The sequence below is a fragment of the Pistacia vera genome, unplaced genomic scaffold (assembly GCF_008641045.1).
Source record: "Pistacia vera cultivar Batoury unplaced genomic scaffold, PisVer_v2 Contig265, whole genome shotgun sequence".
Classification (NCBI taxonomy): domain Eukaryota; kingdom Viridiplantae; phylum Streptophyta; class Magnoliopsida; order Sapindales; family Anacardiaceae; genus Pistacia; species Pistacia vera.
Genome location: NW_022196074.1, coordinates 1,181,418 through 1,247,274, shown reverse-complemented (window position 1 = coordinate 1,247,274; position 65,857 = coordinate 1,181,418). Strand labels below are relative to the sequence as shown.

At 35.9% G+C, this 65,857-nt stretch overlaps 5 protein-coding genes across 5 annotated transcripts; 3 read left to right on the top strand and 2 right to left on the bottom strand.

Moving 5' to 3' along the window:
• The first annotated feature begins 5,721 nt into the window (after positions 1 to 5,721).
• Positions 5,722 to 10,161, top strand: LOC116133071. Its single transcript, XM_031418733.1, has 5 exons — positions 5,722 to 6,247; positions 6,515 to 6,613; positions 7,709 to 7,753; positions 8,432 to 8,569; positions 9,465 to 10,161. Exons 1-5 carry the CDS (start codon positions 5,873 to 5,875, stop codon positions 9,825 to 9,827), a joined length of 1,020 nt encoding a protein of 339 aa, XP_031274593.1. The 5' UTR covers positions 5,722 to 5,872; the 3' UTR covers positions 9,828 to 10,161.
• A 148-nt stretch (positions 10,162 to 10,309) lies between these two features.
• Positions 10,310 to 15,296, top strand: LOC116133072 (DNA repair endonuclease UVH1-like). The gene is made up of 8 exons (XM_031418734.1): positions 10,310 to 11,286; positions 11,599 to 11,822; positions 11,993 to 12,081; positions 12,399 to 12,563; positions 12,987 to 13,808; positions 14,492 to 14,602; positions 14,678 to 14,938; positions 15,069 to 15,296. The coding sequence occupies exons 1-8, from the start codon at positions 10,355 to 10,357 to the stop codon at positions 15,294 to 15,296; spliced, it is 2,832 nt and encodes a 943-aa protein (XP_031274594.1). The 5' UTR covers positions 10,310 to 10,354.
• A 75-nt stretch (positions 15,297 to 15,371) lies between these two features.
• Positions 15,372 to 21,427, top strand: LOC116133017 (DNA repair endonuclease UVH1-like). The gene is made up of 10 exons (XM_031418692.1): positions 15,372 to 15,376; positions 15,431 to 16,249; positions 16,562 to 16,785; positions 16,956 to 17,044; positions 17,362 to 17,526; positions 17,950 to 18,771; positions 19,455 to 19,565; positions 19,641 to 19,901; positions 20,032 to 20,255; positions 20,970 to 21,427. The coding sequence occupies exons 1-10, from the start codon at positions 15,372 to 15,374 to the stop codon at positions 21,178 to 21,180; spliced, it is 2,931 nt and encodes a 976-aa protein (XP_031274552.1). The 3' UTR covers positions 21,181 to 21,427.
• A 381-nt stretch (positions 21,428 to 21,808) lies between these two features.
• On the bottom strand, positions 21,809 to 22,616 carry LOC116133016 (putative germin-like protein 9-2). The gene has a single exon (XM_031418691.1). It carries the CDS (start codon positions 22,614 to 22,616, stop codon positions 21,954 to 21,956), a length of 663 nt encoding a protein of 220 aa, XP_031274551.1. The 3' UTR covers positions 21,809 to 21,953.
• Positions 22,617 to 24,726: 2,110 nt separating this feature from the next.
• On the bottom strand, positions 24,727 to 25,164 carry LOC116133015 (putative germin-like protein 9-2). Its single transcript, XM_031418690.1, has one exon. The coding sequence runs from the start codon at positions 25,162 to 25,164 to the stop codon at positions 24,727 to 24,729; it is 438 nt and encodes a 145-aa protein (XP_031274550.1).
• Positions 25,165 to 65,857: the final 40,693 nt, after the last annotated feature.

Sequence of the window (65,857 nt, the reverse complement as noted above, 5' to 3'; positions counted from 1 at the left end):
TGTCGATTATTTCCGACACCATTTCTCTTGCTAATCACAGACCAATAAGTAGAGCTTCATATTCGGCCTTATTATTTATAGCTTTAAATCTGAGCCTGAGAGAATTCGAGTCCCTTCGGGACTAAAGAGAAGAAGACCAGCTCCGACTCTTCTTCTATTCAAAGACCCATCAATATAAAGGCTCCAAGTCGATAAGTTTCGAATAGTTTCCTGGACAACTTTGCTGGCTATCTATTCGGGGTTCTCGATCCGGCTGATAAGAGAACCCTGAAATAAAATCAACAACATCCTGCCCTTTGACTGCTATCTTCGGTCTGTAATGTAGATCGAATTGGCTTCATTCCAGAGCACATTTAAGCCACTTACCCGAAGCCTCCGACTTCTGAAGAACTTGCCTGAGTGAGTAGTTGGTTAGAACATGGACGATATAGGCATGGAAATAAGGTCGTAGCTTCCTAGAAGCGATCAGCAGGGCATAGGCTAATCGTTCCATCTCTGGATACCATGTCTCGACATCCAGAAGGCACTTGCTCGTATAATACACTAGCCACTGAACTCTGCCCTCTTCCTAAATGAGAGCTATGCTAACCGCATACTAGGAGACAGACAAGTAGATAAATAAAATCTCCTTGGGAAGAGGCTTGGATAGAAGATACAGCTTTTCGAGATGTTCTTTTATGCTTTGGAAGGCTCGCTCACATTCCAGAGTCCATTCAAACTTCTTGTTAGCCCTATGTATATTAAAGAACAGCAAGCAATGATTTGTTGCTCTCGATATGAAGCTACTGAGAGCCGGTATCTTCCCATTCAAGCTCTGAACTTGCTTTCGATTTACGGGACTTGTCATATCTAGGAGAGCTTGGAACTTTTCGGGGTTGATTTCAATCCTCCGGTGGTTAACCATATACCCCAAGAATCTAAGGATACTTCGAACGAACACTTTAGAGGATTAAGCTTCCTTCTGTACCTTCGGAGTACATCGAACATGTCAGCGAGATGTGGTATGTAATCTAAAGTGACATGCGACTTAACCAGCATGTCATCGACATAGACTTCCATTGATTTCCCAATCTGCTCGGAAAACATACGGTTAGCCAAATGCTGGTAGGTTGCCCCATCGTTCTTCAGACCGAAGGACATGACTTTATAACAGTACAACCCCTGATATGTGATGAACGAGGTATGTTCCTCGTTAGGCTCATGCATCAGGATCTGATTATACCTTGAGTGGGCATCCCTGAAGCTCAACAGCTCGTGGCCAGAGGTGGCGTCGACGAGCTGATCGATCCTGGGCAAAGGGAAACTATCCTTTGGCTAAGATTAGTTAAGGTAAGAGAAATCAACGCAAGTTTGCCACTTATCGTTGGGTTTCTTCACCAAAACCGGATTGGTGACCTAACTCGGGCAATGAGCTTCCCGAATAAACCCGTTTAAGATAAGCTTATCCACCTCAACTTTAAGGGTAGCATAACACTTCGAGTCCATGGCTCTTCTCTTCTAGCAAACCGACTTGACTATGCTGTCGATGTTAAGTGCATGATATATTATGTTCGGGCTGATCCCAACCATATCAGCATGAGTCCATGCAAAAACATTAGTATTCTGTCTGAGGAAGCTCGTTAAATTTGTAACGAGCTGCGGGCTGAGATTACTCCAAATTCTCAATACTCGCGTCAACTCATTCTGGTCAACAGGTACCTCCGATAGAGACTCAACCGGCCGACTATAGGAATACTCCTCCTGAACACGAGGATCTATACAATCTTCTGGTAGACCTGGCTATGGCTTGATCCTATTGATCGCCATTGCCTGCTCGGGAATGCCCAACGATATCCTTTTCCCTTTGCACATCATCTACACTGCCCTTACATAGTAGTCACAAGATTCGCTTTGAGACCCTTTTATTTCCCCACACCCCGTCGGAGTGGGAAACTTCATTTTCATATGATAAATGGAGGTGACGGCCTTGAAGCTTCGTAGTAAATGTCATCCTAGAATGCCATTAAAAGCGGACGGACAGTCTACTACCAAGAACTCTATCATCTTGGTCACTTCGTTGGTCTCACCCAAAGTGACAGGAAGTGAAATTGTTCCCTTCGGAATCAGATGATCTCCAGTAAAACCGTAGAGAGGGATATAGGCAGGTCTTACATCTATCTCGTCCAATTGTATTTTCTCAAAAGCTCCTTGAAATAGGATGTTCACAACACTGTCATTGTCCACTAACATTCTGTGGACTTTGCCCCAACCTATTTCAGGCGCGATGACGAGTGCATCCTCATAGAGATGATGCAATTGCACCACATCTTTCTCTGAGAAGGTAATCTCTTCTTTCCTGCGAATCTTAGCGGGTCGCGATGCCGTACCCATCACACTCACGGGGTCATGATGAGCTTCCCGAGCGTACCTTTCTTGGGCACCTCGAGAATTCTCTACGAGGTGTGGTCCTTTAAAGATGATCCCCATGCAGTAAAGGACCTTATGACTACAACGCTTCTTCCCCTGTTCCTCTTAATCCTTCTCCTAAACGGGTGTCGGACCATCAACATACTCCTTGAAGTGCCCCTGTTTGATAAGGTCTTCAATTGCTTGCTTGAGAGCCCGACACTCATCGGTGTGGTGCCCATTATCTCGATGGTAACGGTAATATTTCTTGATGTTTCTTGCTGAAAGGGGATTGTTCATGGGCACTGACTCTCCAAGTAGGCTGACCTCTTCTAACTTATCTAGAATAGCCAACACTGACGTGTTTAGAGGAGTGTCTTGTCACGATTGTGATGAGGAACCTAGGCATAGGATTTCTTGGGCTCAAACTACTGTTTATTTCCCTTTCGCTGATCGTCATTAGCCCACCTGCGATCAAGTCTTCTACTACCCTCCCCCTAGTTAGGAGCACTGGTCGAAGGACATGGGTTGTGGCGACTGAGAGCAGCCACAAAATTCTTTATTCGGAGATACTTCTCCATAAGGTCATGGAAGCAGGTGAGGGAAATGTCGTCCTTGGACTGTAGCTTTTTCCACAGGTCGGTTTACAGGCGAACTCCAGCAATAATGAGAGTTCGAATAGATTCTTCAGGTATATTAGCCACCCTATGCAGCTCCCTGTGGAACTTGTCAATGTAGGACTGGAGGGATTCATTTTTTTCTCGCCATATGTTGCTTAGATAGCTCAACGGCATTGAGAACTTCCTTTCGCCTGAAAGTGTCTCAAGAATAATGAGCTCATCTGTTGCCACGAGTTAATAGATCCTGGCAGAAGCGATCTAAACCAGCGCTTGGCGTGGGCAGTTAGGGTCATTGCTAAACAACGACATTTGGCCAAGTTGGAAACTTGGTAAAGCTCTATGAGGTTGTTAAACTCATAGAGGAGATCCTGGTGATCAAAATTCTCATCGAATGCTCGCATATTAGGCATTCTAAAGCTCGATGGGAGAGGGGCAACTAATACTACCGGAGAAAAGGGAGACGCCTCAGCGACCTATCTACGCTCATTTTGCCAAGCTTTAAGTTGATCCAGAGCTCACTGTAACTCCTAAATTTGAGGCAACGCAGCCACCTGGGGATCACTTTTTGCAATGTGGGTTCGACTCTCACGATTACAGTTGAGGAAAGACTACAGATCAGACTCTTTCTCGCCTCAGTCAGAGGCTCTGGCATATCTTGACACACGTTGATTGGAGTCGTGTGAGGGCAATGAAAGGTTCAGGGAATTAGCCTGACCTCTGTGGTGGTTAGAACCTACCTGCGGTTGTTGGGGGTTTCCCTGCCTTACACTCTTGTGGGGGTGCCCATGAGATGTGGCGTGGGATGGTTCATGATGCAACATGTCGCCAAGTCGCAAAGCCACAAGTATTCTACCTGTTTTGTGACTGTTATTCGCTGGTCCCTTGGAGCCCTTCGGCCTACTATCTATCACCTGCTTTCCCTTGCCTTTTCACGCTGTAGTGCGCGTGGCATGGGCCTTCGCCCGTTTCCATGCTTTAGCGCGACCTACAGGCCTTTTTGCGGTAGCACCACCTTGTCAGACTCGAGTGGTACGACCTGGTCCAAACGGTTTAACCTTCGATTAACCGTTTGGAGAGTATTGTTGAACCTCTCCAGGTAATCCATTACAACAGGGTTGAGCTATGAGCTCGAAGGAATGTCCGCCGCTGTACTATGCTGAATCGAGGGCACTTCTCTCGAAGTGTCATCCTGTTTCCAGGGGACTTCCTCGTTGCTGGGGCTAGCTCACTCGGTTTCGAAATTACAGGCCATTTGCTAGCGAATAGATTCGATTGATCAGAGATTCCTGATGAAGAGTGGATACTAAATCAAGCCCTCCTTCTAGCGCCAAACTGTTGATGCTGGATTTTGACACAAACTATTTGCATGTGTAAAGTGCTAAGCGGACTTAGAAATTACACGTGAACTGAAAAATGGATCAAATAAAAGGGAGACAATTTTTAAAGTAGTTCAGATGGTCAAAGCGAATTCTACATCCACTGTTTGTTTATTTATGAAAGAGTACAATCAGGTCGTATGCAGCGATCTAAGAGAGCATAAATACAGAGAGGGAGAGAGAGTGTTTTATTATTATTATTATTATTATTATTTTTTTGTTATCAGGACTAGAATCCCGAAAAATAGCGGGGAGCTCTCTATTTATAGTAAGAGGTTTTTGGTAATGATTATAGGTTTGCCAGGGGGCAGGTGCCGTGCAGTTCTTACCCTGCTTCTCATTGGTCGGTTGCATGGAAGATATCTTTAAATCACGCGGGGCTTTGGCAAGTGGGTGACTCCCAGCCACTCACTCGTCATGCCTTTACCTGCCAAGCGGATGACAACCTTACTCCTTCTGTCCTTGGACGACGTGGTAGCACCTGGACGACACAATACCTTCCTAAACTCTAATTGGTCTTTGCTAGAGCTGGGTATTTGGGATCGAGCCCAAAAGCCCAGCTCGAAAACCCGGTCCTAGGATCGGTCCTCGAGAGGACCGGACCTAGGTGGAGGGCCCGGGCCCTCCACTAGGCCCTCCGGTCCCAGGCCCGGGCCCAAAAAAAATTGTATTTTTTCAATATAGTCCCCTGCCAAATTACATAAAACCCCTGTTAATTTGAAAATAAATATAAATTAAGAGGGCTAAAATGACATTTTATAAAATCTAAAAAATTTATAAATTTTACACCTAAAAAATGCTAAAAACCCCCCATAAAATCTCATTTTGCACTCAAAATATTAAAAAAATTGAGGGAGAAAAAATTAATTATCCAAACTCCATGGGATTGGTCCTAGGACCGGTCCTGAGCCCATAAGACCAGTCCCTACTAGGCCTAAGGCCTGGTCCAGGTCCTAATTTTTCTCATGGGCCTGGGACCGTTCCCAGGCCCATGAGTGATTGGTCCCATTTGGGATCAGTCCCAAATAGGCCCAGGCTTATGCCTGCTTGGGACCGGTCCTTGCCCACCTCTAACCTTTGCTGACATGAGCCTATGTCAACCCTAAACTTTTAGGCATAACATAAATTTTAATTTTTTTAATTTATTTTTATATTTGTGTTCGGTAGCGAGAAAATAACAAAGACATAATTCAATTCCAATTACCAAGAAATGAATTTGGCTGCATGCTATTAACAAAAATACGACGTCGTCCTCGTTTAGTTTCCTCTCCTCCTGTCAACTTCAGAGAAATAACGAAAAAGAAGCATCTTGCCATAGCCATTGACTCACGACACTCACCAACCGTCAACTATCTGTATAATATTTCATTAATAGTCTTCAATGATTACTCTTCCTCACATTCTTTCCATCCAGTATATTACCAGTCAACATCCCATCAAAAGATCCAAATTCCCATCTGGGTTTTTCTCTTTACACCAATTCCACCTTAAATGGGTCGCAAACCAAACGAACCTGAAGCCCCCCGTTTCACCTCTCCCATTCTCCTTTCCTTGGGCTTGATCTCCTGCGCTGTAGTCTACACATTCCTCTCTTTTATCACCAAATCAAATGACGCCTCTTTGAATGCGGACCTCGAGTCTTTAACGTCTGTGAAAGGTAGTGAATTTGGTGAGTGTTGTCAAGGGATTGAGAATTTGGAGCTTTGGGGCAGTGCTGTGAAGTGGGGGTCTGAGTTTAAGTTTAATAGTTCTAAAGAATGTTGTGAGGCTTGTAAGGCCATGTGCACCGGCAATGATGGCCCTTGCTTGTGTGATACTTGGGTGTTTTGTGGGAACAGGGATGTTTGTGGATCAAGATTCGGTGAGGTGAGTGGGAATTTTAGCGCTTTCTTTTTCAGATAGAATTTTTTCATTGATTAAAATCTCTATCTTATTTCAGAGGGATGACAATTGAGATGCTTATCCGATAAATTATTAAATTTAAATTAATATAAATAAGATTTAACTTCGGTTCCGAATGTATGGAATGCGGTACATTAAGTAATTGAATCATGTGCCGGATTTTATATTACTGTAATTATAACGATTTAATATTTTTTTTTTTTTTTTTTTTTTGGTATCTTTTTTCTCCAGTGCTGGTTGAAGAAACAAAAAGATGTCCTGGCCCCTGATCGGCAAGAAGCAGGGAAAACAGTTATGTGGGCTTCTGGGCTCATCTATGGAAAAGGAGAGGTATAAAAGCGTTGTGAACTTTTGAAGCTTATAATTCCATTTCCGTTTGAATGTCACTTAGATGTTCTAACATTTTCTTAAACTACAGTGACGTCCCGTTTATGCACCTATCTTGTATAGCAATCAGAAACAAGATATATCAAAGAAAGAAAAAAAAATAGGAAACAAGTATATTAAAGAAAGAAATAACAATCAGATACAAGATATATCAAAGAAAGAAATAACATTTGGTAACGTTTTAATTATCCTTATTAATGTTGATTGAAATTCATGTTTCCATGAGTATTGTTTTAATACAAGTATGAAGCTGGATGTTGAAAATTTTGAGTTAAAACTCATTTCATGACATTACAGTGATGGTAGAGTCATAATTTCCTGCTGATACTCTACTGGATTATTGATATTCATAGGGTGCTTCATGCTACTGATAAAAAAGATCAATTGGTAGTTGTAGGCATCATGGTTTGACTTTTAAGGGTAGGTCTAGTCTCTACAATTTTCAGGTTTTCCTGATCTACACAACATGTAGCTTTTGGAGGCACATTAAACTGAAGTTTTGACAACCGGTCATTCTTGGTGTCAGAGGACTCTATTTTAGCTGTAGTTGGGGTTTCTTGTAATTCACTGCTTTTGTAGCCTTAGGAAACCTGAGAGGAAAAATTTAAATTAAGCTTTACAATACTTAATATGGTGCAGCTTTCGTTGCATGTGGAATGTGCATTTCTAAAGTTAAGTGGTATGTGGGAATAAGTCATGAGCTGTTTGTGGTTTGAACCTTCGGTTGCTGATCACCATTATCCTCCATAATTGTTATGGTGATTGGTGTTGGAATAGCTTCTTTTTCCTTCTAGCCAGGGCACCCATGATAATGTAGGGTGATTTGAATTGTTGCAAGTAAAATACCAGTGTACAACATCAAAGAGTAATGTTTTCATGGAGTAGCATTAGTTCCATGTACAAACTTAGAAGAAGAATGTCCTATTAATGCTGTGTTTCACCCTTTTTTCCTTTGTGTTGTTGAAGTTAAACTTATTTATCAATTTTTTGGTGGTCAACCTATCTGCCCATTTATGTTCTTTTATATTCTTGTTTTAGGGAATTATTGGCTTGGAAACAGATTATGGAACTCTGCATATAAAAGTAAGTGCTATGTTTCTAAAGGTTTCTGTCTTGAGCATTCTAATTCTTTGTTTTTAAAAGAAAAATCCATCTTGGAATTTTCCTTTTATAAAGAATTGATTGGTACACATTGATCTTTTTTATTAAATAGGTAGAAAGTTCTTGGATCCAGCATCTATCAGTTGATAAATACTTTAGAATTATACAATGAAATGCACTTTGCATATTGAAGCCAAAATCATGTATGCTCTGGTTGGGATTTATGAATTGGTCCTGGTAGACTTAAGTTATTTCCATATTAAGGCCGTTAGCTGTGAAAACACTCAGATATAAAAATTAGGAAGCAAACCTTCTCCTTATCTAGTTGGTGGTAGAATTTGGTTTTGTATTTGTTGTGACTGGGGTTTATCTGAGTTATTTTGCAATGTGAGTGAAGGAAAATTTATCAGGTACTTGAAAAACTCATTATATGTATCTCTGGTTGTCATGGTGGACACTGAAATACTTTGTTATTTTTTGTGGAAGATTCATTGCTGTGATAGGGAAAATAGATCACTAAATTCTTACTGTGGTAACTGGATTCAAGTAGTGAGAACAAAACAAGTAATTCTGTTCATTTACATCGTTTAGTCTATTTCACTGGTTTCATGCATACGGGACAGTTTCTTGTGTTTTTTACAATAACTTGGTCTGGTGCAGCTTCTCCCTGAGTGTGCCCCACATTCTGTAGCCTACATTCTTGAGTTGTTGACATTACGCCATTGTGCGGGTTGCCAGTTTCATCGTGGAGAGAGTCGCAGTGAATCTTGGGATGTAGAAGGAAACCACATAAACAATGTAAGGTTTTATTAATTTTCATTTGAGTTAATCATTCTGGTGTATTATGGGAAACTATGGAACATATATATATATATATATATATGTTGTGAATCTTCTTTTATTTGTTTTCTTAATTCTTAGTTCAACATTTCTGCTTCTGCTGTTTCATAGGGCATGCTCACTTTCATTTTTCTTAATTTTTTGGTCTTGAAAAATGTTTGATATTTTTTAACTTTACCATTTCTGTTTTCTGTTTTAGAAAACAAAAAGTATAGAATCGCATGAATAACTAAAAATATTGAAAATACAGAAAACGTAAAAGAAATTTTTGTCTGCGTTTTATTTCTGTACTTTATTTCCATGTTTCATAATTATTTTAGGAAGATGATAATAAACATGTTCCAAGTGTTTTGTTTTTAGATACTGTTTTAAGGAATGATACAAACTGCATAATTGAAATTTGATGATAAAAAATTTAAACTTAATATGTTCATTTTCAGTTTCATTTTTATCAAATAGAAACATAAAAAGTAAAAAACATCATCTTAGTAGTTTCATCGATGTATGTGAAGTCAAACCACATTTTCTTTTACCCGAATTTTGTATGTTCTATTTCACATTGTGATCCTAAAACTTATTCATTGTTTCCTCTTTGTAAAGATAGACAGTTACACATATATATTTTTTAAAATTAGCATCTCACTGTAAGATTCTTCAATGTGCATATATATATCCATCACTGAGGTTTTTGTAGCAGTTAAGTATACTTCAAAATCAATAATAGGTTTGTGCATGCGCTTGTTGCCTTGGTATGTGCAAATGGCTGTTAAGCATCTTGACATAATATATGAAATTATATCTTCACTGTACTTGGATTTGTAAATTTGAGATATTCTTTTTGTAAATTTCACAGGCTCCTTTTGGCCCTCCGTTTGCATTGATTCAAGGAACACTGGAAGCTCAAGGAATCACTTTTAAGGAGATTCCAACGGAAGTGTGTCCTTTGATCAGTAGAGGTTCAGTTGCATGGGTCGGTTCAGGTCCGGAATTTTTTATAAGCCTAGCAAACCACCAAGAGTGGAAAAATTCGTACAGTGTGTTTGGTTCTGTTCTTCCAGAAGACATGGGAATTGCAGAGAAAATTGCGCTTCTGCCCACCAAATCAGATGTTTGGAATGGTATAAATGTGACTGTATTGAAAAAACCTGTTGCCTTGAAGTTGAGAAGAATGAAGCCAAGTCTTGGAGATCTAAATTCAAATAGGAAATCAGAGTAAACGTTTTGTTTTCCTAAGGAAGACAAATGAAACCAGAGAGAGAGATTGTAGTTTTTCCTTCTAATGAGTTCAAGTGATGGATGGAGTTGTTTATACAAATGTGAAATAAGAGTGAAGTTAAATTCTTTCATCTTTTGGTTACATGTTTATATCACACTGCTCCGAATTTCCAGAATTTTTGCTTATTTCTCCTATTTTCTGTTTCATCTGAATAACATTACCTTCAGAGAACAGAAAAGGATATAGTAACTCTGCATAAATTTTCTAAATACTTCTTATGATAGAGTTTCAAGTGTTGTAATATATTGATGTACGGGCGTTGTGGTTGATATTTTGATGAGTTTGAAGGCTTTCAATTATTTGTTCACGGAGATTATTGATCAATTTTTATCATTTATTTTATTATATCCATAATTTTAAGCAAAGAGGAGGAAAAAGTGATACTGTAACTGTATATACCACAACGTCGTCGTTTTAACTCTTGGACTAAATCAATCCTCCCTTAAAGTTGAAACTACCCTTCCATTATGTTACAAAAGCTTCCCCCGCCACCGCCAACGCCAACGCCAACGCCAACGCTAACCTTTGCTCAAAAAATGGTGCTTGGATTTCATGAACACATAATCACAGAGCTCCTAGCGGAGGGTAGTGGAGGTCTAGTGATTCTCTCCTCCGGCCTTTCCCTCCCGAAACTCATCTCTTCTCTTCTCCTCCTCCACTCTCCTTCCCAAGGTACTCTCCTCCTTCTTTCTTCCTCTTCTTCTCTCAAGTCCCAAATTTTCCACTTCCTCTCTCCTCACTCACCAAATCAACTCCCCTCCGAAATCACCGCCGATCTCTCCGCCTCCCATCGCCACTCCCTCTACTCCTCCGGCCAAATCTTTTTCATCACTGCCAGAATTCTCATCGTCGACCTTTTGACCCAAAAGTTACCAACTTCTCATATCGCCGGTATTGTCATTCTCAACACCCATGCCCTTTCTGATTCCTCCACTGAAACTTTTATTTGTAGAATTGTCAAATCCTTCAACAAGAAAGCCTATATCCGCGCCTTTTCTGATAAACCCACTGCTATGGTTTCTGGTTTTTCCAAGACTGAGAGGATAATGAAGAGTTTGTTCATCAGGAAGCTTCATTTGTGGCCCAGATTTCAAGTGAATGTGTCCGAGGAGCTGGAGAGGAACCCACCGGTGGTGGTGGATATAAGGGTGCCCATGACTAAATATATGGTGGGGATACAGAAAGCTGTTCTGGAAGTCATGGATGCTTGTTTGAAGGAGATGAGGAAGACTAATAAGGTTGATGTGGAGGATCTGACGGTGGAGAATGGCTTGTTCAAATCGTTTGATGAAATTATTAGGAGGCAACTGGATCCCATTTGGCATATCTTGGGGAAGAAGACCAGGCAGTTGGTTTCTGATTTGAAGACTTTAAGGAAGTTGTTGGACTATCTTGTTAGGTACTTCGCACAACTTATGTTAAGCATTTTACATAACTTTATGTAATATTAAGAATAATACATTTGATAGATGAGTAGAAGCAAAATCAATTCCGATGTTGATATATTATTTGAATTTACTCGTAGGATGAAGTTTCAGAATTTGGGGAGAATTTTGTGGTGTGATGATGAAGTGAAAGTACTTGTTTCTTACTTTTCGGTATAGTTGTTGAATTTGTGCAGGAGGATTTAGCAGAAACGGTTGTTGTCTTTTTGAATTTTTTTTTAGTTACTTAGTGGGGTTTGATCAAGATTTCGATGTTATTTTGGTAGGTACGATGCTGTCAGTTTTTTGAAGTATTTGGATACACTGAGGGTATCAGAGAGTTTCCGGTCTGTTTGGATATTTTCAGAGTCCAGCTATAAGATATTTGACTATGCAAAGAAGCGTGTTTATCGCTTTATGAGGTCAGATGGTGTAAAATCGGAAGGGCAAAGTAAGAGCATGACGGGGAAAAAGAGAAAATTGAAGGGAGCTGAAAATAATGAAAACGAAGGCCAGTTCTTGCACTGTTGTTTTCTTTACTCTATCTTATACCTTGAATATCTCTTCTGTGGTGTGAAAATGACAGATTTTATATACTTAATGATAATCAAAAGAACAGGTTCACTGGCAATCTCTTAGATACCTTTTTCTGAATTTTTTTTCTCTTTTATGTATACCTAGCAGATTCTGGTACTTCATCTTTGAGTACAAATAATGGGGTAGTTCTGGAGGAAGTTCTGGAGGAGGCACCAAAGTGGAAGGTGTTACGTGTGAGTGAGTGAGTCCCATTGTCTACGCCAAGAATTTTTTCAGTTGTGCATATTATTGTTTAGTCTTTTGATTTGCTTTTATATGATACCTAGTGACAGTATCTTTCTTGGAAATTTATGTTTCACTCCAAAAAAACCATTGTTTGTGGTACAACCCTATAATTTCTCTTTTATGATATTCACCATTTTTATGCCACTTAAGTATTATTGTTTCAAATTGGATGTCTATGCTCTCTAGTGAGGGAAGACAAAGAAAGAAATTGGTAAGCCATATTAAACTGTATGTTCTAAGATTGAATGTGATAATTTTATTATAGGAGGTCCTTGAAGAGATAGAAGAGGAAAGACAAAAGCAAGCTTCATCAAAGGAAGAAGTTTTGCATGAGGATGAAGAAAGTGACCATAGCATTGTCCTGGTGGTGTGCAAAGATGAACGCTCATGCATGCAGCTTGAAGATTGCATCATGAATGGCTCACAAAAGGTTTTTGACCTTTGCTTTATGTGTTATATTTCGTTTTTGATGCCCATGCCCTATTTTATATTGTTTAATATGCTATTAAGCTAGCCATTAATTGGCACTCAATTCAACCATTTTGCTCAGATAAAAGACTTGGCTTCTTGTAGTGCTGTACTGCACTCTGTGATTTCATTTTTGAACTGAAATCTTGATTTGGTACTTTTGATCTGTAGGGAATTTTATTGCTTTCAACTTGGTTAAATTATACATTTGTGGATGACGATAACCCATAAATATTGCACTTGTAAAGATCTCAACTTAACCTTTAGTCCGTCTCTTTCATATGGAGATCAAAGATAATAAAGAAGTGTTTTATATCGTATGTTGATGATAAATGAATGCATAAAGTATATGATATAACCATTTATATTTTGTTTTCTTGTGAAGGTCATGCGGGAAGAATGGGAAAAATATTTGTTGAGCAAAGTAGAGCTGCGTACTGTGCAAATATCTAATAAGAAAAAGAAACCAAAAGAGCCCAAAGGTTATGGAATTCTTGATGGAGGTGTTCCTGTTACACCTGCGCAGAATGCAGAAGCTAGCAGTGTATGCAAACAGGAACATGATGCACTGTTGGCAGCAGCATCTGAAATAAGGAATCAAGGTATAAGTGATGATGTTTCTGGTGATGATCCTGATACTCAGGTTGGCAGCAGAGGACACGGAAAAGGACGTGGAAAAGGAAAAAACAAAAAAGGCCCAGCAAATGTTTGGCAGTCCAAAAATGGAGTGAATAAAAGTAACAACAAAACAGCAACAGAAGAAAAACCTGAAATATCTGGTTCAGGAAATGAAGGCCAAGCAGATGAAAGTCGGTCAGGGGCCACAAATGGTTACTCTGAAGATACAGTCAAGAGTGCATTTGTTGGCAAAGGTGTTCTGCGGAAGCATACTCAAAAGGTTGATACTACAAGATCCAAAGATTCTAAGCAACTTCCACTGGTGCACTTTTATGCACTAGAAAGCAGCCAGCCTGTACTTGATGTTCTGAAACCCGCTGTAGTTGTTGTTTACCATCCAGACATGAGTTTTGTCAGAGAAATTGAAGTCTACAAAGCTGAGAATCCTTCAATTAACTTGAAAGTTTATTTTCTCTTCTATGAAGAGTCCACTGAGGTCCAAAAATTTGAAGCAAGCATACGGAGGGAGAACAGTGCTTTTGAATCATTGATCAGACAGAAATCATTGATGATGATCCCAGTTGATCAGGTTTGAACATTTTTGGCCAAGAGTTCTCTAATAGAAATGTTTACTATCACATATATCTCCTTTATTCTTCTGCTTGCCTATTGAACTGCTTTTGCAGTTTTCTAGACATCACATATGCTAATTATTGAGTTAAAGTCAATGAAGTGATAAATGCTATATCAACAATAACCAAAATTTCTAGTTTGAGGATGATAACCAAAATTTCTAGTTTAAGGAAATTGGTAGAGCCTTTTTTTTTAACCTTCTCCAATTTGTTGAGCTTTGACCTCGGAAAGAAATGCCTATTAAGCGTACTGTTTGAAAAAGGAACCATACACATCTTCTATTAGGTTTTAGAGAAAGATCTGTTTGGATGTCCTTCATAGCTTCCATTTGATTTGGATTGCTTTCTTTCACCTACACATTTTATTTTAATTCTATGAAGGTGTGCCTTTTAAGTTTAACCAGGAAAACTTGATTGTCTCTCTTAGGCTCTCTCCCTTCCCCATTTTCAAGTACTTGGAAGTTTTTTGGTTTTGATTTAATAAGGAAGCTATTGTTTCAACATGTCTTATCCTTTATGTCTATGATATATAATTTGGTTGTTTTCATCACTGAAGCATGTTTCAGAATACTTTTCTTTGTACACTTAAAACTTATGAATTGTTTTTCTCTTCCGTGGACTTCTTTTTGATATGATTCAGGATGGACACTGCCTGGGATTGAGTTCTTCATTAGAGGCACAAGCTACATCTTCCCAAAATGCAATGACTAGAAAGGCAGGTGGAAGAAAGGAGGTTGAGAAAGAAATGCAGGTGCATAGTTCTTCACTCTCTGAACTTTTCAACTTTCCCCAAATTTTGTTTCACTAAATATCTCCATCTTGTCAGGTTATTGTGGACATGAGAGAGTTCATGAGTAGCCTTCCTAATGTTCTTCACCAGAAGGGCATGCGCGTTATACCTGTGACTTTGGAAGTTGGGGATTATATTCTGTCACCACTAATATGTGTAGAGAGGAAGAGTATCCAAGATCTATTTACAAGCTTTACATCTGGCCGCCTTTACCACCAAGTGGAAACAATGGTGCGCTATTACAGAATACCTGTTCTTCTGATTGAGTTTTCACAAGACAAAAGCTTTTCTTTTCAGGTATTATAAATTATATCTTAGGAAAAGAATGCTGTTGTCTGTTTGTTGGTTTATTTGTACTGCTGGAATGCTCTTAGGATATAAGCTATTGCATTTTCTGGTTTGATTTATTGGACTCTCTTTTCTGCAGTCTGCAAGTGATATTGGTGATGATGTGACACCACATAATATCATATCCAAGTTGTCACTGCTTGTTCTACATTTTCCTCGCTTACGAATCATTTGGTCTCGCGGTTTGCATGCAACTGCTGAAATATTTGCTTCACTAAAAGCAAATCAGGATGAACCTGATGAGGCAAAAGCAATTAGAGTTGGTGTGCCGTCAGAAGAGGGTGTTGTGGAAAATGATGTGAGGTAAGCTTTTTATTTTTCTATTTCGGGTTCTTTTTTTTTGGTGTTCTTTTTAAGTTTTGTGCTTGCATTTTACTTCTCCATGGAGTGTAGAGATTACATTTACTAACAATTAGCTGGATAATGTTCTGTTACAACAAGAAGCCTTGTTGTGCTTGCTAAATTACGGCTAAGGCCTAGTGGTGCTTGCAACATTAGTTTAGTTCTTCTCCTCCTCCACTCTCCTTCCCAAGGTACTCTCCTCCTTCTTTCTTCCTCTTCTTCTCTCAAGTCCCAAATTTTCCACTTCCTCTCTCCTCACTCACCAAATCAACTCCCCTCCGAAATCACCGCCGATCTCTCCGCCTCCCATCGCCACTCCCTTTACTCCTCCGGCCAAATCTTTTTCTTCACTGCCAGAATTCTCATCGTCGACCTTTTGACCCAAAAGTTACCAACTTCTCATATCGCCGGTATTGTCATTCTCAACACCCATGCCCTTTCTGATTCCTCCACTGAAACTTTTATTTGTAGAATTGTCAAATCCTTCAACAAGAAAGCCTATATCCGCGCCTTTTCTGATAAACCCACTGCTATGGTTTCTGGTTTTTCCAAGACTGAGAGGATAATGAAGAGTTTGTTCATCAGGAAGCTTCATTTGTGGCCCAGATTTCAAGTGAATGTGTCCGAGGAGCTGGAGAGGAACCCACCGGTGGTGGTGGATATAAGGGTGCCCATGACTAAATATATGGTGGGGATACAGAAAGCTGTTCTGGAAGTCATGGATGCTTGTTTGAAGGAGATGAGGAAGACTAATAAGGTTGATGTGGAGGATCTGACGGTGGAGAATGGCTTGTTCAAATCGTTTGATGAAATTATTAGGAGGCAACTGGATCCCATTTGGCATATCTTGGGGAAGAAGACCAGGCAGTTGGTTTCTGATTTGAAGACTTTAAGGAAGTTGTTGGACTATCTTGTTAGGTACTTCGCACAACTTATGTTAAGCATTTTACATAACTTTATGTAATATTAAGAATAATACATTTGATAGATGAGTAGAAGCAAAATCAATTCCGATGTTGATATATTAATTGAATTTACTCGTAGGATGAAGTTTCAGAATTTGGGGAGAATTTTGTGGTGTGATGATGAAGTGAAAGTACTTGTTTCTTACTTTTCGGTATAGTTGTTGAATTTGTGCAGGAGGATTTAGCAGAAACGGTTGTTGTCTTTTTGAATTTTTTTTTAGTTACTTAGTGGGGTTTGATCAAGATTTCGATGTTATTTTGGTAGGTACGATGCTGTCAGTTTTTTGAAGTATTTGGATACACTGAGGGTATCAGAGAGTTTCCGGTCTGTTTGGATATTTTCAGAGTCCAGCTATAAGATATTTGACTATGCAAAGAAGCGTGTTTATCGCTTTATGAGGTCAGATGGTGTAAAATCGGAAGGGCAAAGTAAGAGCATGACGGGGAAAAAGAGAAAATTGAAGGGAGCTGAAAATAATGAAAACGAAGGCCAGTTCTTGCACTGTTGTTTTCTTTACTCTATCTTATACCTTGAATATCTCTTCTGTGGTGTGAAAATGACAGATTTTATATACTTAATGATAATCAAAAGAACAGGTTCACTGGCAATCTCTTAGATACCTTTTTCTGAATTTTTTTTCTCTTTTATGTATACCTAGCAGATTCTGGTACTTCATCTTTGAGTACAAATAATGGGGTAGTTCTGGAGGAAGTTCTGGAGGAGGCACCAAAGTGGAAGGTGTTACGTGTGAGTGAGTGAGTCCCATTGTCTATGCCAACAATTTTTTCAGTTGTGCATATTATTGTTTGGTCTTTTGATTTGCTTTTATATGATACCTAGTGACAGTATCTTTCTTGGAAATTTATTTTTCACCTCAAAAAAACCATTGTTTGTGGTACAACCCTATAATTTCTCTTTTATGATATTCACCATTTTTATGCCACTTAAGTATTATTGTTTCAAATTGGATGTCTATGCTCTCTAGTGAGGGAAGACAAAGAAAGAAATTGGTAAGCCATATTAAACTGCATGTTCTAAGATTGAATGTGATAATTTTATTATAGGAGGTCCTTGAAGAGATAGAAGAGGAAAGACAAAAGCGAGCTTCATCAAAGGAAGAAGTTTTGCATGAGGATGAAGAAAGTGACCATAGCATTGTCCTGGTGGTGTGCAAAGATGAACGCTCATGCATGCAGCTTGAAGATTGCATCATGAATGGCTCACAAAAGGTTTTTGACCTTTGCTTTATGTGTTATATTTCGTTTTTGATGCCCATGCCCTATTTTATATTGTTTAATATGCTATTAAGCTACCCATTAATTGGCACTCAATTCAACCATTTTGCTCAGATAAAAGACTTGGCTTCTTGTAGTGCTGTACTGCACTCTGTGATTTCATTTTTGAACTGAAATCTTGATGTGGTACTTTTGATCTGTAGGGAATTTTATTGCTTTCAGCTTGGTTAAATTATACATTTGTGGATGACGATAACCCATAAATATTGCACTTGTAAAGATCTCAACTTAACCTTTAGTCCGTCTCTTTCATATGGAGATCAAAGATAATAAAGAAGTGTTTTATATCGTATGTTGATGATAAATGAATGCATAAAGTATATGATATAACCATTTATATTTTGTTTTCTTGTGAAGGTCATGCGGGAAGAATGGGAAAAATATTTGTTGAGCAAAGTAGAGCTGCGTACTGTGCAAATATCTAATAAGAAAAAGAAACCAAAAGAGCCCAAAGGTTATGGAATTCTTGATGGAGGTGTTCCTGTTACACCTGCGCAGAATGCAGAAGCTAGCAGTGTATGCAAACAGGAACATGATGCACTGTTGGCAGCAGCATCTGAAATAAGGAATCAAGGTATAAGTGATGATGTTTCTGGTGATGATCCTGATACTCAGGTTGGCAGCAGAGGACACGGAAAAGGACGTGGAAAAGGAAAAAACAAAAAAGGCCCAGCAAATGTTTGGCAGTCCAAAAATGGAGTGAATAAAAGTAACAACAAAACAGCAACAGAAGAAAAACCTGAAATATCTGGTTCAGGAAATGAAGGCCAAGCAGATGAAAGTCGGTCAGGGGCCACAAATGGTTACTCTGAAGATACAGTCAAGAGTGCATTTGTTGGCAAAGGTGTTCTGCGGAAGCATACTCAAAAGGTTGATACTACAAGATCCAAAGATTCTAAGCAACTTCCACTGGTGCACTTTTATGCACTAGAAAGCAGCCAGCCTGTACTTGATGTTCTGAAACCCGCTGTAGTTGTTGTTTACCATCCAGACATGAGTTTTGTCAGAGAAATTGAAGTCTACAAAGCTGAGAATCCTTCAATTAACTTGAAAGTTTATTTTCTCTTCTATGAAGAGTCCACTGAGGTCCAAAAATTTGAAGCAAGCATACGGAGGGAGAACAGTGCTTTTGAATCATTGATCAGACAGAAATCATTGATGATGATCCCAGTTGATCAGGTTTGAACATTTTTGGCCAAGAGTTCTCTAATAGAAATGTTTACTATCACATATATCTCCTTTATTCTTCTGCTTGCCTATTGAACTGCTTTTGCAGTTTTCTAGACATCACATATGCTAATTATTGAGTTAAAGTCAATGAAGTGATAAATGCTATATCAACAATAACCAAAATTTCTAGTTTGAGGATGATAACCAAAATTTCTAGTTTAAGGAAATTGGTAGAGCCTTTTTTTTTAACCTTCTCCAATTTGTTGAGCTTTGACCTCGGAAAGAAATGCCTATTAAGCGTACTGTTTGAAAAAGGAACCATACACATCTTCTATTAGGTTTTAGAGAAAGATCTGTTTGGATGTCCTTCATAGCTTCCATTTGATTTGGATTGCTTTCTTTCACCTACACATTTTATTTTAATTCTATGAAGGTGTGCCTTTTAAGTTTAACCAGGAAAACTTGATTGTCTCTCTTAGGCTCTCTCCCTTCCCCATTTTCAAGTACTTGGAAGTTTTTTGGTTTTGATTTAATAAGGAAGCTATTGTTTCAACATGTCTTATCCTTTATGTCTATGATATATAATTTGGTTGTTTTCATCACTGAAGCATGTTTCAGAATACTTTTCTTTGTACACTTAAAACTTATGAATTGTTTTTCTCTTCCGTGGACTTCTTTTTGATATGATTCAGGATGGACACTGCCTGGGATTGAGTTCTTCATTAGAGGCACAAGCTACATCTTCCCAAAATGCAATGACTAGAAAGGCAGGTGGAAGAAAGGAGGTTGAGAAAGAAATGCAGGTGCATAGTTCTTCACTCTCTGAACTTTTCAACTTTCCCCAAATTTTGTTTCACTAAATATCTCCATCTTGTCAGGTTATTGTGGACATGAGAGAGTTCATGAGTAGCCTTCCTAATGTTCTTCACCAGAAGGGCATGCGCGTTATACCTGTGACTTTGGAAGTTGGGGATTATATTCTGTCACCACTAATATGTGTAGAGAGGAAGAGTATCCAAGATCTATTTACAAGCTTTACATCTGGCCGCCTTTACCACCAAGTGGAAACAATGGTGCGCTATTACAGAATACCTGTTCTTCTGATTGAGTTTTCACAAGACAAAAGCTTTTCTTTTCAGGTATTATAAATTATATCTTAGGAAAAGAATGCTGTTGTCTGTTTGTTGGTTTATTTGTACTGCTGGAATGCTCTTAGGATATAAGCTATTGCATTTTCTGGTTTGATTTATTGGACTCTCTTTTCTGCAGTCTGCAAGTGATATTGGTGATGATGTGACACCACATAATATCATATCCAAGTTGTCACTGCTTGTTCTACATTTTCCTCGCTTACGAATCATTTGGTCTCGCGGTTTGCATGCAACTGCTGAAATATTTGCTTCACTAAAAGCAAATCAGGATGAACCTGATGAGGCAAAAGCAATTAGAGTTGGTGTGCCGTCAGAAGAGGGTGTTGTGGAAAATGATGTGAGGTAAGCTTTTTATTTTTCTATTTCGGGTTCTTTTTTTTTGGTGTTCTTTTTAAGTTTTGTGCTTGCATTTTACTTCTCCATGGAGTGTAGAGATTACATTTACTAACAATTAGCTGGATAATGTTCTGTTACAACAAGAAGCCTTGTTGTGCTTGCTAAATTACGGCTAAGGCCTAGTGGTGCTTGCAACATTAGGGGTTGGAACTTCTTGGCTTAAAGCTAATTTGGGGTTACTCTTTTTATTATTATTTATTTTATTTTTATTAAGTTAGCAACCCAAAAATGATTGATAAATCGTCTTTCAAGTTATACCTTATAAAGGATTTTTAAAAGTAGGTTGGGGTAGGTTTTCAAAAGTTGTTTTATGTATATGTAAATTCCACAATATCCTAAAAATTAATACAAAATTAATAAAGATTTGTATATATAAGTAATTATTCAAGTTCTTAAAAAATTATAAACGGGCCAGTTTTTATTTTTTAATTTCAAATTTTTTACTCATTTAATATATTGCTAACACAATCTAACCTTTTTTCTTTTTAAGTTGATTATTTCTATAATAGATTATAAGTGATTCTCAGTTTCTCATAGAAGCTATATCTAATCTCAAACTAGTCTTTATATTAGAAGTCCAAAAAACATGGCAATGCCTTTGTAGCAAGTGAGTTGATCTTCATTTAGAGAAATTAATGGTTTTAATATTGTTGAATACAGAGCTGAAAACTACAATACATCTGCTGTGGAGTTCCTAAGGCGACTCCCAGGTGTCACAGATGCTAACTACAGGTCTATAATGGATGGGTGTAAGAGCTTGGCGGAGCTCGCCCTTCTTCCGGCGGAGAGTCTTGGTGAACTAATGGGTGGTCAGAAAGCTGCTCAGACTCTCAGAGACTTTCTGGATGCCAAGTATCCAACCCTGCTATAGTGTGCTTAGTAGTCTCAATTGATCCTAGTTAGCAGAACCTAATTTATTCATTTTATTGTTGCACTAATTTATTATGAGAAATTCATGTTTCATTGTTGTTGGTGTAGAATGGGCCATTAAACCTATCTTTGATTTTCCATTTGTATTTTTTCGTCTGCAATTGTAATATTTTATTTGAGGGATTAGTATGCCATTTAATTGGGGTATTTTTGTATAATAAAAGGTAAAATTAGAAATTGAAGGCACAATGGTGTTATTCTTTTCTTCTAGCTCACTCATTTTTTTTTTTTGGTGGTTTTGAAACAAACGGAATTATGCAGTTTAAAATTTAAATAATCGTAATGCATGTTTCCTTATTTATGTATTTTTCTTTCTTTGTAAACCATTATTCGCTTTCATATATGAAAATTATGTGAGATGAAGATTATGTTAACTACAAATTATGGTTGATATATATGTTACTAGAATCTCATAAAATTGTTTTCCCCCATTCTATATTTCTTACCATGTTTCATAATTTAGTTTTATACTGAATTTTTTTATTTTTTATTTTGTTTCATTTGAAGATTGATCTTTTATAGGCTCTGATTTTCTTATCTGTTCTTTAATGATGTGTAAGTATCAAAAGTGAACTGTAAAGGTGAGATTAACTAGAACCTTATTATGTACAATCTTAGTTTGCAGATTTAGATTTCACATGCAGTCAATTGCTTATTTTATTACTTGCCAAACTGCAAATTTTAGATAACCCATAATCACAAGTGATGTTACTCCTACTTTGAATTTGCCTTCATTATCTTGCCAACAGTTTCCTCATCGATTTTGAAGGCCTTAGCCAGTACTTCTGTTTTTATACCGCTTTGAAAGAGGCTAGTAGGAAGTGAAACTATTCCAGGATTTGAGCTCCCAAACACCGCTAGAGCGGCACCACCGCCGCCGCCACCACCACAATCATCTTGAGGGGTTGCTCCTTGTGAGTATACCTCAAAATGAACGAGCCCTTTTGGGACGACAAAAAGATCGCCTTGTTGAAGGGTTTGCACAAAGAGCTTATTCGTTGAATCAACAAACCCAACTTCCATAGGCCCGTCTAGTACTACAATAAGCTCAGCTGCTCGAGGATGGTAATGGGGAGGGTTGACACTTAAAGGCGGATATAATCTCTTAAAAACAGAAACTCCAAGTCCTTCCAATGCAGGAAATACTTTCTTTGTTACTCTGGCAATCTTCACTGTTGTTTCTCCTGTTAAATTTACATTTCCTTTTCCTTTTTTAAATTGTCTGAGGCCGGTGTATGTAAAGTATTGTCTAGTTATGGTGTTGGGATCAACACCTGGAGGCACCAAGAAATCATCTAGGATGTCGGGGTCTGCTGCATTGGCTAATGAAAAGACGAATGTGAAGGCGAAGGCGATTAAGCTGCAAAGCTTTGCCATGTTGAGTTTATTAAAATCTCAGTTGAGCTCTGAAAATTTATAGGCAGGGGGAGAATTAAGCTGAAGCTCATAGCAATGTCTTAATTTTCTTGACGGCAACATTTTATTTGTTTAAGGATAGATAACAAGTTATGTGCAAAACTACACCTGGCCGGCGATGATTTTGATGGGAGATTTTAACAATGTACAGGACAAACTAGAGAAAATAATTTCATATACGAATCTACTTTTAGTAAATCTATGTCAAATCATTCTGTGTCTTCGTATTCTTAATTTTATATGAATGACATTATGAGGATTGATATTGACTTTGGATGGTTATTAAGTTATTGGATTTAGAATCTCTGATAATCGATATTTTCAATTGGCTCGACAGAAGCAGACAGGGATTTTCGGTTTCTATAAATATTAAGGGAATTTATTATTACATTATGGGGTGATGATAAAGACTTAATATATAGAATACGGGATTTATTTATTATTACATTTTGAGTTGATGATAAAGATTGAATAGATATGATGTCTTAGCGTTACTTTCCGGTGATCGGCAAAAATAGTAAAATTATGATCACATAAGCAATGTTTTCAAACTTGACTTGGGCCTTGACCCAGTCAAGGGCTTAGTCCCTAGGTTGAGAGGTCCGATTGGTTGGACTGATCAATCGGATCGGTGACGTTAGTCGTCAGCATATCTAGCCAATTTGAAACTTAATAGACATGGCTTTGAAGAATTACGTATCAGTCTTTATATGTTTGAAATCTAACAAATACACTATTGTAATCTAGCTAGGAAACCCTAGCCGCAATTGCAATCCACCTTAGAATCTTAGATCAGCCCAATGCCAGAAAAACCATCACCAGGCCAGGCCACCATGAAAACCCTAATCCACCACAAAACATCACTATCTGCCAAAACAAAATTTTATTAATCCATGTCTCAAATGCCAACAAAATCAAACTCACTAATCACTAATCACTCAGAGGTTGAGTGAAGTGCGGCCAGTGGTAGACGGGCAGATGGCGGAGCTGTAGAGCGAAGCGGCTTGAGTAGGTCGATCGAAGGATTCACGGAGCAACGAATGAAGATTGAAGAATTAGAATTGGAATAAGGATTTTGTTTTTAGGGATTTTAGTGATCCGGTTTATCCATCGATCTGATTGAACTGACGGTTCGATACTATTCTGTCGGTTCAAATCCGAGTCAATAGTTAAAACCAAGTTTAAGGTGTTCTCGAACCAGAGAAGGGGCCGGTTCCCGATTAGATCAATAAGTCTGGTCTGAGTTTTAAAACCTTGCACATAATTACAATCATCTTCTTAATGACAGAGGGAAATTAAAATATTAAATAAACAGACGAGTACAAATTACAATCATCTTCTTAATGACAGAGGGAAATTAAAATGTTAAATAGACAGACGAAAGAGATATTAGATCAACTTCTTTCCAACCCATTTCCCTACCATCATTTCACTATAAGTTAAGGTGGCCTGTTTTTTTCTATACAAACAGAATTAGCTACAAATACCATCAACTTAAATAAACTCAATAATGAATATATTCGTTAGAATCAAACCAATCCATACTATCCTCTCGTCTAGGTTTGTATATATTAAACAACCACGTACGAAGTCATAAACGTACCCCATATAATAATATAAGAGTAGGTTAATATAAGAGTAGGTTTAGGTTTATCAAGTGTTACATGTACAGTTTACAGACTTGCAGTCTAAGAAACTGATTTGTCATCCCATTTAATCTAACATATATATATATATATATGTATATAGTGTCTAGTCGAAAGTATTTTTAATTTCAAGATGTAATTTGTTTCAAGTAAAATTATTAATGCTTAATACTGCTAATTTATAATTAAAACAACGACAACCATGATAAAGAAGTACAATTCATATTACTCTTGATTTGCATTTGCTTTTATTATCTTGGACATGATCTCCTCGTCGACTTTGAAGGCTTTAGCAATACTTCTGTCTTTATCCCGCTTTCAAATAAACTAGTTGGAATTGAAATATTTCCAGGATTTGAGCTCCCAAACACCGCTAGAACGCCGCCGCCACAGTCATCCTTTGAGGGTTTTCCCTCGAGTATACCTCAAAATGAGCGAGCCCCTTTTGGGATGACAAAAAGATCACCTTGTTGAAGTGTTTGCAGAAAGAGCTTATTGGTCGAATCAACAAACCCAACTTCCATAGGCCCGTCTAGTACATATATAAGTTCAGATGCTCGAGGATGGTAATGAGGAGGATTGATGCTTAAAGGAGAATATATTCTTTTGAAAACTGAAACTCCAAGCCCTTCCAATGCAGGAAATACTTTTTTTGTGACTTTGGTGACCCTCTCCGTTGTTTGTCCGGTTAAATTCCCAGTAACTTTGAAGTGTCTAAGGCCAGTGTATGTGAAGTATTGTCTCGTTATGGTGTTGGGGTCAATGCCTGGAGGCACCAAGAAATCTTCGAGGATATCGGGGTCTCCTGCATTGGCTAATGCAAATACAAAAGCAACGGCAATTATGATGCAAAGCTTTGCCATAATAATCTCAGTTGGGTTTGAACGTGGAAGCTGTATATTGCATACGTATATATAAGCAGAGAAAATCTAAGTTGATGGTAACATTTTTATAGATAATCCACAAGTTGTATAGCGATCGATGCTTTAGAGGGAAATACTCATGTTGAATTATAGCGTATAAGACTCAATCTAGAGAACATATTTCTTGATGAATGTGCTTAATTAATTCTTATGTATGGTAACAAATCTATGTTGTTTTAATTAACCGGTTGTTATAGCTCAAACTTATTTGACTAATTAATATTAGCATTCCATGCTCAATCTCTTCATCTTATTATTATATTCATTTACTTTATATAATTAAGGAAATCTGAGAAGAACCAAAAAAAAAAAAAAAACATTGTAGTCACCGCTAATCTGTCGTTAGGTTCCATGACCAGAAATTGGCTCCCACTATGTAATATCCGCCACATTATGGGCTGTGATGTGTTACGTTGAAGAATGCATGATTTGACATTTATTTTCAACTTAGAGATAAATGTATTTAAATATTTTGTTGACTTTAGGATGAATAAAGATAATTTGCTAATGTTGTTGATGTTATTGGATGGGTTGTCGGGTGTTTTCCTGTTGCTTGGAGGAGTATCCCAAGAGTCTGCCTTGTAAACTGGCATGTACAGTTTCAGGATATTTTTTTGTTCTGGTGCCTGGTTTTTGTACCCCCCTTGGTTGAGAGGTTCGTGGTTGGGTCTGCTGGTTGTTTGGTTTTTTTCCTTCCCAGCTCCTTCTCTTGCGCTTTGCTGCTGGTGTGCGGTTTGTGCGCTGTCTGCCCAACTGCTCCCAAGATTTCATCTGCCTGGGGATTTTCTTCAGATTGCTAAGTGCTGTAGCCTATGTTCTCCTTTCTCTTTTGCAGGATATTGCAGCTGTGGTTCTGGGTTTCCTTCTGTTTGGAGTTGCAATCCTTGCTGGTTTTTTGCTTTTGGGGTGCTGGGACTTGCGGGCTTTCTTGGTGGCTGTTTTATTTGTGTACAGCATGTGCAAATTTTTTGGTTATCCTGAAGTCCTGCAATGTTTTTTGTGCTGCAAGTCTTTTTTGTATAGACCTCTTTGAGGCTACTTAGGTGGCTGCTTTGTATTGTTAAGCCGTGCCTTCCTCTTGTTTTTGTTTAGCTTGGTTGCTTGGGCTTGTCCAAGGACCTTGACTTTGTAAGGGTCCTCTGCTTGGATTCATTCTTTTATTCTTTATATATTTACGTTTAAAAAAAAAAAAAAAAAATCACTGGAAGGGTTTAAAATAATGATAAAAACTTAAACATCACATTATGTCCAACTGGGGGCAACATCCCCACTAGCCACAATGTGGGTCCATTCATGTCGATATGATATAGAAATTGTAGACGTAAAAATCTATTGATACGGAAGGAAGGATTGATCCTGTGAGGTTGATGCCACTAGTAATCTGTTGTACCTACACAAGTAAAGAAACACGCGTGAAGCGACGGAAAACACCGGGGTGGTGTTTGCCGTAAGCACTCCGACGTTTAAGTCAGCAAGGCTGAAAGAGACTAATATAGTGAGGGCTAAGGAGTAGAGAGGTTACCGGAAGTCTAGTCGGAGACTGTGACTATGGCCGTGATGTGAAGCTCTCAAGTAGGAGCTTCGGGTGTGAAGGTGTATTCTAATCTCCCTTGTGAGAGGGCTGACCTCTGTTTATATAGTAACTATCTGGTCTCCCAATCCTGGTGGGAGTAGGGAGTCCTAGTGTGACTCTGATGCAAACCCTAGAAGAATTAGGGCCGTGATAAGCTATCTTACCAGTGTCCGGATAGGAAGGTGATTCTGATTAGGAGAGCAACTTCGAGTAGGAAAGTATTCTGAGGGCCGTGGGCCCTGGATTCGCCCATGGGCCTAGGAAATGGGCCGGGATTGGGAGACTCGTACCCAGGTGGTTTGGGCCGGCTGTATCTTGTCCCAAATGGACCTAATCCGGATCGGGATTGGGCTTGGCTTCTTCATTGTCAGACCCATTTTCCTATTTGGGCCAAGGACGATTTTTGGCCCTAACAGAAATATAAAAAAATTAAAATAACAATTTATTCTGTCAAATAAAAATTGATAAATACAGTACCCTAATTCTAATAAAATTAGGAATCCTGATACCAAACTTATTAGAAACTATGAAAAGTCATTATTTCACAAGATTAAATAAACTAAACTCTTAATAAAACTAAATAGGCTTAGCTTAATCTCCAACAACCCCTCCCATGAATTAAGCCTATAGAAATCATTAGTACCTAATCCATGTACAATTTTCTTGCCTACCATAACAACTGTGACCGCTGAAGTCTTGTCAAATGCTAAAATTATTTCTTATAGTTACTTGCATGATCTTCTCTTTAGGACCATGTAGAACTTTTATTCCAACTTGTTCCACTTCAACGTTAACAAAAAAATAATAATTGTGTTCCTAGAGACGTTCTTTAAGATCTGTAACTCCTCTATTGGATATGGCTCATCCAATTTAGGAAACCTAACCTCCAATTGAGGTCCATCATCTTCTGGTGATTTGACGATTTCTTCATCTTCAATAAAGATATCTTCATTTTCTTCATTTTGTTGGACCTCCACAAAATTTTGATCTTCTACAACTTCTAGAACTTCATATAAATCTTCAATGCATCTTTTGTGCACAACTTTTAGCGTTCAATTCAATCCTGAACACTGTTAAAATTGTGGAGCCAAATTTAATCCAAATTAGAGTTGGATTAGGACATAGGTTTTCCTAATATGTGTTTATGTGAAATTGTTTTCCTTTAAGAATATGATTATAATTGTATTAGGAATTAAAATAAAATTCCTATTAGGATATGAGATTTGAATCCTATTAGGAATAGTGTCCCATGTATTACCTATAAAAAGTGGTTAAGTCCTAGAGTTAGATATCACAAATTGAATAGAAGACAAAGCCACAATTAGAGCGAGAGCCAATAAGGTTTAGTGAGTGAGCCAATTTGTCAGACTTGAGAGATTCTTGTAATTTTTCTTCTTCTTCATAGTGAAATTTCGTAACGGCAAAGTGGACGTACCTCTTATACTGAGAGTGAACCACTATAAATCTTGTATTTATGTGTGTGGTTATTTTGTGTTATTTGTTCGCACTATTTTTCGCTTTTAGGGATTTAGGATTTGCTAATATCTAATTAAACCCCTCTAACAACTGGTATCAAAGTAAGGTTTGAGAAAGAAAGTGATGATTGGAGAAGAGGGAGGATTTGCAGCTGGGATCAACAAGTTTGATGGAACAGATTATGCATTTTGGAAGATGCAGATTGAAGATCATCTATATGGCAGAAAATTACATCTACCTCTCTTAGGATAAAAACCTGAAAAGATGTCAGATGAAGATTGGGCACTCCTTGATAGACAAGTATTAGGAGTCATTCGGTTGACATTGACAAAGAACGTGGCAAGTAACGTGGCGAAGGAGACAACCACAACAGGGTTGATGAAGATCTTGACTGATATGTATGAGAAGTCTTCTTGCAAATAACAAGGTACATCTTATGAAAAAATTATTTAATCTTAAGATGAAAGAAGGTGCTTCTGCGACAGAGCATATGAATGATTTTAATACAATTATTAATGAACTGTCGTCTGTAAAAATTGATTTTGATGAAGAAGTTCATGCCCTAATTCTTATGGCCTCCCTACCAAATAGTTGGGACCCTATGAGAGCAAATTAGTAATTCAATAGGTAGTGCGAAATTAAAACTCACTGATGTCAAGGATAAAATTCTTGCTGAGGAGGTTCGCAGGAAAGATTCGGGTGAGATAATATTGAATGCTTTGAATGTTGAAACAAGAGGCAAGGGTTATGATAGAAATTCAAATCGAGGCAGAGGAAGATTAAAATAAAGGTACGGAAGAAGCAAGTCCAGGTTTGGGAAAGAAAAAAAATTGAGTGTTGGAATTGTGGCAATAAAGGCCACATACAGAGGAATTGCAAAGCACCAAAGAATGAGGAGAACAACAATACCGACGTCGCCAATGCCGTAGCTGAGGAGGTACATGATACTTTACTTTTATTTGTTAATAGTTCTATTGACTCTTGCGTTTTAGATTCATGAGCTTCATTCCATACCACTGCACACTGAGAAATTCTAGAAAATTATATGGCTAGAAATCATGGAAAGGTATACCTAGCAGATTGAGAACCTTTGGATATTGTAGGTATGGGTGATGTTAGGTTGAAGATGGCAAACGGATTTGTGTGGAAAATCCAGAAAGTAAGGCATGTACCAAAAGTGATGTGCAATCTAATGTCAGTTGGGTAACTTGATGATGAAGGACATAGTGTGTCTTTTTTGGGCGGTGCATGGAAAGTTACTAAAGGAGCCATGGTGCAAAGCACCATACAGAGGAATTGCAAAGCACCAAAGAATGAGGAGAACAACAATACCGACGTCGCCAATGCCGTAGCTGAGGAGGTACACGATACTTTACTTTTATCTGTTAATAGTTCTATTGACTCTTGTGTTTTAGATTCATGAGCTTCATTCCATACCACTGCACACTGAGAAATTCTAGAAAATTATGTGGCTAGAAATCATAGAAATGTATACCTTGCAGATTGAGAAACTTTGGATATTGTAGGTATGGGTGATGTTAGGTTGAAGATGGCAAACAAATTTGTGTGGAAAATCCAGAAAGTAAGGCATGTACCAAAATTGATGCGCAATCTAATGTCAGTTGGGTAACTTGATGATGAAGGGCATAGTGTGTCTTTTTTGGGCGATGCATGGAAAGTTACTAAAGGAGCCATGGTGGTTGCTCGTGGAAATAAAACTGGAACTCTTTACATGACTTCTAGTTGCAGAGATTCAGTTGCAGTTACAAATGCTAGTGTTACCTCGAGTTTGTGGCATTGTAGACTCAGGCATATGAGTGTGAAATAAATGAAGGAGCTTCAATCAAAAGGAAAATTACCAGAGTTGAAGTCGATTGATCACAATTTTTGTGAAGGTTGCATCTTTGGCAAACAAAGAAGAGTAAGTTTTTCCAAAGTAGCAAGGGAACCAAAGGCAAAGAAGTTGGAGTTGGTTCATATAGACATGTGGGGACCTGCTCTTGTGTTATCCCTTGGAGGCTCAAAGTACTATGTGACGTTCATTGATGACGCGAGCAGAAAGGTATGGGTTTATTTTTTGAAAAATAAATCCGATGCTTTTGATACTTTTAAAAAGTGGAGAGCCATGGTTGAAAATGAGACAAACCTAAGGGTGAAGTGCTTGCATTCCGATAATTGGGGAGAGTACATTGATCAAGGGTTCAAAGAATATTGTGCCAATAATGGGATCAAGATGGAGAAGACCATTCTTGCAACTCCTCAACATAATAGTGTCGTCGAAAGGATGAACAGAACCCTAAATGAGTGTGCAAGAAACATGAGATTGCATGTTGGACTACCACATACATTTTGGGCTGACGCAATTAATATTGCAGCCTACTTGCTCAACAGATGACCCTCTATACCGCTAAATTACAAGATCCCAAAAGAAGTTTGGAGCGACAAAGAGGTAAATTATTCTTTCTTAAGAGTGTTTGATTGTTTAGCATATGTTCACATTGACTCTACTCTTAGAAGTAAGCTTGATGCCAAATCTAACAAATGTTTTTTCATTGGTTATGGTGACACCGAGTTTGGTTATCGTTTTTGGGATGACCAAAATCGTAAGATTATAAGGACCAAAGTCGTCATATTCAATGAAGAAGTGATGTACAGGGATAGACTCATGTTAGCATATGTTCACATTGACTCTACTCTTAGAAGTAAGCTTGATGCCAAATCTAACAAATGTTTTTTCATTGGTTATGGTGACACCGGGTTTGGTCATCGTTTTTGGGATGACCAAAATCGTAAGATTATAAGGACCAAAGTCGTCATATTCAATGAAGAAGTGATGTACAAGGATAGACTCAACATGAAGTTAGAAAATCCAAACACTGAAGTAAAGATGCAAGAGGTATTCATTTGAAAAACTTCCCAAGGAATGACATGCAAGACAATGACCAAGAAGATCAAGATAATATAGCTCTAGAAGTTGAACCACAAATGCCCGTGTTTGAACCTAGAAGATCTTCCAAGACTATAAGACCACCATAGAGATACTCTCTTTCGTTGAATTATATTTTACTAACTGATGGTGGTGAACAAGAGTGTTATGAGGAAGCAATGCAAGTTGATGACTCAATCAAGTAAGAGTTAGCTATGAATGATGAGATGAACTCATTATTAACAAATCAAACCTGATAGCTGACAGAGCTACCACAAGGGAATAAGGCATTGCAAAACAAGTGGGTTTATCCGGTGAAAGATGAACATGATAGTAGCAAACGATATAAAGCAAGAATGGTTGTGAAATGATTTCAGCAGAAAGAAGGCATTGACTACACCGAAAGTTTATCTCTATTTGTCAAGTTGACTACAATAAGAATAGTACTTGGGTTAGTAGCAAAAGAAGACCTTCATCTTGAGTAGTTAGATGTAAAGACGATGTTTCTTAATGGAGAATTGGATGAAGAAATTTATATGCAGCAGCCACAGGGTTTTAAAATACAAGGAAATGACAAAATGGTGTGCAAACTTCAAAAGAGTCTATATGGGCTAAAACAGGCACCTAGACAGTGGTATAAAAAGTTTAATGGATTTATGTGTAGTAAAGGTTTCCTCAGCTGTCAAGCAGACCATTGCTATTATTTTAAGAAACTTGGTAACTCCTATATGATCCTATTACTATATGTAGATGACATGTTGATTATAGGGGCTTGTAAATAGGAAATAGACAAGCTGAAAAGGAAATTGTTAAAGGAGTTTGCTATGAAGGATTTGGGAGCTGCAAAACAAATCCTTGGTATAAGGATTACTAGAGATAGAGCCAAAGGTTTCTTGAAGCTGTCACAAGAAGAGTATGTGAAGAAAGTACTCAATAGGTTTAACATAGATGGAGCAAAGCCAATAAGTACTCTTTTGGCTAGTCATTTTAAACTATCCAAAGATCAGTCACCTACACAGAGCATGAGCGAGACTACATGGCCGAGGTACCCTATGCATCAGCGATTGGTAGTCTTATGTATGCCATGGTGTGTACAAGGCCAGACATAACACATGCAGTGGGAGTTATGAGTAGGTACATGAGCAATCTAGGAAAGAAACATTGGGAAGCAGTAAAGTGGATTCTCAAATATTTGAAAGGTATTACAGATTCAACATTATGCTTTAGGAAGTCAGACTTAGAGCTACAAGGTTATGTGGACGTTGATATGGCTGGTGACATTGAAAATCGCAAGAGTACCACATGTTATGTCTTTACAGTAGGTGGTGCAACGGTCAGTTGGGTTTCAAAGTTATAGAATATTGTTGCTCTTTCTACTACAAGGGTATAGTATGTTGCTATGACAGAAACTAGTAAGGAGCTAATATGGTTACAATGGTTCCTAGAAGAATTGGGTCAGAATTATGACAGAAGGGCTTTGTATTGTGATAGCCAAAGTGCAATTCACCTGGCAAAGAACCCAGTTTACCATGTTAGGACAAAATACATAAAAGTTCATTACAGTTTTGGAAGAAGGAGTTATAGCTCTCGAAAAGATTCAAGGGAGTAAAAATCCAACTGATATGTTTACGAAGGTGGTAACCATTGAGAAATTGAAGTTGAGTACAACTTCAGTTGGACTTCTCGCTTGAAGAAAGAGAAGTTGATGCCGCTGCTGATGGAAGTGAAGAATTGAAGACATGTGTTGAATTAGTCTCCAAGTAGGAAATTGTTGAGATTGTGGAGCCAAATTCAATCCAAATTAGAGTTGGATTAGGACATGGGTTTTCCTAATATTTGTTTATGTAGAATTGTTTTTCTTTAGGAATACAATTAGGAATAGGATTATAATTGTATTAGGAATTAAAATAAAATTTCTATTAGGATATGGGATTTGAGTCCTATTCAGAATAGTGTCCCACGTATTACCTATAAAAAGGGGTTAAGTCCTAGAGTTAGATATCACAAATTGAATAAAAGGCAAAGCCACAATTAGAGAGTAAGAGCCACCAAATAGGGTTTAGTGAGTGAGCCAATTTGTGAGGCTTGAGAGATTCTTGTAATTTTTCTTCTTCTTCATAGTGAAATTCCGCAGCGGCAAAGTGAACATAGCTCTCATACAGAGAGTGAACCACTATAAATCTTGTGTTTGTGTGTGTGGTTATTTTGTGTCCTTTGTTCGCACTATTTTTCGCTTTCAAGGATTTATGATTTGCTAGTATCTAATTAAACCCCCCTAACAAACATCTCATTTGTAAGTTTTCTCAGAATGTGCCATGCGTTTTTAGATGCTTTCATGTTGGCAATACTCTCAAAACTAGACACGTCTATATTGGTATTCAAATCTTTTTCTTGGCATCTATCAAACTCTTTTTTGCCCGTGTTAATTCTGCTGGATGCGTTGGTACCGCGAATCTTTGATTATTAACTTCCTAGAGATCTTCATATTTCAAAAATAGGTGCATCTAAGCTCTCTAAAACCCAAAATTATTTATTTCATTTAATTGTGGGATTTCTATAGGGATTAAAGAATCTTGAAAAATCCACATGTGTTGAACTGACTCTAATACCAAATGTAAGAATAAAAAAAATCATAATAATAATAACATCATACCAACTCAACCTAATACAAGGGAGACTTATTATTTTATTCTACTAAAGAAAAAAGAGCCAAACTATAATTCTAATTAAACTAGGAATCTAATACTAAATTTATCAGAAACTATGGCAACTCCTACTTTTACAAAACTAAATAAACTAGACTTCTAAGAAAACTAGATAAGCTTAGTTTAATCTCCAACAATATACAGTAAAGCCTTTCTATAGTGATACTCTATATAGGAATAAACTCTACATAGTCATAAAAAATTCAATTCCTAATTTGGGATAGTTATAAATAAGAATAAACTCTACATTGTAATGAGTAATTTTTCTAATTCCCGTCTTAAGAAAAGTTGCCTCCACATAGTAATAATTATCTGTATATTGTAAAAAAATATATGTTATGTTACATTAAAGGTTTAAGATGAAATAAAATATTTATCTAAAGTTGTTTGAGATAATGATTTATGCTTTAGAGTTATTACTGCATCTTTTAACTTGCAGGTAGATTACTCGCTAGCATGAACATCTTCTTGTTAAAGCCAAATATTTCTAGTTTCTCAAGTATGTTTAGAGCTTCTTGGCACAAAACTTTTTGTATGTCCGTACTATCATCCTCATGATTATTTTCTTATCTTTTTGTCTAATTGTAGTAATGATTTCTTTTTTAGTTAAAGCATACATGACTTATTGCTCATTTGGATGATTGAAAAAGACATTAATATCCATTCGATTAGTATAATGAAGTTGTCGAGTCTGATCACTAAATTCTACAATGACTCTTTGATTCTCCTCATCCACTTCATTTGTAACTTGCAATTCATCTATATCGGGGATCCTAATTTGGCAATGATTAAAATAATTGGCAATAGTATGTGGCTTCACATCAATTTGCTGCATAATTTTGTAATGATTAAAACAATTGGCAATAGTTTGTGGCTTCATATCAATTTGACCATGCAACAACTGCATTTACAATTTCATCAAGGACATTTATCTTTGATGGTTTCAAGACATGATCTTCTATTCGTTTCAAAAGTAGGTAGTTGAAACGCTGAATTGGAATCTTATTAGTATTAAAACATCAATTGAAATCATAATATTGTACCACTAAAACATGAATTATAAAAAAAATTTTATTACCACACCTCTATTAAGTTATAACTCCTCATAGTAATAAAATTAATTAATGTCACCATTATGATTATAAAGAGATTTTACTGTATAATGTATAGTACAAAATGTAAAATCTTATTTTAGTTGGACTAATAAGACATGAACTTGGGTTAAACATATGAACTATGGGTCAAAGAGGAAAAAAAAAAATCTAAGAGCCAAAAATGTTTACTTATCTATAAATTGAAAAAAAAGTGGCGAGATCTCATCTTATAATCCTAAACAATATATATGTATAAAAGCTATAGAATTACAAGTGATTAAGGAACTCAAGAGAAAAATCTACTAAAGGCACACCAGAAGCAGATGGCACGAGAGGCAAAGATCAAACCACTAAAGTTTCGTAATACAAGCACAGTTGTGGAAGTTGTTTCATTGTTTGCGTGTAGATTGGTATTTGTTTGTCTGGGTAGAGAAAAGTTGGTATATTTTAGATGGGTTTGTGGTTACACGCATGGGTTGATTGGTTCTTTTTTTAATTTGTTTTTTTTTTTTTTTTGGCTTTCTTTTTATCTTTTGTCTGGCTTTTCGAGTTGTGCTTTTTTGCTTAGAAATTTGTTTAATTATAATATTTTTTAAAAAAATCTAAATTTGATTTAAACTTATGTTAGGATATATATGTGATCATATGAAATTTTATTATAAGCAAATCATTGTAAATTATATGACTTTCTATTCAACTCAAAGAATATAATACATCATATATACATGCTAATATTGTTTTAATTTGGAATAAATATTTAATATTAAATTGAATTCTAGTAACATAGTATTGAAATGCTATATTTCTTAGTATATTTTATTTGTAGCTTATAATATTATATTTTGTTACAAGATTAATTTGATACAGATTTTATGTAAAGTAATATTATTTTATTTTTTATGTAGAGCAACAATATCAAGTTCTCTGAGCCAATAGAAATCAATCAAGAAATTGAAAAAGGTTATAGTTGAAAAATTGGTTGGAGATCTTTAAAAAAAAAAAAAGTTAACAGAGTAGGACGTGAGCGCAAAAGTGGTCGAGGACAAGTCACCAAAAGAAAAAGTGAGTCATTGGACAACAAACCACCTAAGACTCAACTTGGCAAACGGGTGGGCTGGGTGGGTACGGCCAGGTAATTACGGGTAAAACGGGCACATGTAAAAAAATTTCATGGGTAGGAAAATGCATAACCCGTATCCCCCGCGGGTGACTCGCAAAAAATGAACCCTACTTTTTGTTATTCAAATTTCAAATTTCAAAATATATATTGTATTAATTTTGGGAAAACATTAAAACATCAGAAGATTCGAACACCAAAACAAAACCTGATTCAGCACCGCCACCAATCCATACCATTACTCGACAAAACCAATGGCTCTTATGAATAATCAATGGGCATGACATCCCTTGTTTTTTTTCCCATTTATTATAAATGACACATAATGTGTTCAAAAACTAATCAATTCATACATTGATCAATAACTCTCAGATAACTTAAATCTTTGCTTTTGTTTTTTATGGCTACTCTTGTTCTTCTGGTGACTCAACTTCTTCATCTCAAAAACCAAAACTCTGATTCTGTGGAAAAGATACTCAGTCGGTTCCCCTCCTCAACATATTTCGTTGACCAGAACCAATTGAAACTGGAGACTAACAGCTATATACAAGCAACTGTGGAAGATGAAGATCTGGCGGAGTCGAGGGTCTACCTGGACACGCTCTGGCCTTAAAGACTCAATTTCTTTATTGCAATTTTTAATCTTGTAATCGTTTATCTCTAAGTCTTTGTTTTCATTTTTGTTTTCCATTTTCCTCTTGTACATGCACAAGGTATGCATACATTTTATATAAAAAAATATTTCATCAACAAAATTTAATAGAGAAAATTCAAACTGGCTCTCTTCTCTACTCTGCCAAACCCAACACCCAACAACAAAGATTGAGCTAAGCCCCTGTGGCGACGACATGAGATGATGAGAGTGAGAGAGATTGTCAAATTCAGAGCTGTTGCTGTGCTACGTGAGATGGCATGACTATGAGAGTGACTGTGTGAGACGTTGTCCGTCAGAGTGAGAGAGATTGAGAGCTTTTGTTCGTCGGTATGAGTTTGAGAGCAGTTGTGTTGCATTGTTGGCGTGGGTTTGAGAGAGTTTCAATCAATTTTTTTTTTTTTTTTCACTTTAGGCTTAGGGTTTTGTTTTGTTTTTGCAAATTTCAGATTAAGGTTTTTTTTTTTTTATATTTAAATATGGGTACCCGCGGGCACCCTCGAGCATTACCCGTGGGCACCCGCGAGCATTACCCGTGTTAGAATAGGTGCCCTAGAGCCAATCAATTATTGTAGAATTGACTCTTTGTAATAATGTTCATTAATCAATAAAAGGCATTTTATACTATGGTGGATTGATAGAGGATTCATCACTCCTAGGTACGGGAGAAGTTATCTCACGGCGCAATTCAGTATATGGTAATGACGTTAAAACTGTGGCCACAGTGGGATTGAGTTGTTACTCTATCCAATTTATAATACGGGTCATTGGTCCAGAAACTGAATACCTAATATCGAGAGTAACCGAAGGTTGACACTATTTCTATGCCTTCGTCTCGTCGAGCTAACGTATGATGAAAGGATCGAATTGCACGGTAACCATATCATTGACAGGTAGCTACTTTGCTGAATCCGAATCTATCGGGTGGCCATGATGCCTTGCTAGGGGCCAATCTTGGTCTGAATTCAGACCACTGCACACTGAGAAATTCTAGAAAATTATGTGGCTAGAAATCATAGAAATGTATACCTTGCAGATTGAAACTTTGGATATTGTAGGTATGGGTGTGTTAGGTTGAAGATGGCAAACAATTTGTGTGGAAAATCCAGAAAGTAAGGCATGTACCAAATTGATGCGCAATCTAATGTCAGTTGGGTAACTTGATGATGAAGGGCATAGTGTGTCTTTTTGGGCGATGCATGGAAAGTTACTAAAGGAGCCATGGTGGGTGCTCGTGGAAATAAAACGGAACTCTTTACATGACTTAGTTGCAGAGATTCAGTGCAGTTACAAATGCTAGTGTTACCTCGAGTTTGTGGCATTGTAGACTCAGGCATATGAGTGTGAAATAAATGAAGGAGCTTCAATCAAAAGGAAAATTCAGAGTTGAAGTCGATTGATCACAATTTTTGTGAAGGTTGCATCTTTGGCAAACAAAAGAGAGTAAGTTTTTCCAAAGTAGCAAGGGAACCAAAGGCAAAGAAGTTGGAGTGGGTCATATAGACATGTGGGGACCTGCTCTTGTGTATCCCTTGGAGGCTCAAAGTACTATGTGACTTCATTGACGCGAGCAGAAAGGTAGGGTTTATTTTTTGAAAAAAAATCCGATGCTTTGATACTTTTAAAAAGTGGAGAGCCCTGGTTGAAAATGAGACAAAATAAAGGGTGAAGTGCTTGCATCCGATAATTGGGGAGAGACATTGATCAAGGGTTCAAAGAATATTGTGCCAATAATGGGATCAAGATGGAGAAGACCATTCTTGCAACTCCTCAACAATAGTGGTCGTCGAAAGGATGAACAGAACCCTAAATGAGTGTGCAAGAAACATGAGATTGCATGTTGGACTACCACATACATTTTGGGTGACGCAATTAATATTGCAGCCTACTTGCTCAACAGATGACCCTCTATACCGCTAATTACAAGATCCCAAAGAATTTGGAGCGACAAAGAGGTAAATTCTTCTTAAGAGTGTTTGTTGTTAGCATATGTACATTGACTCTACTCTTGAAGTAAGCTTGATGCCAAATCTAACAAATGTTTTCATTGGTTATGGTGACACCGAGTTTGGTTATCGTTTTTGGGATGACCAAAATCGTAAGATTTAGGACCAAAGTGTCATATTCAATAGAAGTGAGTACAGGGATAGTCATGTTAGCATATGTCACATTGACTCTCTTAGAAGTAAGCTGATGCCAAATCTAACAAAAGTTTTTTCATTGGTTATGTGACACCGGGTTTGGTCATCGTTTTGGGATGACCAAAATCGTAAGATTATAAGGACCAAAGTCGTCATATTCAATGAAGAAGTGATGTACAAGGATAGACTCAACATGAAGTTAGAAAATCCAAACACTGAAGTAAAGATGCAAGAGGTATTCATTTGAAAAACTTCCCAAGGAATGACATGCAAGACAATGACCAAGAAGATCAAGATAATATAGCTCTAGAAGTTGAACCACAAATGCCCGTGTTTGAACCTAGAAGATCTTCCAAGACTATAAGACCACCATAGAGATACTCTCTTTCGTTGAATTATATTTAATAACTGATGGTGGTGAACAAGAGTGTTATGAGGAAGCAATGCAAGTTGATGACTCAATCAAGTAGAGTTAGCTATGATGATGAGATGAACTCATTATTAACAAATCAAACCTGATAGCTGACAGGTACCACAAGGGAATAAGGCATTGCAAAACAATGGGTTTATCGGTGAAAGATGAACATGATAGTAGCAAACGATATAAAGCAAGAATGGTTGTGAAATGATTTCAGCAGAAAGAAGGCATTGACTACACCGAAAGTTTATCTCTATTTGTCAAGTTGACTACAATAAGAATAGTACTTGGGTTAGTAGCAAAAGAAGACCTTCATCTTGAGTAGTTAGATGTAAGACGATGTTTCTTAATGGAGAATTGGATGAAGAAATTATATGCAGCAGACAGGGTTTTAAAATACAAGGAAATGACAAAATGGTGTGCAAACTTCAAAAGAGTCTATGGGCTAAACGGCACTAGACGTGGTATAAAAAGTTTAATGGATTTATGTGTAGTAAAGGTTCCTAGTGTCAAGCAGACCATTGCTATTATTTTAAGAAACTTGGTAACTCCTATATGATCCTATTACTATATGTAGATGACATGTTGATTATAGGGGCTTGTAATAGGAAATAGACAAGCTGAAAAGGAAATTGTTAAAGGAGTTGCTATGAAGGATTTGGGAGCTGCAAAACAAATCCTTGGTATAAGGATTACAGAGATAGAGCCAAAGGTTTCTTGAAGCTGTCACAAGAAGAGTATGTGAAGAAAGTACTCAATAGGTTTAACATAGATGGAGCAAAGCCAATAAGTACTCTTTTGGCTAGTCATTTTAAACATCCAAAGATCAGTCACCTACACAGAGCATGAGCGAGACTACATGGCCGAGGTACCCTATGCATCAGCGATTGGTAGTCTTATGTATGCCATGGTGTGTACAAGGCCAGACATAACACATGCAGTGGGAGTGATGAGTAGGTACATGAGCAATCTAGGAAAGAAACATTGGGAAGCAGTAAAGTGGATTCTCCAATATTTGAAAGGTATTACAGATTCAACATTATGCTTTAGGAAGTCAGACTTAGAGCTACAAGGTTATGTGGACGTTGATATGGCTGGTGACATTGAAAATCGCAAGAGTACCACATGTTATGTCTTTACAGTAGGTGGTGCAACGGTCATGGTTTCAAAGTTATAGAATATTGTGCTCTTTCTACTACAAGGGTATAGTATGTGCATGACAGAAACTAGTAAGGAGTAATATGTTACAATGGTTCCTAGAAGAATTGGGTCAGAATTATGACAGAAGGGCTTTGTATTGTGATAGCCAAAGTGCAATTCACCTGGCAAAGAACCCAGTTTACATGTTAGGACAAAAACATAAAAGTTCATACAGTTTTGGAAGAAGGAGTTATACTCTCGAAAAGATTCAAGGGAGTAAAAATCCAACTGATATGTTTACGAAGGTGGTAACCATTGAGAAATTGAAGTTGAGTACAACTTCAGTTGGACTCTCGCTTGAAGAAAGAGAAGTTGATGCCGCTGCTGATGGAAGTGAAGAATTGAAGACATGTGTTGAATTAGTCTCCAAGTAGGAAATTGTTGAGATTGTGGAGCCAAATTCAATCCAAATTAGAGTTGGATTAGGACATGGGTTTTCCTAATATTTGTTTATGTAGAATTGTTTTTCTTTAGGAATAAATTAGGAATAGGATTATATGTATTAGGAATTAAAAAAAATTTCTATTAGGATGGGATTTGAGTCCTATTCAGAATAGTGTCCCACGTATTACCTATAAAAGGGGTTAAGTCTAGAGTTAGATATCACAAATTGAATAAAAGGCAAAGCCACAATTAGAGAGTAAGAGCCACCAAATGGGTTTAGTGAGTGAGCCAATTGTGAGGCTTGAGAGATTCTTGTAATTTTTCTTTTCTTCATAGTGAAATCCGCAGCGGCAAAGTGAACATAGCTCTATACAGAGAGTGAACCACTTATATAATCTTGTGTTTGTGTGTGTGGTTATTTTGTGTCTTTGTTCGCACTATTTCGCTTTCAAGGATTTATGATTTGCTAGTATCTAATTAAACCCCCTAACAAACATCATTGTAAGTTTTCTCAGAATGTGCCATGCGTTTTTAGATGCTTTCATGTGTGCATACTCTCAAAACTAGACACGTCTATATTGTATTCAAATCTTTTTCTTGGCATCTATCAAATCTTTTTTGCCCGTGTTAATTTGCTGGATGCGTTGGTACCGCGAATCTTGATTATAACTTCCTAGAGATCTTCATATTTCAAAAATAGGTGCATCTAAGCTCTCTAAAACCCAAAATTATTTATTTCATTTAAGTGGGATTTATAGGGATTAAAGAATCTTGAAAAATCCACATGTGTTGAACTGACTCTAATACCAAATGTAAGAATAAAAAATCATAATAATAATAACATCATACCAACTCAACTAATACAAGGGAGACTTATTATTTTATTCTACTAAAGAAAAAGAGCCAAACTATAATTCTAATTAAACTAGGAATCTAATACTAATTTATCAGAAACTATGGCAACTCCTACTTTTACAAAACTAAATAAACTAGACTTCTAAGAAAACTAGATAAGCTTAGTTTAATCTCCAACAATATACAGTAAAGCCTTTCTATAGTGATACTTATATAGGAATAAACTCTACTAGTCATAAAAATTCAATTTAATTTGGAGAGTATAATAAGATAAACTCTACATTGTAATGAGTAATTTTTTTAACCCGTCTTAAGAAAAGTTGCCTCCACATAGTAATAATTATCTGTATATGTAAAAATATATGTTATGTTACATTAAAGGTTTAAGATGAAATAAAATATTTATCTAAAGTTGTTTGAGTAATGATTTTTGCTTTAGAGTTACTGCATCTTTAACTTGCAGTAGATTACTCCTAGCATGAACATCTTCTGTTAAAGCCAAATATTTCTAGTTTCTCAAGTATGTTTAGAGCTTCTTGGCACAAAACTTTTGTATGTCCGTACTATCATCCTATGATTATTTTTATCTTTTTGTCTAATTGTAGTAATGATTTCTTTTTTAGTTAAAGCATACATGACTTATTGCTCATTGGATGATTGAAAAGACATTAATATCCATTCGATTAGTATAATGAAGTTGTCGAGTCTGATCACTAAATTCACAATGACTCTTTGATTCTCTCATCACTTCTTTGTAACTTGCAATTCATCTATATCGGGGATCCTATTTGGCAATGATTAAAATAATTGGCAATAGTAGTGGCTTCACATCATTTGCTGCATAATTTTGTAATGATTAAAAAAAATTGGCAATAGTTTGTGGCTTCATATCAATTTGACATGCAACAACTGCATTTACAATTTCATCAAGGACATTTATCTTTGATGGTTTCAAGACCTGTCTTCTATTCGTTTCAAAAGTAGGTAGTTGAAACGCTGAATTGGAATCTTTATAGTATTAAAACATCAATTGAAATCATAATATTGTACCACTAAAACATGAATTATAAAAAAAATTTTATTACCACACCTCTATTAAGTTATAACCCATAGTAATAAAATAATTAATGTCACCATTATGATTATAAAGAGATTTTACTGTATAATGTATAGTACAAAATGTAAAATCTTATTTTAGTTGGACTAATAAGACATGAACTGGGTTAAACATATGAACTATGGGTCAAAGAGGAAAAAAAAAAATCTAAGAGCCAAAAATGTTTACTTATCTATAAATTGAAAAAAAAGTGGCGAGATCTCATCTTATATCCTAAACAAGAAATATAAAAAAATTAAAATAACAATTTATTCTCTCAAATAAAAATTGATAAATACAGTACCCTAATTCTAATAAAATTAGGAATCCTGATACCAAACTTATTAGAAACTATGACAAGTCATTATTTCACAAGATTAAATAAACTAAACTCTTAATAAAACTAAATAGGCTTAGCTTAATCTCCAACAACCTCCCATAAATTAAGCCTATAGAAATCATTAGTACCTAATCCATGTACAATTTTCTTGCCTACCATAACAACTGTGACCGCTGAAGTCTTGTCAAATGCTAAAATTATTTCTTATAGTTACTTGCATGATCTTCTCTTTAGGACCATGTAGAACTTTTATTCCAACTCGTTCCACTTCAACGTTACCAAAAATAATAATTGTGTTCCTAGAGACGTTCTTTAAGATCTGTAACTCCTCTATTGGATATGGCTCATCCAATTTAGGAAACCTAACCTCCAATTGAGGTCCATCATCTTCTGGTGATTTGACGATTTCTTCATCTTATAAAGATAACTTCATTTTCTTCATTTTGTTGGACCTCCACAAAATTTTGATCTTCTACAACTTCTAGAACTTCATATAAATCTTCAACGCATCTTTTGTGCACAACTTCTAGCGTTCAATTCAATTCTGAACACTGTTAAAATTATGGAGCCAAATTCAATCCAAATTAGAATTGGATTAAGACATAGGTTTTCCTAATATGTGTTTATGTGAAATTGTTTTCCTTTAGGAATATGATTATAATTGTATTATGAATTAAAATAAAATTCCTATTAGGATATGAGATTTGAATCCTATTAGGAATAGTGTCCTATGTATTACCTATAAAAAGTGGTTAAGTCCTAGAGTTAGATATCACAAATTGAATAGAAGGCAAAGCCACAATTAGAGTGAGAGCTGCTAAATAAGGTTTAGTGAGTGAGTCAATTTGTCAGACTTGAGAGATTCTTGTAATTTTTCTTCTTCTTCATAGTGAAATTCCGTAGCAGCAAAGCGAACGTACCTCTTATACGGAGAGTGAACCACTATAAATCTTGTGTTTATGTGTGTGGTTATTTTGTGTCATTTGTTTGTACTATTTTTCGCTTTCAGAGATTTAGGATTTGCTAGTATCTAATTAAACCCCTCTAACAACTGGTATCAAAGAAAGATTTGAGGAAGAAAGTGATGATTGGAGAAGAGGGAGGATCTGCACCTGGGATCAACAAGTTTGATGGAACAGATTATGCATTCTGGAAGATGCAGATTGAAGATCATCTGTATGGCAGAAAATTACATCTACCTCTCTTAGGATAAGAACCCGAAAAGATGTCAGATGAAGATTGGGTACTCCTTGATAGATAAGTATTAGGAGTCATTTGGTTGACATTGACAAAGAACGTGGCAAGTAACGTGGCGAAGGAGACAACCACAACAGGGTTGATGAAGATCTTGACTGATATGTATGAGAAGTCTTCTACAAATAACAAGGTACATCTTATGAAAAAATTATTTAATCTTACGATGAAAGAAGGTGCTTCTGCGACAGAGCATATGAATGATTTTAATACAATTATTAATGAACCGTCGTCTATAAAAATTGATTTTGATGAAGAAGTTCATGCCCTAATTATTATGGCCTCCCTACCAAATAGTTGGGACCCTATGAGAGCAGCAATTAATAATTCAACAGGTAGTGCGAAATTAAAACTCACTGATGTTAAGGATAAAATTCTTGCTGAGGAGGTTCGTAGGAAAGATTCGGGTGAGATAATATTGAATGCTTTGAATGTTGAAACAAGAGGCAAAGGTTACGATAGAAATTCAAATCGAGGCAGAGGAAGATTAAAATAAAGGAACGAAAGAAGCAAGTCCAGGTTTGGGAAAAAAAAAATTGAGTGTTGGAATTGTGGCAATAAAGGCAACATACAGAGGAATTGCAAAGCACCAAAGAATGAGGAGAACAACAATACCGACGCCGCCAATGCCATAGCTGAGGAGATACATGATACTTTACTTTTATCTGTTAATAGTTCTATTGACTCTTGCGTTTTAGATTCATGAGCTTCATTCCATACCACTGCACAATGAGAAATTCTAGAAAATTATGTGTCTAGAAATCATGGAAAGGTATACCTAGCAGATTGAGAACATTTGGATATTGTCGGTATGGGTGATGTTAGGTTGAAGATGGCAAACAGATTTGTGTGGAAAATCCAGAAAGTAAGGCATGTACCAAAAGTGATGCGCAATCTAATGTTAGTTGGGTAACTTGATGATGAAGGGCATAGTGTGTCTTTTTTGGGCGGTGCATGGAAAGTTACTAAAGGAGCCATGGTGCAAAGCACCATACAGAGGAATTGCAAAGCACCAAAGAATGAGGAGAACAACAATACCGACGCCACCAATGCCGTAGCTGAGGAGGTACACGATACTTTACTTTTATCTGTTAATAGTTCTATTGACTCTTGTGTTTTAGATTCATGAGCTTCATTCCATACCACTGCACACTGAGAAATTCTAGAAAATTATGTGGCTAGAAATCATGGAAAGGTATACCTAACAGATTGAGAACCTTTGGATAGTGTAGGTATGGGTGATGTTAGGTTGAAGATGGCAAACAAATTTGTGTGGAAAATCCAGAAAGTAATGCATGTAACAAAATTGATGCGCAATCTAATGTCAGTTGGGTAACTTGATGATGAAGGGCATAGTGTGTCTTTTTTGGGCGGTGCATGGAAAGTTACTAAAGGAGCCATGGTGGTTGCTCGTGGAAATAAAACTGGAACTCTTTACATGACTTCTAGTTGCAGAGATTCACTTGCAGTTACAAATGCTAGTGTTACCTCGAGTTTGTGGCATTGTAGACTCGGGCATATGAGTGTGAAATGAATGAAGGAGCTTCAATCAAAAGGCAAACTACCAGAGTTGAAGTCGATTGATCACAATTTTTGTGAAGGTTGCATCTTTGGCAAACAAAGAAGAGTAAGTTTTTCTAAAGTAGCAAGGGAACCAAAGGCAAAGAAGTTGGAGTTGGTTCATACAGACATGTGGGGACCTACTCTTGTATTATCCCTCGGAGGCTCAAAGTACTATGTGACATTCATTGATGACGCAAGCAGAAAGGTATGGGTTTATTTTTTGAAAAATAAATCTGATGTTTTTGATACTTTTAAAAAGTGGAGAGCCATGGTTGAAAATGAGACAAACCTAAGGGTGAAGTGCTTGCATTCCGATAATGGGGGAGAGTATATTGATCAAGGGTTCAAAGAATATTGTGCTAATAATGGGATCGAGATGGAGAAGACCATTCTTGCAACTCCTTAACATAATAGTGTCGTCGAAAGGATGAACATAATCCTAAATGAGTGTGCAAGAAACATGAGATTGCATGTTGGACTACCACATACATTTTGGGCTGACGCAATTAATATTGCAGCCTACTTGCTCAACAGAAGACCCTCTGTACTGCTAAATTGCAAGATCCCAAAAGAAGTTTGGAGCGACAAAGAGGTAAATTATTCTTTCTTAAGATTGTTTGGTTGTTTAGCATATGTTCACATTGACTCTACTCGTAGAAGTAAGCTTGATGCCAAATCTAACAAATGTTTTTTCATTGATTATGGTGACACCGAGTTTGGTTATTGTTTTTGGGATGACCAAAATTGTAAGATTATAAGGACCAAAGTCGTCATATTCAATGAAGAAGTGATGTACAAGGATAGACTCAACATGAAGTTAGAAAATCCAAACACTGAAGTGAAGATGCAAGAGGTAGTTCATTTGAAAAACTTCACAAGGAATGACATGCAAGACAATGACCAAGAAGATCAACATAATATAGCTCTAGAAGTTGAACCACAAATACCCATGTTTGAACCTAGAAGATCTTCCAAGACTATAAAACCACCATAGAGATACTCTCTTTCGTTGAATTGTATTTTACTAACTGATGGTGGTGAACAAGAGTGTTACGAGGAAGCAATGCAAGTTGATGACTCAATCAAGTGAGAGTTAGCTATGAATGATGAGATGAACTCATTATTAACAAATCAAACCTGACAGTTGACAGAGCTACCACAAGGGAAAAAGGCATTGCAAAACAAGTGGGTTTATCGGGTGAAAGATGAACATGATGGCAGCAAATGATATAAAGCAAGAATGGTCGTGAAAGGATTTCAGCAGAAAGAAGGCATTGACTACACCGAAAGTTTCTCTCTAATTGTCAAGTTGACTACAATAAGAATAGTACTTGGGTTAGTGGCAAAAGAAGACCTTCATCTTGAGTAATTAAATGTAAAGATGACATTTCTTAATGGAGAATTGGATGAAGAAATTTATATGCAACAGCCACAGGGTTTGAAAATACAAGGAAATGACAAAATGGTGTGCAAACTTCAAAAGAGTCTATATGGGCTAAAACAAGCGCCTAGACAGTGGTATAAGAAGTTTAATGGATTTATGTGTAGTAACGGTTTCCTTAGCTGTCAAGCAGACCATTGCTATTATTTTAAGAAACTTGGTAACTCCTATATCATCCTATTACTATATGTAGATGACATGTTGATTATAGGGGCTTGTAAATGGGAAATAGACAAGCTGAAAATGCAATTGTTAAAGGAGTTTGCTATAAAGGATTTGGGAGTTGCAAAACAAATCCTTGGTATAAGGATTACCAGAGATAGAGCCAAAGGTTTCTTGAAGCTGTCACAAGAAGAGTATGTGAAGAAAGTACTCAATAGGTTTAACATAGATGGAGCAAAGCCAGTAAGTACTCTTTTGGCTAGTCACTTTATCCAAAGATCAGTCACTTACAACAGAGCATGAGCGAGACTACATGGCCGAGGTACCCTATGCATCAGCGATTGGTAGTCTTATGTATGCCATGGTGTGTACAAGGCTAGACATAACACATGCAGTAAGAGTTGTGAGTAGGTACATGAGCAATCTAGGAAAGAAACATTGGGAAGCAGTAAAGTGGATTCTCAAATATTTGAAAGGTATTACAGATTCAACATTATGCTTTAGGAAGTCAGACTTAGAGCTACAAGGTTATGTGGATGTTGATATGGCTGGTGACATTGAAAACCGCAAGAGTACCACAGGTTATGTATTTATAGTAGGTGGTGCAACGGTCAATTAGGTTTCAAAGTTACAGAAGATTGTTTCTCTTTCTACTACAAGGGTAGAGTATGTTGCTATGACAGAAACTAGTAATGAGCTAATATGATTACAATGGTTCCTAGAAGAATTGGGTCAGAATTATGACATAAGGGCTTTGTATTGTGATAGCCAAAGTGCAATTCACCTGGCAAAGAACACAGTTTACCATGCTAGGACAAAACACATAAAAGTTCATTATAGTTTTGGAAGAAGGAGTTATAGCTCTCGAAAAGATTCAAGGGAGTAAAAATCCAACTGATATGTTTACAAAGGTGGTAACCATTGAGAAATTGAAGTTGAGTACAACTTCAGTTGGACTTCTCGCTTGAAGAAAGAGAAGTTGATGCCGCTGCTGATGGAAGTGAAGAATTGAAGACATGTGTTGAATTAGTCTCTAAGTAGGAGATTGTTGAGATTGTGGAGCCAAATTCAATCCAAATTAGAGTTGGATTAGGACATGGATTTTCCTAATATGTGTTTGTGTAGAAATGTTTTTCTTTAGGGAATACAATTAGGAATAGTATTATAATTGTATTAGGAATTAAAATAAAATTCCTATTAGGATGTGGGATTTGAGTCCTATTCAGAATAGTGTCCCATGTATTTCCTATAAAAAGGGGTTAAGTCCTAGAGTTAGATATCACAAATTGAATAGAAGGCAAAGCCACAATTAGAGAGTGAGAGCCACCAAATAGGGTTTAGTGAGTGAGCCAATTTGTGAGGCTTGAGAGATTCTTGTAATTTTTCTTCTTTTTCATAGTGAAATTCTACAGCGGCAAAGTGAACATAGCTCTCATACAGAGAGTGAACCATTATAAATCTTGTGTTTGTGTGTGTGGTTATTTTGTGTCCTTTGTTCGCACTATTTTTCGCTTTCAAGGATTTATGATTTGCTAGTATCTAATTAAACCCCCCTAACAAACATCTCATTTGTAAGTTTTCTTAGAATGTGCCATGCGTTTTTAGATGCTTTCATGTTGGCAATACTCTCAAAACTAGACACGTCTATATTGGTATTCAAATCTTTTTCTTGGCATCTATCAAACTCTTTTTTGCCCGTGTTAATTCTGCTGGATATGTTGGTATCGCCAATCTTTGATTATTAACTTCCTAGAGATCTTCATATTTCAAAAATAGGTGCATCTAAATTCTCTAAAACCCAAAATGATTTATTTCATTTAATTGTGGGATTTCTATAGGGATTAAAGAATCTTGAAAAATCCACATGTGTTGAACTGACTCTAATACCAAATGTAAGAATAAAAAAAATCATAATAATAATAACATCATACCAACTCAACCTAATACAAGGGAGACTTATTATTTTATTCTACTAAAGAAAAAAGAGCCAAACTCTAATTCTAATTAAACTAGGAATCTAATACTAAATTTATCAGAAACTATGACAACTCCTACTTTTACAAAACTAAATAAACTAGACTTCTAAGAAAACTAGATAAGCTTAGTTTAATCTCCAACAATATACAGTAAAACCTCTCTATAGTGATACTCTATATAGAAATAAACTCTACATAGTCATAAAAAATTCAATTCCCAATTTGGGACAGTTATAAATAAGAATAAACTGTACATTGTAATGAGTAATTTTTCTAATTCCCGTCTTAAGAAAAGTTGCCTCCACATAGTAATAATTATCTGTATATTGCAAAAAAATATATGTTATGTTACATTAAAGGTTTAAGATGAAATAAAATATTTATCTAAAGTTGTTTGAGATAATGATTTATGCTTTAGAGTTGTTACTGCATCTTTTAACTTGCGGGTAGATTACTTGCTAGCATGAACATCTTCTTATTGAAGCCAAATATTTCTAGTTTCTCAAGTATGTTTAGAGCTTCTTGGCACAAAACATTTTGTATTTCCGTATAGAGGTGGAAATTTTGGGCCGGGTTAGGCGGGTCAACCCTAACCTGGCCCGAAAAAATGTGGGTTAAACCCGGACCGCCAAGATGGCGGTTCGGGTTGACCCTAACCCAGCAACAACCCCCGGGCGGGCCGGGTTGCACAATGGCAACCCGCAACCTGGCGGGTTGCTATTTTGTCTCTTTTGCAAGAGACCCGGCAACTCGCCGGGTTGGCTATGTGCAACCCGACGGGTTGTACGTTACAACCCGCCAACCCGACGGGTTGTAACGGCCAACCCGCCGGGTTGCAACAGCCAACCTGCCGGGTTGGCCGAAAAAAAATAAAAAATTTTATTTTATTTTTCAAATTACCCCTTTACCCTTGAAATATAGTCGTTTTATAGCCGTTGGAGGGGTCTTTTTCGTCATTTTTCTTTCCCCTTTTTTTTATATAAATTGGCCCTAAACTCTCACATTTTTCTCACAACTCAAATTCTCTCATTCTCTCATATTCTCTCATCTCTAATCTCTAATCTTTCAAGTCTCAATTATTCATTTATTAGTTTTTGCAATTTATTCATATTTTAATTTTTATTAGTTTTTACAATTTTTAATTCATATTTACATTTTACAGCTTCCAAATTCCAATTTCCATACTCCAATTCTCTTTCTTTAATTTTTATTCTTCTACATCAATTTTTTTTTCAACTAAATGGATAAATATTTCTCTCCATCAATTACAATGATGACGAAGCAATAATTATTGTAATTTCTTATTTTATTTTTTAATAAATGAATAAATTTAATTATTCTTATATTACAATTTTAATGTATTAAAATTGAATTAATATTTGGAATGTTAACAAAAAAAAATTAATTTAATTTAATTATTGATATTTGAAAAGAAATTAACAATTAACTAAAAACAATTACATTTATAAATTGTTAATTATTCATTTGAAAAGTTAATTAAACATTTAAACTTAAATAAAATAAAACAAAACAAAATTAAAAAAAAAAAGTCAAAAAGCGGGTTAACCCAGCCCAACCCGCGCCTAACCCGGCGGGTTAGGGTTGGCGGTCCGGGTTGGGCTAGCCAATTCTCTAATGTTGGCGGGCCTAACCCGGCCCACCAATGTCGTCGGGCGGGTCAAGACCGACCTGCCATTTGCAGCAACCTGCCATAGGCTGGGTCAGGCCGGGCGGGTTGCTTTTCCACCTTTATTTCCGTACTATCATCCTCATGATTATTTCCTTATCTTCTTGTCTAATTGTAGTAATGATTTCTTCTTTAGTTAAAACATACATGACTTATTGCTCATTTGGATGATTGAAAAAAACAGTAATATCCATTCGATTAGTGTAATGAAGTTGTCGAGTTTGATCATTAAATTCTACAATGACTCTTTGATTCTCCTCATCCACTTCATTTGTAACTTACAATTCATCTATATCGGGGATCCTAATTTGGCAATGATTAAAACAATTGGCAATAGTATGTGGCTTCACATTAATTTGCTGCATAATTTTGTAATGATTAAAACAATTGGCAATAATATGTGGCTTCAAATCAATTTGTTGCATAATTTTGTAATGATTAAAACAATTGGCAATAGTTTGTGGCTTCACATCAATTTGACTATGCAACAACTGCATTTACAATTTCATCAATGACATTTATCTTTGATGGTTTCAAAATATGATCTTCTATTCGTTTCAAAAGTAGGTAGTTGAAGCGCTGAATTGAAATCTTAATAGTATTAAAACATCAATTGAAATCATAATACTGTACCACTAAAACATGAATTATAAAGAAATTTTTGTTACCACACCTCTATTAAGTTATAACTCCTCATAGTAATAAAATTAATTAATCTCACCATTATGATTATAAAGAGATTTTATTGTATAATGTATAGTACAAAATATAAAATCTTATTTTAGTTGGACTAATAAGACATGAACTTGGGTTAAACATATGAAATATGGGTCAAAGAGGGGAAAAAAAAAAAAAAAATCTAAGAGCCAAAAATGTTTACTTATCTATAAATTGAAAAAAGTTGGCGAGATCTCATCTTATAATCCTAAACAATATATATGTATAAAAGCTATAGAATTACAAGTGATTAAGGAACTCAAGAGAAAAATCTACTAAAGGCACACCAGAAGCAGATGCCACGAGAGGCAAACATCAAACCACTAAAGTTTCGTAATACAAGCATAGTTGTGGAAGTTGTTTCATTGTTTGTGTGTAGATTGGTATTTGTTTGGGTAGAGAAAAGTTGTATATTTTAGATGGGTTTGTGGTTACACGCATGGGTTGATTGGTTCTTTTTTTTATTTGTTTTTTTTTTTTTTTTCGCTTTCTTTTTATCTTTTGTCTGGCTTTTCGAGTTGTGCTTTTTTGCTTAGAAATTTGTTTAATTATAATATTTTTTAAAAAAATCTAAATTTGATTTAAACTTATGTTAGGATATATATGTGATCATATGAAATTTTATTATAAGCAAATCATTGTAAATTATATGACTTTCTATTCAACTCAAAGAATATAATACATCATATATACATGCTAATATTGTTTTAATTTGGAATAAATATTTAATATTAAATTGAATTCTAGTAACATAGTATTGAAATGCTATATTTCTTAGTATATTTTATTTGTAGCTTATAATATTATATTTTGTTACAAGATTAATTTGATACAGATTTTATGTAAAGTAATATTATTTTATTCTTTATGTAGAGCAACAATATCAAGTTCTCTGAGCCAATAGAAATCAATCAAGAAATTGAAAAAGGTTATAGTTGAAAAATTGGTTGGAGATCTTTAAAAAAAAAAAAAAGTTAACAGAGTAGGACGTGAGCGCAAAAGTGGTCGAGGATCAGTCACCAAAAGAAAAAGTGAGTCATTGGACAACAAACCACCTAAGACTCAACCTGGCAAACGGGTGGGCCGGGTGGGTGCGGGCCAAGTAATTACAGGTAAAACGGGCATATATAAAAAAATTTCATGGGTAGGAAAATGCATAACCCGTATCCCACACGGGACGGGTATGGGTCAACCCACGGGTCACTCGCAAAAAATGAACCCTACTTTTTGTTATTCAAATTTCAAAATGTATATTGTATTAATTTTGGGAAAACATTAAAACATCAAAAGATTCAAACACCAAAACAAAACCAGATTCAGCACCGCCACCAATCCATACCATTACTCGACAAAACCAATGGCTCTTATGAATAATCAATGGGCATGACATCCCTTGGTTTTTTTTCCCATTTATTATAAATGACACATAATGTGTTCAAAAACTAATCAATTCATACATTGATCAATAACTCTCAGATAACTTAAATCTTTGCTTTTGTTTTTTATGGCTACTCTTGTTCTTCTGGTGACTCAACTTCTTCACCTCAAAAACCAAAACTTTGATTCTGTGGAAAAGATACTTAGTCAATTCCCCTCCTCAACATATTTCGTTGACCAGAACCAATTGAATCTGGAGACTAACAGCTATATACAAGCAACTGTGGAAGATGAAGATCTGGCGGAGTCGAGGGTCTGCCTGGACACGCTTTGGCCTTAAAGACTCAATTTCTTTATTGCAATTTTTAAACTTGAAATCTTTTATCTCTAAGTCTTTCTTTTCATTTTTGTTTTCCATTTTCCTCCTGTACATGCACAAGATATGCATACGTTTTATATAAAAAAATATTTCATCAACGAAATTTAATAGAGAAAATTCAGACTGGCTCTCTTCTCTACTCTGCCAAACCCAACACCCAACAACAAAGATTGAGCTAAGCCCTTGTGGCGACGACATGAGATGATGAGAGTGAGAGAGATTGTCAGATTCAGAGCTGTTGTCGTGCTACATGAAACGGGGTGACTATGAGAGTGACTGCGTGAGATGTTGTCTGTCCAAGTGAGAGAGATTGAGAGTTGCTGTTCGTCGGCGTGAGTTTGAGAGCAGTTGTGCTGCATTGTCAGCATGAGTTTGAGAGAGTTTCAATCAATTTTTGTTTTTTTTTTTCACTTTAGGCTTAGGGTTTTGTTTTGTTTTTGCAAATTTCAGATTAAGCTTTTTTTTTATATAAATATGGGCACCCGCGAGCATTACCCGGCCCATCGGCTTTTTTCACAAGTGGGTTGGGTATGGGTAAATTTTATACGGGTAATTTTCAGAAGTACCCATACCCGCTCGTTTGATGTGGGTACCCGTTGACTCGTGGGTACGGTTACCTTTTTGCCAGGTCTACCTAAGACTTCATCACTTGTTTGGGACTAATTTGTAAGAATAAAAAATAATAATGCTACACCCTCAACCTTCTCTTACATACTTCTCTCACAAATCCTACATGTTAACACAGTTGGCAATTGACACATCAACTCCAACCACACCCCTAAGCAACTTCAGTTGGCGGGAAACTTAAAAAAAAAAATGATTATATCTAGAATTTGACTTTTTGGCCTAAATTATCCCTATATCAAATAATTCTTGCCTTGTAAACTGAAAACTCAAAATGCAAAATCTCCCTTTCCCGTAATTCATTTTGAAACGCAAAATATCTCGTTCCTGTAATTCATATCTTTTCTCCATTTTAATTTTAATTTGAAATCGCCATAGACGACATCTTCCAATAAAAAAACATTATCCAACCTAAAAGATCAGCAGGGAAATTTATCAACAACATCAATTCCTCTGTACTCAGCCGGAAGCCAAGCAACATTCTAGTGAGTTTCGTCTTGTACATGTTTGTTGAAAATGTATTATTCTTTATTCCTAATAAGTGAGAGTAATATAACATTGAATGTTGTTTAGATTTTAGTCATCTTTTAAGCTAATGCTCTTTTCACTTTCAGGTAATATTTAAACGGAAAATGGAAGAGTGCAGTAAAGAAAAAGTAGAGAACTATAATGTTGTTGAGGTAATGTTGGTTTTGGTATTTTGTTTTTATTCTTTAATATGACATTTAATGTTTTAATGGCACTGTTTGTAGCTTTTTCAAGTGCTATTATATTCTAATTCTAGCTATCATATTATCAATAAAACATGGTAATCATTATGAAGAAATAGAAGATATAAGAAGTGTGGAAGAGGAATAAGAGCCTAAGCCTGGAATGATGTTTGATTCATTTGATGAGGTTGTCCAGTATTACAGAAACCATGGGAATAAAATAGGTTTTGAAACTATGATCAAAACTTCCAATAAGGGAGTTAATAGGGAGTTGAAATACGTAACACTGACTTGTTCTTGTAGTGGGGAGTACACCAATGTCTCAAGAAATGCATTTAACATGCACCCAATGACAAAAAAGGATTGTAAGACTCGCACTAGTGTATCTTTACGAAGTGATGGAAAATGAAAAATATGTCTAATTTTCTTTGAACACAATCATGAACTATGTAGTCCTAGCAAAAGTAGATATTTCAAGAACAATTGAATAATACAGTCTTATGTTAGAAGGAAGCTTGAAGTTAATGATAGGGCTAAGATTAGACCGAACAAAAATTTCAATGCTTTGGTCGTTGAAGTTGTGAGTGTTGGCAATTTTCCTTTTCTACAAAAAGATTATAGGAACTACATTGAAAAAGCTAGAAGATTGCGGCTTGGTGATGAAGATGCTTATGCAATTCAAAAATATTTTTTGAAAATGCAAAAGAAAAATTCTAATTTTTTTTCTACCTAATGGATTTAGATATTAAGGGTCGCTTAATGGGTGGAAGCAAGAAGTAGGGCTACATTTAAAGGATTTGGTGATGTTGTGGCATTCGACACTACATATTTAACCAACAAGTATAAAATGCCGTTTTCTGCTGTTGTTGGTGTTGATCATCATGAGCATTCAACATTTTTAGGTTGTGGGTTAATATCTCATGAGGATATTGAGACATTTGTATAACTTTTTCATTCTTAGCTTACATGTATGTGGAATTGTGCTCCTAAGGCAATAATAACCGATCAAGATAGGCAATGAAGAATGCAATCAAGATTGTGTTTCCCGACACATGATATAGATGGTGTTTGTGGCATATAATGAAGAAATTACTGGAGAAGTTAAGAGGCTATAGGGAATATGAAACTATTAAGTTGAGTTTGCAAAATGTCGTTTATGATTCATTAATACAAGATGAATTTGAAGAATGGTGAAATAGCTTCATTGATAAATGTAATGTCTAAGACAATGAATGGTTACGTGGATTGTATACTGAAAGACAACGTTGGGTGTCGACATTTGTTAAAGATATTTTCTAGGTAGGTATATCTACTACTCAACTCAGTTAAAGTATACATGTATTCTTTGATAGGTATGTCAATTCAAAAACCACTTTAAAACAATTTTTGAAATAAAATCTCTTATCCTATGGAGAAGCAATTTCAAGATGCATACACCACTGCTAAATATAAAGATTTTCAACATGAGATAACTTCTAAACTCTATTGTGAAATGAAATCTTGCAAGAAGATTGATTTGTATAAGGAGTTCATAATAAAGGAAGCTATTGTGGTTAGACAAAAGTGTCGTCGAGTACCATTTGTGGTTTGTATGGATGGAGGTAGTTGTGATGTTCATTGCAATTGTCAATTGTTTGAGTTTAGAGGGATTGTATGTCGACATGTAATTACAGTGTTGCTTTATAATGAAATTTATCATGTTCTGGAAAAATACATTTTAAGACGGTGGAGGAAAAACATATACAGATGTCACACTAAGGTGCATGTAAATTATAATAGTTGGAGCACGAATGATGAAGGACAACGTTTTGATCAGTTGTCTAGCGCATTCTCAATGGTAGCAGATTTGGCATCAACTAACAAGAATACAAGTAATATGGCTATGCAAATGATCAATGAGTTGAAGACGAAGTTGGAGTGGATTGTTAATGCCGGCGGGACTAATGTCAAAGTAAACATGTCAATTGACAATATTATGAATTGTCAAAGCCCTTAATGTACTTCTAAAGAGGGAAGTAGTAAAATTTTGACTCCATGGTCAGTGTGCAGCAAAGGTCGATCTCCATTTAAAAGAAAACAATCAAAGGTTGAGCAAATAGTTCGTAAAATTAAAGAGAAGAAACCCCGCAACCAAGTGAGTTAAGTAGAAACTTTTGTAACATCCAAACCTTGATTAAATGTTTTTTTTTTAACATGTCATTTAGACAACAATATTGTATCTAATGAATTACAAATTTAAATTGATTGAAGGGTGGCAATTCTCAAGAATCAAGAACAGCCACTAAATCTAGTGCATTTGGCATTAATCTCCAAGGTGATGAAGCCGGGGGTCATGCACTAAGTTAGGTTTGAGTCCTGAGTCCCCATGTTTTTTTTTGTGTGGATATTTTATTGGATATTAGTGCATATCGAATAAAATATGCACTAATATTCCTGGAATCTAACTTCCTTTCTTGTGGATTATATATAAACTCTAACTTCAACTGGACAACCCCAAACGCGTAAATGACTTAGACTTCATTTCCAACATTTCTACAACTCAAATGGCATTTTGGGAGCCATCTTAGTTGAAACTCGGTTTAATATATACGCTACTGTTTTAAGAGCTTCAATCCACAAAGAATGAGGAAGTTTGCAGTTACTTAGCATACTTTGTACCATATCCATTAATGTTCTAATTCTTTGTTCTGCTACACCATTTTAAGATAGTGTGCCAAGCAAGGTGTATTGCGCCACAATACCTCTTTCTGAAGAAATTTAGCAACTGGACCAAGTGCTTGTCTTGTACCAGTGTATTTACCATAGTATTCACCACCTCTATCAGATCTCACAATCTTAATTTAAATTTTCCACATTGTTTCTCTATTCCTGCTTTATATATTTTGAAATCATCCAACGCTTCATCTTTGTGATGAAGCAAATAGAGATACATGTTTTATGAGTGATCATCAATAAAAGTGATGAAATATTTTTGACCGCTAGAGCTCATGTTTGGGCAACAAATATTTGTGTGTATGATTTCTAAAAGTTTAGAAATCTTCTTGGCACTTTTCTTAGATTTGTTAGTTTGCTTTCCCTTAATGCAATCTATACAAGTATCAAAGTCGGTAAAGTCAAGAGTTTTAAGAAATCTTGCATTTACCAGCCTTTTTATCCTATCAATGGAGATGTGTCCCAATCTTCAATGCCATAAAAAAGAAGAGTTTTCACTCTTAACAATACGTTTAATACTAGTATTAGCATGTGAAGTCATTAAACTATAAGAAACAACATCACTTAAATGAATTTTAAACAAACCATCAACCATAGTACTATTTCCAACAATAGATGAGTTCATAAATAAATTAAAAGAACTACCATAAAGGTTGAAAGAGTATCCACAAGGTACAAGTTTAGAAACTGAAATAAAATTCCTAGAAAAACTAGGAATATAAAATGTTTGTTTCAAATCCAAAATAAAATTAGTACTTAAAACAAGTCCAAATGTTCCAACAACTTCAACACGTGAAGGCATCCTGATTCCTGAATAGATGTTGCATTCACTTCCCATTGGTTTTCTTTGGTCCAGAAAATCTTGTATGGTATTAGACACATGGATTGTAAAACTAGAACCAATCCACCAATAATTATGAGAAACACAAATCATATTAGATTCATAACACACAAGAGATATGGGGTTACCTTTCTTGTCAATCCAAACCTTTCTTTTAGGACAATCCTTCTTCATGTGTCCCTTTTTTTAACAGAAGAAACACTTGGTGTTATCCTTCTTTCCTTTGCTTGTAACCTCATGCAACTTGCCTTTTCCCTTCTACTTCTTGTTCTTGCTTGAAGTGTACTTGACATTTCCTGTTACCAGATGTGCAATTTCATTCACTTCCTAAAGCAATCTCTCTTCCTCTTGAGCATACATGGTCAAAAGTTCATTGATTAACCATTTAGCCTTTTGTTTGTTGTAATATATCTTGAAAGGAGTATAATGTTATGAGAGAGAGTTCAGGTTATAATGCACTAAGAAATCATCATTAATCTTCATCTTAAGGGACTTCAATTGAGTAGCTATGTCCCTCATCTTTATAATATGCTTACGAACACCTTTAATACCGGTAAGCCTTATGGATGTCAACCTGCTCATAAGGGTGATTCATAATGCCTTATCTGATGTTACAAACCGAGCATGAATGGCATCCATTAGATCCTTGGCATTCTCACACTCCGATATTGATCCACGAATACTAATCATAATGTGAGATTTGATAAACATCATGCTTAAATGGTTGGATCGCTCCCACCGTTCATACAAGAAATCTCAGCCTGAGTGCTAGTATTCGTAGGTGCAAGTGGCTCTTTCTTGCAAAGAGCGTAGTCAAGATCAATGCACCCTAAATGAAGAAGGACAACCTCCCTCCACTTTTTGTAGTTGTCACCACTCAAAGAAAGAACTGTATCCTCAACCATCATCAAGGTTTGGTCAACTATTAGTATATCAACAGATATGCTTACTAAATATAATAATGAGGTACAAACCATCAACAATAATTATAAATAAATCAACATAAATGAATCAGCATAGCATAAATCTCCCTGTGGATAAAGACATCATATATTATGATTCATTATCCTTTAATGATGAAACTAAAAATTATTAATATTTCATAATACCAGTGAGCTAATTAAGAAATAAAAATAATTTCTATTTCATCCTAATTAATCAAGAAACTATTACATTCCCTGTGGATAAAATGATTATATTAACATGATTAACTACAAAACGATGTCATTTACTTTAATATGATCATAATTAATAACACTTGATGCATATATTTTCATAACTAAGATGTTGTGACTAGTCTTAATTAATCAAACGTATACGATCATATGACATCACAGAATTACAACATATACTATTGCATACAACAAAATATCATACAAATTAAAGCAAGAAAGATTCATTTTTATGCATAAAAGACCAATACGCTCCATAAAAACAATCACATGCACTGTCATAGACTCCCACGCGCCTCTGTAATCCTCCCACGCGTTGCCACATGCCTCCACATATCTTCAATGTGCGACCACGCACCCACACGCACCTTTCACGAGCCGTCACGTGCTTGTCTCATGCCATGGTCAAATCAGGTCAAATTGACCCATTACCGGGTCGTGTTGATTTGTTGACCTAGTTTGACCTGTCTTGACCCGTTGACTAGTTCGTTGGCCCGGTTTGACCTCAGATCAATTTTGACTAGGTTGAGTTATCTCGTTTGGTTGTTGATTGAATTTGACTGGGTCAGATTGACCTGATTTGACATTTGACTGGGTCAGTTTGACCTTTTTTTTACCTTAATCGGACAAATTTGACTTGGTTTCTATAATTTTCAAACTCAGATTTTGTATGATTTTACAGCCCAATTCTGGCCAAATTTTTATGTTTAAGAGAGGAAACTTGAATGTGGACTTATGGCCGATGCCGGTAGCAGCCCAAATGCTGCTACAGTCCCAAAACAATGCTGTAAATGGCGATTGAAATCGTCCAAATGATGATTTTTCCCAAGACTTTAGACTACTATAACTTTGAAATCACAACTCCGTTTTGGCAAATACTATATCATTAGAAAGATCTTTCAACAAAAATTCTAATGATACCAGAATAAAAAACATATATGATTTATATTAGAAGTTATGCCCTATTTACAGTATGGGTTTTAATAGAAAATGTCACAATTTTCATGCAATATACTCTAAATTTTCTTTTGAAAAACTCTAGTATGCACCACAAATTAACAAGCGTCATAATCACATTTTGCAGTACTAAATACATATATGTATGTACTGTACACTACAACAACCATGCCAGACATCGATTATAAACAGGCTCTGATACCACATGATAAACATTTTTCATTTATATCAATAAACATGTATATAACCAAACATATAAATTTCATATACATGTTCATATAAAAATGCAGAGGAAATGTAAACCCCGTGTTATTATTCCGATGCCCTAAGGTATGAAATTTACCTTTTCAAGTNCATTCCCTGTGGATAAAATGATTATATTAACATGATTAACTACAAAACGATGTCATTTACTTTAATATGATCATAATTAATAACACTTGATGCATATATTTTCATAACTAAGATGTTGTGACTAGTCTTAATTAATCAAACGTATACGATCATATGACATCACAGAATTACAACATATACTATTGCATACAACAAAATATCATACAAATTAAAGCAAGAAAGATTCATTTTTATGCATAAAAGACCAATACGCTCCATAAAAACAATCACATGCACTGTCATAGACTCCCACGCGCCTCTGTAATCCTCCCACGCGTTGCCACATGCCTCCACATATCTTCAATGTGCGACCACGCACCCACACGCACCTTTCACGAGCCGTCACGTGCTTGTCTCATGCCATGGTCAAATCAGGTCAAATTGACCCATTACCGGGTCGTGTTGATTTGTTGACCTAGTTTGACCTGTCTTGACCCGTTGACTAGTTCGTTGGCCCGGTTTGACCTCAGATCAATTTTGACTAGGTTGAGTTATCTCGTTTGGTTGTTGATTGAATTTGACTGGGTCAGATTGACCTGATTTGACATTTGACTGGGTCAGTTTGACCTTTTTTTTACCTTAATCGGACAAATTTGACTTGGTTTCTATAATTTTCAAACTCAGATTTTGTATGATTTTACAGCCCAATTCTGGCCAAATTTTTATGTTTAAGAGAGGAAACTTGAATGTGGACTTATGGCCGATGCCGGTAGCAGCCCAAATGCTGCTACAGTCCCAAAACAATGCTGTAAATGGCGATTGAAATCGTCCAAATGATGATTTTTCCCAAGACTTTAGACTACTATAACTTTGAAATCACAACTCCGTTTTGGCAAATACTATATCATTAGAAAGATCTTTCAACAAAAATTCTAATGATACCAGAATAAAAAACATATATGATTTATATTAGAAGTTATGCCCTATTTACAGTATGGGTTTTAATAGAAAATGTCACAATTTTCATGCAATATACTCTAAATTTTCTTTTGAAAAACTCTAGTATGCACCACAAATTAACAAGCGTCATAATCACATTTTGCAGTACTAAATACATATATGTATGTACTGTACACTACAACAACCATGCCAGACAGCGATTATAAACAGGCTCTGATACCACATGATAAACATTTTTCATTTATATCAATAAACATGTATATAACCAAACATATAAATTTCATATACATGTTCATATAAAAATGCAGAGGAAATGTAAACCCCGTGTTATTATTCCGATGCCCTAAGGTATGAAATTTACCTTTTCAAGTATTTTCTTTTTTGAATGGAATGGTAAAATGGTCAATTTACATGTATTTCGAGATGTGGCTATTATAAAGTGTAAATGGTGATGTCATTGAAGAGAAATGAGGGTAGAATGGTCATAAAGTCTATTGATATGATTAAATGGCGTAAACGGTAACCAAGGGTATAATGGTCTTTTCATACAAATCCATATAAAATAAGTATCTATAAAAGTGCACCAAGGGTAAAATAGTCATTTATCTAATGGGATTACTTAATTGTTAAGTGTTTTAAAGAAGTCAAATGGCACTAAATGAGTGCTAATCATTATGTTGTGGTAGAAATGACCAAAACGCCCTTATATGAAAAATTTATGCCAAATGACCCTTATATCTAACTTTTATTGACCAATCACATTAGAATAACAATGGAATAAATATTTACAAGGTTTTAAGAGAGAGTAGTCGGCCTTGTACACCCCAAATGCATCATCTTCTTCTTCATCTCTCACATCTACCATAAAAGCCATTAATCCAAGCATTTTATTCTCAAATTTTCTTAGGATTTCAAGTTGATTTTCAAAGGAGATTACCATCCACACTTAAAGAACTTCAATTTCAAGGTTTAAGGTGAGTTTCAAAACCCTAGTTTTTTTGATCTTCAAGTTAAAAGAGAAATTCATAGGTGGTTATGTGTGTAAGGTAGAAAGGGTGAACCTTTGGAGCTAAGGAGAAGTGTCTTTGTGCTTTGAATACTAAGGTAAGAAAAAAAAATCTCCCTTATGACTACAATTGATAACACGTAGGGTTTATGAAACTTACATTTATTTATGTTAATATGAGTGTGAGGCTATGTTTTGGTTATGGATTGTTTAAATGGGTGTGTTGATTGGTGTATGTATGCATATGGAGGATGATTATGCCAATTAAGAGATTTGTAGTTGGACGATGTTTTGGCACTTTTTGGTTCTGTAAAAAGGGATATTTTTATGGCCTTTTATACTTAGAATGATATGGCAAATGATATGAATATGCAAATGAAGGTGACATGGTTAAAATGAATAGAATTTGGATTTGGCTTTTTAGGACGTATACTGTACATGCTTCACTGAATCGGTTATAACCGAAGTTATAGAAGTCCGATTGAGTTGATTCTTAAAGTGTTAAAAATTTGAGAAATAGACCTAAATCTTTTATGCTTTAGGCAAAAATCAATTCGAATTGGAAGATAAGAGAAAAATTTCTTGAAAAGTGACGAACTATATGGCATCTACCTTCTTAATGGAAATTCCCATTTGTTTTTTAATTCTAATAAACCCCTGAATAATCTTACTATTGAAATTCCTTGTATTGTATGATAAATTGAATGAATTAAGTTAAGAAGTTTAGTAGGAGAATATAGTATGATTGAGCATGGGAGATGTTAGTCTATATGTTTGCATTCATAATGGTAATGCGTATAGCTTATTTAGTGGTCTTATGAAAAAAAATTATGAAATGTTAAAGAATGAATTCCATGAGTCTCTTGAGGTATAAACCAAGATCAGAGGAATTGAATTCTTATGGAAACCATGAGTCCTTTGAGGTGACGACCAAGAACAAGGTAATGGTTCAAATGAATCCGATCGGATAACAAAGACTAATGAAACCATCAAGTATAAAGACAAAAGAAATAAGCATGCCATGTACATGAATATTTCATAAGTCATATATGTTCTATGTTATAGTATGTATGGTTATGTTATGACTTATGTTTATGAGAAAAGTCCAAAGTGTATGATATGTTTTATGAACTTGTTATGTCAAAGAATGAAGGTCATGTTTTGTAGGTAGGTAAGGTCCTAAGTAATATACTAGTATAATGAACCTTAATAGTTTATAAATGACCATATTCCCTTACTGAGCGATTAGCGCTCACCCCACGAAATGTTTTAAAATGTTTTGCAGGTAAGGATTAAGGCATGAAGCTGGGAGAGAATTCCGAGGGACGCTATGAGCATCAAGGGATGTTTTAATAATGACTGTTGAATGGTTTTGCTAGTATTTAGTGTAGTAATTATGTTCATATTTCATAATGCAGTAAATATTTCCATGTTCTATAATGGAGTAAATATGTTGTGTTAATAAAGGAAATCAAATTGCTAGTAAATTTTGTAAAAGTATGTATGTTCTAGTAAGTATTACTATGGATTTCATAATTTACTTCAAGAAAGGAAATTATATTTTTTGATTTATACAATGAACTTATTATAGTTTAGAAAATAAATTAAACAAACAAATATATATAAACTACAAGTTTATTTTTTAAATAGGATTTTAAAATAAACTTCTTTTCTAGGCGTGCGTTTTCTAGGTTCTCAATGGCCAAAGGATACTTAGGAAATACCCGGGTAGGGAGGGGTTTTACAAGAAATATACACTAACCTCCCGCCATAACAATTTGTTGTTGTTGTCTTTTTTAAAGTTTATAGATTCCTCCAATGCACTGCAATTTCTCAGAACGATGGTTTTTGGGAATATCAGATAATTAATTGTGTGTATTGGGGACCTGTAACTGCTCTATTTTAAAATACACAAAAGTCTTTCCATCAAAGACAACTGCTCAACTGCTAAGTATCTACTCAGCAGTTAATTATTTATAAAACTACAGTTTAAAAGTGTAGGACGAAAATAGTAATTTTAGTCAGTGAATTTTATTTAATTGAAATTCTAACAATTATTCCTCACAAAAAAAAAAAAAAAAAAAAAAAAATCTTAACTATTATATGACAAGCAATTATATAGTAATTTTATCTTTCATAAAGGATAACTTGAAAGTAAATTAGCTCATTATGTTTTCATGTATGATTCTTTTTTCTATTAAAAAAGCTTCTTCTACAATCGATGTTCATAAAAAAAAAAGTTATATGTTTACCTATTTTTTAGAGAAAAAATTCAACCTTTCCCAAAATAAAATTTTGGTTTCGCCTTAGAGTATGAGCTTGTTTTGTGTTGATATATAAATCTGCAACAACTAGAGTGATCCGATTGACCTTGGTGGAATCGGAACTGGTGTGTGCGTGATTACAGATAACCAGCAATGAATGAACAATGAATGCAGTAAAGAAAATGGGAAAAAAAATTTTAAAGTGGTTCGGCGAGATAAACTCTTAAGCCTACGTCAACTGTTTTTTATATTTGCTGTGAGAGCTTACAATAGTAATTCTAGGAATATTTTCCAACCTCTTTATCATTGTTTGAGGGGTTTATATATAGAGTTTGTACAAAGGAAAAAGCAAAAATAAATGGATCACAATTGAATTTAAATGAAACTTCGATATTCTCGCAATTGGGCATTGTGATTGTACAAAGATTGCTATCAATCTCATCCCTTCTGAGATATCTGAGATCTAAAGTTATTTGGGAATTGGTTGAACGACTATGCGGATTGTTTACGACTAGCTTGTG

Coding starts and splice junctions, on each gene's coding strand:
- LOC116133016 (XM_031418691.1), bottom strand. CDS start 22,616: ATGGCAAAGCTTTGCAGCTTAATCGCCTTCGCCTTCACATTCGTCTTT.
- LOC116133017 (XM_031418692.1), top strand. Junction 18,772..19,454: donor TGATGATCCCAGTTGATCAG/GTTTGAACATTT, acceptor GATATGATTCAG/GATGGACACTGCCTGGGATT. Junction 19,902..20,031: donor ACAAAAGCTTTTCTTTTCAG/GTATTATAAATT, acceptor TCTTTTCTGCAG/TCTGCAAGTGATATTGGTGA.
- LOC116133071 (XM_031418733.1), top strand. CDS start 5,873: ATGGGTCGCAAACCAAACGAACCTGAAGCCCCCCGTTTCACCTCTCCC. Junction 6,248..6,514: donor GTGGATCAAGATTCGGTGAG/GTGAGTGGGAAT, acceptor TTTTTTCTCCAG/TGCTGGTTGAAGAAACAAAA. Junction 7,754..8,431: donor ATGGAACTCTGCATATAAAA/GTAAGTGCTATG, acceptor GGTCTGGTGCAG/CTTCTCCCTGAGTGTGCCCC.
- LOC116133072 (XM_031418734.1), top strand. CDS start 10,355: ATGTTACAAAAGCTTCCCCCGCCACCGCCAACGCCAACGCCAACGCCA. Junction 11,287..11,598: donor TTGTTGGACTATCTTGTTAG/GTACTTCGCACA, acceptor TTATTTTGGTAG/GTACGATGCTGTCAGTTTTT. Junction 14,939..15,068: donor ACAAAAGCTTTTCTTTTCAG/GTATTATAAATT, acceptor TCTTTTCTGCAG/TCTGCAAGTGATATTGGTGA.
- LOC116133015 (XM_031418690.1), bottom strand. CDS start 25,164: ATGGCAAAGCTTTGCATCATAATTGCCGTTGCTTTTGTATTTGCATTA.